Source organism: Protopterus annectens, chromosome 17.part0 (assembly GCF_019279795.1).
Source record: "Protopterus annectens isolate FY-2018-M chromosome 17.part0, PAN1.0, whole genome shotgun sequence".
Taxonomy (NCBI): domain Eukaryota; kingdom Metazoa; phylum Chordata; order Ceratodontiformes; family Protopteridae; genus Protopterus; species Protopterus annectens.
The window spans coordinates 826,436,147-826,508,235 of record NC_056751.1 but is presented as its reverse complement, the minus strand read 5'-3'; positions in this window follow the sequence as shown (position 1 = coordinate 826,508,235).

Below are 72,089 nucleotides of genomic sequence, written 5' to 3'. Positions count from 1 at the left end.
GTCTGTTTCTCCCACAAGTTCAATGGACTTTGTAAACCGTGTATATAGCCCACTATCTTGTGCTGCCAATATTAACCTTTTATCTCTTGGTTTGAATTCACCTCTCCTTAACCATTTCTACGTTTGTTCCTGATCAACATGAGGTTCTTCCAGAAGTTTTCTATACTATATACTTTTTCCACATTTCTTGCCTTCTCATCTGGTCCTTCATCTTATATTCTGTTTTTTGTGGCACATTCAGTTGCCTGATTTTTATCCACTTCTGGTTTCATTTTCATTCCTGCTTGATGCAGATAGGCTTCTGTTAAATTAAGCAGAAGTCATCTTAGATTTATATGTTTCAAAACTTTCAGTACGTTTGGGTCTTGAGGTCAGAAGATGTGTGGAGTCCCACAATTGCAGATTTATACATATAATCAATTTTAAGGAGGCCCATCCCGCCTTCATAATGGGGAATATATAACCTTGGTATGCAGTGATTTTTATAAATCATTTGGTGAGCAAGAAGTATGCTTCTATCTAATCTATCAAACACGTTTTGGGGCCAGTCGGTCACTCCAAAACTGTAAGTTAGGACAGGAAGAGCAAATTGGTTTATAGCTTGAATTTTGTTCCATCAAAGCGAGGCAACAGTGGAAGAAATTACAAAACTACTTCAAAAATAATCATCCGTGATGTCCCTCCTGATCAAGTTGGATCGGGCATTTACTGAAGGTTCTTTTAAGTACCAAAAACGTCAGGGGATCTAAGGCCAATTTTGGACCTGACATCTCTGAACAGGAAGGTGAAGAACTCAAAGTTTAGGATAGTTACGGGTCCAATCCATCCCTACCCTTCCTGAAGACAGGTGACTGGATGTGCTCCATAGACCTTAAGGGTGCATACTATCCTATCAGGATGACAAGATTCTCCAGATGGTATCTTCATTTCAAGCTGGGGGCCAGTCATTATTGGTTCCAGGTCCTGCCGTTTGGTCTCGCCACAGCCCCCAGAGTGTTTACTAAATGTATGGCAGTAGTTGCAGCTCATCTCATGTCTTTCCTTATCTGGACTGGCTCCTAACCGCTTTGACCAAGCATCTACTCATTCAAGCCAGGGACTTTGTTACCATTTGCTCCCATCCTAATCATAACAGTCAACATGCAGAAGTCACAACTGCTGCTGGTTTAACTGATAGATTTTTATCAGGGCATGTTTAGACACAACCAAGACCCTAGCTTTCCTTCCCCACAGACGGTGTTGACCCTCAGGTGCCATGTCTTTCAGATTCTTGCAAGATCCAGTCCTCCAGCAGATTGGCCACAGTTACAGATGTGATTACTGCAGTGGACATTCAGTCCAATGGTATTTACACAGTCACATAGTGAAACATCCCATCAGGCTATCGCCCACATGCAGGGATTTTCTCCTGTGGTGGCTACACTCCTCGGAACTCATCCAAGGCCGTCCCTTTGTTCTCCCTCTGCAAAACATCACACTGACTACAGATGCCTCCCAGACAGAGTGGGGAGCATTTTCTGGGCCTGACAGTTCAAGGCATGGGGAGGCCCCATGAGACCAAATTGCATATCAGTGTCCTGGAGATGAGCGGTTCTTTTAATGTTGCAAGCACTGTACAGCTTTCTACCTCTAGGGACGTTTGCAATCCACATGGACAATATGTCCGTGGTGTGGTACATCAACAAGCAAGGAAGAACCAGATCTTTTCCACTGTGTCGAGAAGCAATGAGTGTGGTAATGGGTGATCTCTACAAACCACTTTCTAACTGCAATGCACACTCCGGGAGAGTCAACATTCTAGCACACAGGCTCAGCAGAATTTTACTGATGCCTCACAAGTGGTCTCTGAATCAGTCAGAGGCAAACATGGTCTTCCTCAAATTGTGTCAGCCTTACTGTGATCTCTTTGCATTCCCCCTCAACAACAAATCCAGCAGGTTCTTTGCCTTTATCCCCCCTCAGGGAAAGTTACCAGGGGATGCTCTAGTCCATGCTTGGCCCTCTGGTCTACTTTATGCATTTCCTCCGTTAACTCTGATCCCCAAATTTCTTCAGAAAGCACATCGGTTGAAGAGCAAAGTGATCCTCATTGCCCCTTTTGGCCTCTCCAAGTCTGGTTCACATTCCTTTGGTCTTACTTGGTTTGCCTTCCTTAGACACTGGAACCTCTGCTAGATCTACTGTCCCATCCATCAGGGCAAACCACCTGGACCTTCAAGATCTAAAACTGACCACATGGTTTCTCCAATTCCAATGATTGCTAGACTTTCCAGGCTTTCATCCCCAGTCCAAAAAATGTGGATTTCTTCTCAAATTGTTGACCACAAGAATCTCTACAACAGCAAATGGAAGTCTGTCTCCATTTGGGCTCAACAGAAGTTTATCGACCCTTTTACAGCTCCTGTTCCAGTAGTATTGGATTTTTTGGCCATTCTTTTCCAAAACAGAGTCAGTTATTCTGTGGTTAAAGTCCAATTGGCAGCTATTTCAGATTTTCACGTTTAAAAAAGTTCTGCCCTTCTAGCATCATCAAGACTATGTAAGGCCTTCCTCAGAGGCACCTTTTTGCTTTGTCCTCCAGTCAAGGACCTTACTCCCCCGACACCTGACATTGACATTACAGGCATTAGTGCTCTACCCTTTTGATCCAGCAGCTAAAGTGGAATTGAAGTTTGTCTTGGAAGACTGGCTATTTAGTAGCCATAATTTCAGCAGAGAGAGTTTTAGAACTGCACGCCCTTTCATCTAAACCTCTTTATTTAATTTTCCACAGAGTACCTCTTCAGGCCAAACCCATCCTTTTTGCTGAAAGTTGCTTCTGAAAACAATATCAGTCTGTCAATTTACCAGTTTTCTTTTCCAAATTTCAGAACAAAGGAGCATACTTATCTGGACAGGACCAAAACCTTCAGGAAATCTGACCAACAGTTGGTGAACATACCGAGGAAACCACTGTTCTTGCAGATAGACTAAGCAGGTCCATTTTGATCCCTCATGAGTGGTCTCAGTGTGGCAGAAAAGATAATTTTGATGGGGTCAGCTATGCTGCAATATTTCTGCTTCTATCAACAAGTGCAGCAGGATCTTCTCCCTGATCCCTCCACAGGGAAGTCACCGAGAAATGCTTTAGTCCATGATTAGCCCTCTGGTCTGCTTTATATTTACCTGTTACCCTTCATTCCCAAATTTCTACAGAAAGCATCCCAGTTGAAGTCATCCTCATTGCTCCCTTTTTGATTCCCCTTCCTCTGGCCTCATCGTCTGGATCCATATCCAGACCTATTTTATCTGACAGGGATGAAACACCCAGATAGTAACAGCCTCCAGTTGACCACATGATTTCTCCAGTGATAGCTAGATAGTCCAGGCTTTTCTCCCCATTTCATGTTATCTTTGCAGAAGCTTTCCACCAGGAAAATTCGCAAAGTAAATGGAAAAGATGTTCAGTCTGGGGCCCTGAAGCCCTTCCCTTCCCCAGTCTTAGCAGTTCTCAACTTTCTGGTCTCAATTTTTAACAACGGGGCAAGCTGTTCTACTGTTAAAGTTAAACTAGCAGCCATTTCAGATTTTCACAAAGAAGAGAATCATTCTTCCTTTGCGTCCTTGAGATTGTGCAAGGGCTTCCTTAAGGGTACCTTTTTACTCAAGCCCTGGTTAAAGATACTACACTCCCTTGGGATATATGACTATTCTCTTACAGGCTCTTACCTAACCTCCCTGTGAACCATTCACCAAGACTGACCTTAATCTCTGTTAGATGAGTATCTGAACTCCAAGCCCTCTCCGCAAGACCTCTATATTTGATCTTCCATAAGGGGGATAGGGTCTCGTTATGCATGAACTCCTTTTTTTTTTTTTAACTAAAGATGGCTTCCAAATCCAACCTAAATCAAGTCATCAATTTGCCTGTTTTTCTGAAATTTTCAAAGAATACATGCTGCATCTTTTAAACGTACATCAGCAGCTTAGATTTTATCTGCTCTGAACCAATTTCTTCAGGAAAACTGACCAGTTGTGTATTCTTCTACAAGACCAAACTGGATAAAGCAGTGTCCAAAATGACCCTGGCTAAATGGTTGACTGAATATCCTTTGTTTATAAAGAGATTTTTTCCTTACCTAAGCTCCTCAAAGCATACTCCACTAGGTCTGTGGCCACTTCATCTTCTTTTTGGTTAAGACTATCCATAGATGTTTTTGCAGCTACCACTTAATCCAATGTTCATACCCTTATTGCTCATTGCAAATTAGAGATGCTTTCCAGAAATAGAGCAGCATTTCGTTCCGTTGTACTCTGCATTATCCTTTCCACTCAAGGTTCATATATCTGAGGACGGTGTCCCATCAGTTGAAGAATGAATGAAAATGACAGCATCAGAAACAAAAGGTGTGTACTCACCATAATTCATCTGTGTTGCCCATTTTCATTCTTCCTCAAATCCCTGCACTCTCCAGCCCCCTTCCTTTTCTTCCTGAGACCCAAGGGTTGTCTATATGGGAAATTACTTGTTCCCAGTTTGGGCTCCAGCCTTTTTGTATGTCTTTATCTTGCCTTTTCATATTTAATACACATACATTTTATATATATATATATATATATATATATATATATATATATGTATATATTTAATTTTATTTATTTATTTATTTATATAATATTACAAGTGTTGGGGTAGCAAACTCAATCTCAGGTATGTCAGGATGGTGGGGCATTGTGGAAAAAGGGAGGAACTCAAGACCTGGAAATGAGTCTAGTGGAAGTGGCAGAGTTGGAGCCGAGGTCTAGTCCGAGACCCATCAGTTGAATGAAAATGGTCAGCACAGATGCACTGTTATAGTGATTACATAACTTTTGTTTTCATGGACCTATAATCAACAGATCTACAACAGGAATTATGAAAATATGTACAAGAGTCATCAAACAAGGTTTTAATTGTATGTTTCTCTCATTTTTGCACATTTTAAAATGGGATAGTTAATTTGGTAGTGCTGATGCCACATTTGACCACAATACAGAAATGCTGTCAGTTCCAAACAAGTGAGTAAAAAGACATTACAAAATTAGTGTCATTATGATTTTTTTTTGTTTAATTGACTTGAGGCTTCATCACCTTTCTGAACTTGAAAGATGCAACCAGCCAGCAGGGAAAAAAATAGATGAGAGCTAAATTAGCCTGTTAGAGTATGTTAAGACAATTAATGCACTGCATATCTCCTTGTAAAGATAAGCTTTGCTGATTAAAAGATGCATTATGGTTACAAATCACCAGTACAAACTTTTAAAAACAACATTTCTACTGCAGTTATGGCAATTGAGTATAACCTGGTATCAGGGGTTGCTCAGTTTTGTATATGGCTCATGTTATCAAGCTGAATATGACAAAAGTTACTGGCCAACTATGGTAGACCTTAGGGCCCTGCTTTGATGCCATTAATTTCTTGAAGTCAAAGTGATTACCACTCATAGCCATCCATCAGCAACAGGAATACACTGTGAGGTTGTTGCATTGTTGAAGGTCATACACACTTATATATTGCACTCTGCTTAATGTTCCAAGAATTTTTTTCTGATGTATGACAAAGCTGACTGAAAGCAGTGATGGGCAGAAGAGAGAGCCAAATGAGTTGCATTCTTGAGAAATCTCTGAATCCTCATTTGGTAAGCTTTTGAAAGACGGTGGTTTAAAACATGGAGATGGAGTCTACTATGCCAATGTGAGCTGCCTGATCAGGGAGATGTGATTTGCCACTTCACTTTTGCAGCCTTTTCAAGGAATTTTAGTCCAGAATTCTGTTGTATACCCTGAGCTGGATATGGAAATAACAGACATATACATTAATAAGTTTGTCTTCTAGGAAGACACTGCTTCATATAGTCACAAATTTGTGATCTGATGTCAGTTTTCATTCTATCCTCAAATGATGGTTCAGATCTGATCTTTGGATTCAACTCGCCCGTTACTAAAGCTCATGGTAACCAGAAAGCTCTCAAGCTACTCCCTTACCCGTAATGCACAACCCTAAGCTAACTCTGATCTCATTTGCTGCTTTTTGCAAAAGACTAGGTTGAACATAACTATTGGGCATTTTCAGATAAGTGATATAATCTTCTAAATGTTAGTATTTTCTAATTTCTTATTCTGTATAGTTCCTATCCCTTACCTTCTCTTGAATTTTTAGTATTTTTCCTTTCTTCTCTACACTTGTTGTAGCTGTTTATTATTGCTGGTAGTTTTTTTTTTCCCTTTCTGCCCTAATTAAAAACAAATGTTAAATTTGTTACTTTATAGTTGTAGTTATGGTGGAAAAAGGTCTCGCTGGATTTAAAAAGTGCATTAAGTGTTTGTGTAAACACAAACTTCCTATGTTGATGGCCCAGACTGTGTGTTTACTGCCTTGGGGACTGTTACATCTGCCATGGTTTCAATCCCAGGGTGCTAATGGAAAGGAAAAATGAACTTATTTTAAAAGGCGTACTGCTTTCAGCATGGCAATATCTGGGGCTTAATCCCCCAAAAGTAAAGAATTCAGGCTTTCATCTCTTAAACCATCCACCCTAGTTTCAGAGATGTCCAGGGAAAAATGTAAGCTGGATCCGACCTCATTCTCAGATCTGAAGAAAAAAATTGATGGACCTGACTACTTCAGATCTGACTGTCTAGAGCCCTTTTTTTCTACCCAGGACAAGGTATTCACCGGCCATTGATCTGGTGCCATTAAGGGTGCCCTCTCCCTTTTTAGAGTATCACTGATCCTGCTCTCCCTCTCTAATGTTGAGACTCTCTTCCAGAAGTTTGACTGAGAAAGATGTGGAGAGAGTGTGAGGAACATCCTCTCAGTACAGAATCAGATGGGTGTCTTATCGATTTCTACCCCTTCTGTTGAGGTGGTCCACTCTTCAAATACACCCCCACTTCAAGTTATTCCTCTGATTAGTCCCTGGGTTCAAGCCTTCCGCCTCTGCCTGACTCAGATCTGAAGATAGCTTTGAGTGCTTTGGTTCTGTTATATCCAGAGGGCTGTTGGAGATTGTTTCCCTGATGGATCTGAGGTGTTGGAGTAGACTCTGAAGTTGTTAGAGCCATCTCTGCACCTCAGTGTGTCTACATTGGATAGCATGGCTCTGGGTTCTACCTCAGGGAGACTGCTTTTGAAGCGAGGGAGGTCAGTGGTCCAAATGCTTGTCTTTTCTGAGATAAGGTCATCTTTCTCCAGAACAGTCTCCCTTTGAGGATGTGAAGAGGGTTTCTGCCCAGGTAGAATGGACGGATCCAACCCCCTCAGTTCAACTCTTCTACCTTGATGTCTCTGTGCTTGGAATTTCCAGAAATGTAACAAGGTACTGCAGGACCTGTGAGCAGTGCCAAAAAGTAGGCAAGGCAGGAGACTAGGTGAGAGCTCCTTTGATGGCTTTGCCTGTGATTGAGGAGCCATTTCAGAGGGTAGCTATGGATATTGTGGGTCCTCTGAGTACCTCAAGTTCCATAGGGAAAAAGTATATCCTAGTGGTAGTGGATTATGCTACACGATGCCCTGAGGCAGTGGTTTTGTCCTCCATTGAGGCAGAGAAGGTGGCAAATGCTTTGTTAGAGATTTTCACCAGAGTAGGTTTCCCAAAAGAAATACTGATGGACAGAGGTGCCAATTTCATGTCAGACCTGCTGGCTTATCTGTGGAAATCATTGGGGTGAAGCACATGAAGACCACCCCCTACCATCCTCAGACTAATAGTCTTGTAGAGAGGTTAAACTCTGCAATCAAGTCCATGCTATGGACATTTGCAGATCAGTTGAAGAGGGAATGGGACAAATATTTGCCCCATTTGTTTGCTTACAGCGAAGTTCCCCAGGAATCCACAAGTTTTTCACCCTTTGAGTTGCTGTTAATTCAAGATGAGTGGGAAGGTGTGTGCAAGTCTCACAAGGAGTCTGTTGTGGCACATGTCCTAAACCTCAGGACAAGGCTCAGGAAACTCATGGGCTTGGCCCAGGAGAACCTGGCAGAAGCCCAACAACAGAAAAAGGTGTGGTATGACAGGAATGCTCGATCTACAGAGTATGCTGTGGGGCAGCAGGTAATGGTTCTCATTCCTGTCAGACACAACAAGCTGCAAGCAGCTTGAGAGGGTCCATACAAGGTGGTAAGAAAGGTAAGTGATGTTAACTACATGGTGGAACTGCTAGGCAGATGGCAGGGGTACAAATTGTACCATGTTAACATGATGAAACCTTACCATGATAGGGAGGCCCTAGTGCTGAGCATATGCAGTGGATTGCAGGTGGAGTCTGATAGAGATCTGGGGACTGATCTCCTCAGTGAGGCTCGGGCTGACACCTCAGTGGAAGGAGTTGCAATGTCCCAGCAGCTATCTCCTACCCAGGTTTGAGAAATCCGAGAAGTGTTGCAGGAATTTGGGGACATGTTCACTGGGAAACCAAGGTGCACCCACCTGGTGCAGCACCAGGTGGATACTGGACCCCAAAGGCCTATTAGGCAGACCCCTTATAGGGTGCCTGAGAGAGTCGGACAGACCCTGAGGGAGGAGGTACAGGAAATGTTGGAACTAGGGGTGATTCAAGAATCCAACAGTCCCTGGGCCTCCCCAGTGGTGCTGGTGCCAAAGAAAGATGGCAGCACCAGGTTCTGTCTGGACTACAGGAAATTAAATAGTCACACCGAGACAGATGCTTACCCCATGCCTAGGACAGATGAGGCCCTAGAGCAGCTGGGTGGGGCTAAGTATCTTACAACCATTGATCTTACCAAGGGTTACTGTCAGGTGCCCTTGACTCCCAGTGCTAGAGAGAAGTCAGCCTTTGTGACTCCTTTTGGCTTGTATGAGTTCACAAAGATGCCCTTTAGGATGAAGAATGCCCCAGCGACTTTCCAGAGGCTGGTAGATAATATCCTAACAGGAGCAGGAGGGTTTGCCCTTGCTTACCTAGATGATATTGCCATCTACAGCTATTCCTGGCCAGAGCACCTTCAGCATGTCAGGGAGGCACTGGGCAGACTACAGAGGGCAAGGTTGACCATTAAGCCAAGCAAATGTCAGGTGGGTATGGCAGAGGTCTCCTACGTAGGACATAGAGTGGGGAGTGGTAAGACAAGGCCAGAACCTGCCAAAGTGGAAGCCATTCAGGCATGGCCTGCACCAGTTACTAAAAAGCAGGTGAGGGCATTTTTAGGGACAGCAGGGTACTATAGAAAGTTTGTCCCCAGTTATAGTACCATAGCTGCTCCCCTCACAGACCTGACAAGGAAGAACAGGCCAGATAAGGTAGTGTGGACCCCAACATGTGAGCAGGTATTACAGAAGCTTAAAGAAGCTTTGGGAGGACCCCATGTGTTAGCCAGTCCAGATTACAGCAACAAATTTGTTGTGCAGGTGGATGCTTCAAACCATGGGTGGGGGCTGTGCTTAGCCAGATTTCTTCAGAGGGGAAGTGGTTTATCTCAGTCGTAGGCTCCAACCCAGGGAGGAATGCTATGCAGCTATAGAGAAGGAATGTCTAGCCATAGTGTGGACACTGCAGAAACTTCAGCCTTATCTGTATGGAAGGAAATTCACTGTTATGACAGATCACAACCACCTAACATGGTTAAACAGAGCCAGCCAGCAAAACGCCAAGTTGCTAAGATGGAGCCTGGGGTTGCAAGCATATATGTCAGTGCAGCACCGCAGTGGGGTTAGCAATGCCAATGCAGATGGGCTCTCAAGACAGGAAATGGGGTGAGGTACACTCAGATATATGTAATCCTCTCAAGCGGCATTTCTCAAGGGTCACTTGAAAAACTAGCTTGAGTTCTCCAGAGGGGGGGGTGAAGACTGGTAGAGAAGGGTGAAGGCTGCCAACCTAGCCAGATATAATTTTGCAGATAATTCTGTTATTTGTAAATATAAATGTAAACTACAGGCTTGTTGTCTTAAATGTAAAGAAATACTGTTACATGTGGAACTGGAAATAAATGTGATAACAGTGCACTCTGCTGACCAAAGTAAAGCATGTGGTGACCCTTTGAAGTAGCAGTGGTGCCAAAATGTCTAGATGAAGAAATTCTTTCTATTGTTTTAACCAAGAGTTAAATTGCTAGATTTAAACATGCAAATGTATTTTTATTGCTCTGTTCTTGACCAGCTGCAAGATAACAAAAGGGAGATGCTAAGAATGTAAATGCAGTTACTGTGTAGCCTGGGAACACCAGGAAAGTGTAGAGAGGAGATGTAATGTTTATCGGAACTGCAATAGCAATTTAAACAGAGAGAATCAGAAGGCATTAAGCATTTTTGTCTGGATGATCCAACTCATAGCACTGCCTCTTGCTCACATGTAAGTTTTCTTAGATTTGTGTTTTCTTTTAGAGATAGTTAGAACTATAAAGTTTAGACTGCTTTTCTGTGATGTCAGAACTGTACTACTGAATTATTTGAAGTATTTCTGTGTGATCTCTGAACTCTTGGCTAGCACTGACTGTGTAGTAGAAAGCATTGTCTTGTGGTTTTAATTATTTATTATTAAATATTTTAAAACCTTTAACTGTGGCTGGTTTGTGTAGAGATAAGTTAAGCTCTAAGAGTACATTGCATGCATATAAGGATCCTGTACCAGGTCATTCTAATAAGCCTGGAGACTGTTTAGTCATACTACCAATTGGATAATAATACTGCACAGTAATAATTGGACACCCTTTAAAGGGCCTTTGGGTAGCTGATAATATTAGCTGGATGGTGGCAAGTGATTACTAGCATGTAGTATGGGTAAAAGGGGCACAGCTGGAGAACCTGTGCCAGCCTTCCCCAGAAGTGTCTGTGTGGTTGTATAAACTCTCATCTCAAAGTGTGTGTATGTCAGCTACTTGGGCAGGGACACAAAGCACTGGTTGGAAAGAGAGGGTGCTGGAGATTTTAGCTTGCCCAGCTAGGCTGAGATCTGGATCCTATAGTTATGCCAGTGGGGAGTCTTATTGGGGACCTGGAGAGCAAGGGAGTGACCAGCCCTGGACTGTGATCTCTGTGCTCTTAAAGGAAATGCACTTTACTGTGTGCATTTGTTATCCTTTCCTCTCATATGGTGTTAGTGGTAAGGATTGAGGCTCCTTGATTGCTGGGCCAGGGCACAGGCATCACAAACCAATCCATTAATTTGCCGGTATTTTTATTAATTTTGCTAACAAAGGCAAGTACCTGTTACATTTATTGGATGTTCATAAACAATTAACATTTTATATACATAGAGCAAAATACATCAGAAAAATACACCAGTTATTTGTTTCCTTTGCAGAATTGAAATTGGGAAAACCAGTTGCCAAAGTAACTTAGCCAGGCTGGCTGACTGCATTTCATTTATTTATAACAAATTGGGTATTGCCTTACCAAAACCAGTACGAGCTTATTCAACTAGATCCATGGTGACTTCTTCAGTTTTCCTTTCCAAAGCATCCATGGATGGCATTTGCACAGCAGCAACATGGGCTACTTCCCATAACTTTGTTACACATTATAAATTGGATCTGTTCTCCAGGGGTAGAGCATCATTTGATTCAACAGTGCTCAGGAATCTCCTTAGAGTCCACCCTGGATTATAGGAAGCTGGGGACTCTGTAAAGGCTAAATAAAAAGATGCAAGTCACATAAATATGTAAAAATAAGGAAGGAATTATAAACTATGATCAGAAAGACCAAAGCTGGTCAATATGTGAAATTGACATAAAAAACCAAGGATAACTGCAAATGGCCTATAGTCATTTTAGGAAGTTGAGAAGCACCTTACAATGTAGGAAGTAATCCAAAATGGCATTCCCACCCTGATCCTAAATACACAGCAACTACATTTGTCTACAAGTATGATTGCTTATTTTACTATATATACATTGAAATTCCACAAATCCGTGAGTTGCACTCTTTAAGATCATCATGGAACATGTCCTGCTTGTAGTGTCTATAAAAACGTCCATGGGACCATTTATCTGGATGCTTAATACCAGATATGCCTTTGCTGGATCTCTCCTGCACTTGAGTTTTGGAAAACTGCTGTAGTGGTGCCCCACACAAAACAGGCCCTACCACAGAGCATGGGAATTACAGGCCCATCAACCTAACTATTGTATCTGAATACTTGAAACTGGTGTCATACAACCAGACCCAATCCAAAATGGTTTTCTTTTTTCCAAACATCTTGATTAAATTTACACACATGACAAAGACAATTTTACATTTATATAAATGAAAAACATACAAAATATCACTTTAGTTGCAAAAGGTTTACATCACAGACACCATTGAAGCAACAGTAGTTGTAAACATTATACATCACTTATAAACCATCCAGTCATTGTCAGTTAAGTATTATATAGCTCATTCAAATTCTGCCACTTAAACCTCATTCCTGCTCTGCATATATTTTTTCCCACAGTTCCTGTTTTTTTCCTATGTAGTTTGCTCCTTCCCTTTCCTAAAGATCCCAATTCCAGTTGTTTTATTTCTGTTACTATATTCACAACTACTAGTAGGGTGCAGACTTTGATTTTCATTTTCTAGTAATTGCTTTTTTGGCAGCCACCATAATTAGACTCAGCAAGGCTTTACTATGTCTAGGCAATTCCGAATCTGTAGCATAACTCAAAAAAATCATCTCCCCAGTCAGTCCAATCTGCTCACCCAGCATCTCTGACAGAGTGGTCTGCAGAGAATCCCAAAAGTCTGCCAGCTCATCACACTTCCATAAAATATGTTCCTAGCTACCTCTTTCTTGCCCGTCGCGCCTCCAACATTTGCTATCCACATGAGGAAAAATTTATTTAGAGTCTACTTGGAGTATAAAAATACCTATGTAAACACTTCCAGGCAAAGATCCTAAATCTTCTACACTTTGTTCCATATTTGGGAGATAAACATATATCCCCCCAGTGTCTCTGTGAATTGCTTATCCAGTCTCTCTTCCCAATCCTTCTAAGCTCCTCTGATTGAGTCTTATAATTATCATGCAATCTTTTATATGCTTTACTAATTATTCCTTTTTTAACAGCAGCTTCTGTTCTAGATTAGGATGGCTCTTTCTGAATACTATTCTTCCTAACCTTTCTGAAGTATCTAAATGTCCTTTGAAGGGTGTATAACTGCAAAAAAGATTTTTCCAAAAATAAAAGTACTTCAGAATGACTATACCAGCATTCTATCCCCATCCCCTCCCTCCAAATCTGTCCCCAAAACATTATACATTCCCCTTTAGCAACAGATTGTTTCATATTCGTGTGTGGTAAAAGTGGTTCAGAAGAGTTACAGTTGGCACTGGATATAAATCTTTTTAGGGAAATTTCTCCCCATCCTCTGAACCAGTATTTCGTCAGGTTTCTCATCACTTACCTTATGAGTAATAGAGACCATGCTCTTTAGTTCAAAGGGGCAAAGACATCTTTTTCATAATTTTTTCTGGTACTAAAAAATAACTTTCTTGGAGATCAGTCTTGAAAGTATCAAAATTGAACATGCTCATACTTCAAACTCTTACCTCATCCTCCTGTCAAGGTAACATTAGACCTAAAGGTTCCTTATATTCCTGTAGCCAGAGGCTTCAAGAAATGTCTTAGATTTTTTTGTATCTGGGTCACATTTTCAGTTCTCTGCATTACCCTTTAAATATCTAATGATCCAAAGGTGTTTACAAAATACCTAGCTCCAGTGACAGCTTGTTGCATATTGTAGAGCATTTGCATATTTCCTTATTTTAGATAGCTTATCTCTGCAGAGTCCCAAATGTCAAAATCCTTAACATGGGCTTCATCTTGCTGATCTGTGATTCTAGATAAAATCCTCAGCTCTGTCACACAGGATTGTTTCTGGGCTGCCTTTTAGACTCACCTTAGCTATGGGCTTTTCTTCCAAAGGAGAAGGTGGACTTGTATCTGGACATTTTCTTGAGATAATCCAATCAGTCTGAGTTCTGCAAGAGAATATATCTGGTTTCTAGGATTCATGGCTTATTTTATTTCTCTCAGCAGCTACACATGAGAGAAATTCAGTGGCATAGTGCCATCCTCCCATTGGCAGCTGGTTGTATCTAACAATTAATTTCACTCCCTTAACACACGCATCAACCCAACATCTTCATCCTGTGGAATTTCACATTCCAGTTTTGGGCTTTGTTAAAAAGGAACTGTACTAGTGGACACTGCTACTGTTCTCTAAATCAGTCCCAAATCAAGATGCTTCAGATTTTACTTGAGGAGGAGTTTCCCTGGGGATAAAGGTGCAAGGCCTGTGGAATGCATCAAAAAGACTTGAGAATATAAATGAGTGATGTTGGCTGTGAGCAATGCCTTACTCTAACCTATGGTCCCTTGGACCTTTTTAGATTGCAGAGAATACCACAGTGCAGTGTTACATAAATGGGCCACCAGGTCATATTTTCTGCACAGGCTGGTAATGATGACTTGTGAGGTAGCTCTATAGCACTGTTTAACCCGTTAAGTGTCTTGCATTCCACTACAGCAAAATATAATAGCAGGCAAGCTGAGAAGTACAGGACTGATTGTTATGAATGGAAGTTGAATGAGGAGGGTTTCCGGTTTCCAAGAGATGATCCAGTTGTAGGGAACACCTCAAATAGTTTGTTTTCTTTTAAAACGGACAGCTGAACAAATACTGCTCCAGGAGGGCTCCTTGCAAACAAGCCTGGAAAACAGATGTACTCTAATTTCCATGACTGAGAATGTTCCTTTATGCATTTCCCCCAGTATCCAGGGTAATTGTGAAGGTTCAGAAAGACAAAAAAAAGTTGTTGTGGTGACTCCCTTTTGACCCAAGCAACATTGGCTCTTTCTTATGGAATTGACCATGGACAATTACAAGGTTCCTCAAAGTCTGGACCTACTTGCACAAGAGACTGAGCTTGATAAACCCAGTCTCAAGCAGCTTCAGCTAACTGCCTGGATGGTTCAGTTTTGCTGCTGTTTAGACACCTTTTTCATAAGGATGTGTGGCAGGTACTAAAGGAGGCAAGAAAACCTGCTACTAGGAAATCTTGGATTGGCAAGTAGAAATATTGTTTAGTCCCATGCCAATAATAAGTGTCCCATTAGGGATTATGTAGCATTGGTGCTTAAAAAGTTTGTGGGTTACTTTCTTGCTTAAATATATTTTGAGGGTTACATACTTCTGACATGTCTTATTCCACTAAGGTATATATTTGTAGCCATTTCAGCATGTCTAGACATGGAACCTCCTTTCTGTTCTGCTTTTGGTAAGTTTTTGAAGGGTTTTTTTTTTTTCATCTTGGGCCTTCTAGAAAACATGTGTCTCCTTTTTGAGAACTTTGCACAGAAAAAGTTAACCATCTCCCTTTGAAAACAGCTCATCAGGCAGGTTTAAGGTACATCGCATGGAAGAAACCGTACTAATTACTCTGACATCTGCAAGAAAAATATCCAAGTTGCAAACCATCGTGGAGGGTGAACACTATCTGGCCTTCCATAGAGATGGGGTCTCATTATGAATAAGTTTATTATTTTGCTCCAAGGTTTTTAGTTTACTTTAAATCATGCCCTCAATCTCCTTGGGTTTTATTCAGATCCAGGCTGAGAATCCTACGTACATTGAATGTGCATAAGCAACTCTGGTAATTTCTTGACAAAACCAAGTCCTTTAGAAAATGTGATCATCTGTTTCTTCTAAGAACAACCCATATCAAAACAGACCATTTTGTGGTGTGTAACCTCTGCTATTGCCTTTTGTTGTACTGACCATGTTAAATATATTCTAGGCAGTATCATGTCACATTATACTACAGCCTTGACATCTATGATGGCATATTGGAAAGGGGTGGACTGGAAGTATTCTGGAGGCAGTAATATGGTCTTTTGAACATTTTTTTTGTATTAAACATTACAGAATGGATAATTTTTCTCAGGACCATTCTCCAGGGGCTCCTTGATACTTGGCCTTCCTCCTCCCAGGTTGGAAAGGCATTGGTACTCAACCCACATAGCCCTAAGGCTACTGCAGCAGTGAGAATGATGAACGTAATATAGTTGTGCTGATGTTTGAATTCCTCACTGCTGCAGTAGCCGCACCTACCTGCCATCTCCCTTTTGTATAAAGTTAGTTAATGGGATGTAAACTATTGTAGTTTAGGGGCTCAGAATGAGTAAGTTCTTTCCCTGTACATTCTAACTGCTGATATTCACTAGTGGGCTGTCCAGTCAGCAGTAAGCGAAAGTGTGGGAGGGAGCTAGAGCTTTGTGATGCTGGTCAGTTGTATCATAGGCATGGTGTAACCTATGTATCCCTAAGGCTTCAGTAGTGGGGAATTTGAGCATGTACTGTTATGGTACGTGCAACTTGCGTAACTTATTTTCCTTTTGTAGAATCAAGGACTATCATATTTTCCAGTAGTTGGATATCTGCCTCGTTCAGGCATCCTCAAAAGCAGAATTAAGAAGGGCTTTGACATTCATCATGGAGTTTCAAAAATGTCCTGACACCTTCCCAGAGGGTAATTTTGGGGGTCACAATAGATACCACCCTACAGAAAGCTTTATTTCTGCTGGGCAAGGTGGAAGCCTACCAGTCCTGCTTCTTCCACTTAGCAGCTTAGACATAAACTATTGTAAGATAATATCTGGGCTTTGAGATGTTGTCACCCATCCTCCTCACATCTTATGCTAGACTCCACATTGAAAGTGGTATCCACAGTCCACATTGGTTCAGTATTCCCCTGTCCTAGAAAAGGTGGCTCCCAATTATGCTGTCGCAGACGTAGGTTGTCAAAAGTGTCTTTGTCGAACTGAAAAGCGCGAAAAGGCAAAATAGCGAAGTGGCTTTTCAGCGAATTCTTTCCCTGGGAAAGAATTTGTTTGGCCGCTTTTGCTACTTTGCCTTTTCGGCACTGTAGTGCGATCTCTGAGTTGATATATTTAAGTAGGGGGGGGTGTAATGTTTTACAGTTTTTTTTTTCTGGAACAGCGATTTTTTTCCAAGGGAAAAAAATCGCTAAGCTTTCGCTTACATGGGGTTGATTATGTGTCGTTCGCTCTTCTGAGCGTACAATATTATAATATAGACCCAAAAAGGTATCTAATTTTCCCCATCATTACCTGGGTGCTGCAGTGGTTGGCCAAGCAGCGCAGTCTCAGGGGTTCCCTTTATTCATGAGTATTCAGCCAGTTACAACTGATTTGGACACAGCATAGAGAGTATTTTCTCAAAATCTGAATGTATAAGGGACATAGGATTCTGCTTATTTGATTTACACAGCTGTTTAATATTCTATCATTGCTATACTTTTCCTTCCCCACCATCTCTTCCACTTCAGTTTGGGCCATTTGGCCGTCTCTCTTCCTATTTTCATATCTCTGTCCCAGTTGTGTTACTATCTTTTCAAACTCTTGGGGAGGTGGGTTGTCTCTGCTTCCATTTTTTTTGTGATTGCCATTTTCCTTGCCTACCATTATCTTTGCTATCAAATACTATCTTCTGACACCTGTTTTTGTCAGGAGCAGACAACCATCTTTAATTGTAGCTCTCCTGTTATTGCTCCCACTAGTTTCCTCATATCCCCTTAAATTCAAATAACAGCAAGTCCCAAAACATACGCAGGACCAAGAACAGCAGTGAAATTCAGTACTGTAAAAACGTGTTATTTGCATCCCAGGAGCGTTTATCCCCTCATGGTTTTTGCTTTTTTTGGTTGTGGTTTATAGCCCCTTAAATTATGTTAATGTTGGAAATTCCCAAATAATGCATCTCCCTGGCAGTTGTGACCTCTTACTGAGCCTTGTAAGTCTACAAACATAGTGGTGACATTGCCAGGCAAAAGTTTCAAATTGTCTTGCTTTTGTCACACATCTTGAAAACCTTGTAACCCACACACATTCTCTAATATTTCTGAAATTATTTTTCTCAACGCCCTCAGTTTCTTTTTACTATTTCCTTGAAATTTCAATTGCTGTAATCCCTTTGAGGGCAGATTTTTACTATTTAAGCCCTCCAATCTCCTTTGATTTATCATTTAAGATTGTATTACCTTTTCCTTTTTTAAATATTCTTACTCTTTCCTATCTTGCTATCAGTTCCTGGCATCTCCCACTCAGTTTCACTAGGCAGGGAAAACCCTTAATTGCAGCTCTTCCCAAGTTTTCATAGATTCCCCTTTGAATACCTGCATCCAGTATTTAGCTGCTCTTCCATTTCCATAGTAATAAGTTTTCTTTGTCATTTCTTTTCACGTATCAGTAGAAATTATTCCTGCCAGTGTGCTACTTCCCCCTCACGGAATCAACTTTTACCCACTCCTCATTTCCTTCGGTACTGGCAACTGGGTCCCCCTATTCTGGTGTTCTAATAAGATTTCCCACAGATCACCCTCTCTCAATTAATTATTACATCACCTCTCAGATCATATTTTTCTAGTCTGCCTTATAGGTTCATAGGTGTTTACTAGCCTAACGACCACAAGGACCTTTTTAAGCCTAGCCATGCATCCCAAGTCTCTGACAAGTTCTGATACCCTTGATAGGTTTAAGCAGGGGCCTGGGAGATGAACCATTTACAGGCTGCCCGTGTTCATTAGTGGCACACACACTAATTCACATATGCTAATTTCAGTAGGTTTGTTATTTGACAGACCTTCAGGTACTCCTTTATTTTTGGTGCTTGTAGTTGTCCTCTTTCATTAGTGTTACTACCTACCATGCCACTCTTGGTTTCCCTCACAGATGTTCCTTAACTGTTACCTTCCTAAGAAATCCTTTAGGCTGTTCTAAAACACCCATCCTGGGAATAAAAAATTGTAATATATGCACCTGAATTATTTGTACCTTCTGATCAATATCCAATGTAATGTATATCCAGTTCTCTATGTTTTGATTTTACTCTGTACCTTCTCATGGGTTATCCGTTTCCTTAACTGTTTTCTTTAACCTAATTCCCAAGTGTCTGATTTCATGTTTCCAGATTTCTGTTGGCTGTGCCCTGCCTATCTTTCTCCTTGGCTTACATTGTTTGCAATAGCCTGTGTCCTCCCTGGATGTCCTGACTAAAATCACTGTTGCATAAATCCTCAGACTATTTGCAAGACAGCAGCCTGAAAACAACTGAGTAGTAGTCAGCTAGGAGGGTCCCTTGGTCTTAGTGTCTTGTCAGACAGGGCAGCTGAGAAAAAGGAAAATAAAAATGTAAGAAAGGTGGAAGAATACTGCAACAGTGACCAGTCAGATATATACTGTTAAGGTAAGTTATTACACAACTGAACTATATCCTGACTAAAATCATTGGTGCAGTATCCCAAACAGTAGGGTGATTCACCAAGCTAAAGTGAACAGAAAGGAGTATGGCAGGTAATGGTGAGAACTGTCCAAGAGTTCTGAAAAGACTGACCTACCAAAGGCAGCCCCGGACCAGGCATCAATTCTGTAGTACTTAGTGAACGCATGCACAGAACACCAGGTAACCACTTCCAGGATTTGTTATGGAATCTGCCCCTTTGTAGAAAGCCCTGTTTTGTTAGAGCAAGTGCTTGGGAGACAGGGTAAGGATTTATCATGTGTGAATAACCAAAGGAAATGGTCTAGGAAATCCAACTTGCAATAGTTTGGATACTGGCTGGCCAAGGTTAGAGTCTGTGAAAATACAAGTAGTTGGTCTGACTTACAAAGATGATAGAATCTTAGTTGTCTGTGCACATCTGGGGAGTGAAGAAGTCTTTCACCCCCTGTCTGATGGATTGGTAAAGAAAGTAGGCAGATTGATGGCCTGATTGAGGGACATCTCACTTACCACTTTTGGCACGAGAGGGGTTGACACTCGAGACACTGTCCTTACCATAAATAAGAAAAGGTGGAACAGCCATGAGTGCCTACAGTTCTGAGACTTTCCTAGCACAAATGACAGCCAGCAACAAAATGGTTTTCCATGTTCAGAATTTAAGTAGAAGCAGTGGCTGGCTCAAACAGAGACAGAGTGAGTTTTTCCAACACAAAGTTGGGATGCCTAGGAGAGCACAGGTTTCCTCCGAGGGTTTAAGTGCAACATCCCTTTTAAAAATTGTTTGACCTCAAATCTGAACACAACAGTTGGATTTTGGGGAAGAGACTGAAATGTGGGCTTTAATAGAAGAAAAAGCCAGACTGTTTTCATGAGCTCACACAAATAGGATAAGACAAGAGGAATAAAAACTTTTGGCTATGTAGGGGTTTCTTGTGGTGGGCCTCCTTGACTCTTGCAGAACCCAGAACATATCCCCAGAAAATGGGATTCTGATCCCTTCCAGACACCAGTCATCCCTGGGCTTAAGTTGAAGGGTGACAGGTTGTGATGAAGCAACAAGCCCTTCTGTTGAGTGATTAGGACCACTTTGTGGGGTAGCTTGTGGTCATTGCCTTAGAAGCCAATGATGCTTTGGCCAAAAGGGAGTCCTCAGTAATTTTTTTTCTTATCTTTAATAGAACTTTTGGTAGCAGAGGAATTGGAGGGAAAGACGCACACTTCCCTGTCCACAGGAAGGATAATGCTTCTGTCCTCCACACCAAAGAGCAAAGAGTCCTGGTCAAAAAGAGAGAACTGTTTGCTGCTGTCCAAAGCAAAGGAGTATCTGTGATGATCCCCACCTGTGGGGTGTCTAGGGAGATCTGCTGAGGGACTCCACCTGAACATTGTCCTGGGAACAGAATGTATACTGCCTGAATGGATATGTCTACCTTATTGGTTAGGTTAAGCAATATGAGCCAACCTGCATAAGTGGTATGCTCTGGTTCTTCCTTGCTTGTTTATATACCATGTGACTGTTGTGTTGCTTATAAAGGCCCTGGATTTCAGAGGTGAACAAAGGCTTTTAGGACCTAAATGAGACCCTCCCCATCTCTTTCATGTTGATATGCTCTTCCTTGAGGTGGGACTGCTAACAACTCTGGACCTTGTGAATTCTTGTCTATCCACCCCCCAAAACCTCATCTGAGGTGTCTGTATACAGCTCAACTTTGGGTCTGTACCTTAAAAGACCATCCTGGATTGAAGTTCACCTGTGTTCACCCTCTGTCATGAAATAAGGCATGAGGAAGATCCATTTCTCCAGGGGTGTGTGTGGTGTTCATACATTTTTCAGGAACCACTAACTCTTCCTCGCATGCAACCTGACTAAAGGACTTGACTGTTGCTGCCATGAATCCTAGTGCTCTGAGAATCTCCCCTGGCTGAACAGGCTTGGTGGGAGGTTAGGGACTGGAAATAAGCTGTGAGGCCCTGTACCTTTCCTGAGGCAAGAAGGCCTGTATGTTTTTTTTCCCTGCAACCCAAGAAAACTAGGTCTGTTTTCAGTTGACTGGAGGGTAGGTGTATCCCAGTTGCAGGAGGTGGTTGGGAGTGGTGATGCTGCAGTAAGACTCAAGGTGAAGAGGCATGGATTAGCAGATCTAAGTAGGGGAATGTCTGTATTCCCAGAGTTTTGCAGAAGGTTATAAGTAGCACCTGGCACTTTGCAACCAGACTGGGGGCTGTAAAAAGCTCAAAAGGCAAGCCAGTAAACTGAAAATGTGATGAGCCAATAATAATCTCAGGAATTTCCTGCAAGAAGGGTGTATGGGAATATGATATGCAGCCTTCTGATTAAAATATACTAAAAAGACCTGTGTACAGATAAAGGGGAGGTGGGTCTGAACAGAGCATTTTGGAAGTAGATATCTTGAGGAAGTTGTTGAGCTGGGAGATATCTTTGGCACTTGAAAGTCCTTGCCACAAAAAAGAAAAAGGTAACTGGCTCTATGGTACCATGGGGATGTAGTTCCCAAAGGATGGGAGGTTGTGGGGTGGAGGTGGGATGCCTTGGAAGGATGGAAGCTCTTTCCAGGACATCTTGTAACCTTTTTTTGATTGAATACCCACTTGTCTGTGATAATCCTTTAATTTGTAATGGAAAGAGTAAGTCTAAAGTGGAAGAGTAGGACTGAGGAGGAGAGGGTTGAGAATATAGAGACCTAAAGGAAAACTCCGCCCTCTCCTACAGTTTAACTCAATCTTTAGGTTTCTTTTCTCTCTGTAGTATGGTTCCAGCATTGTGTAGGTACTAGAAACCTGCTTGTACTTAAAACTTTTATTTCCTTGCATTGGAGTTAAAGGGAAAGCCCACTTACTTTTTTTTTTAACCTCAACTTCTCACATACTTTGCAGAGGAGTTTCTTTCCACCTGCATGACATATCATAGATATAGTTAAATCTGTAGTTTACCTTCTCGGGTACTGCTGTCAATATTAGATGGGCAGTTAATCCTACTAATGTCAGGAACACAGCAGCTGCTCGAGAAGAGGCTGCAATAGTATCATAGCTACATTTTATACTACGCCTAGCCACTTAAGTGGCCTGATTTACCAAGAATGAAATTTGTTTGGCATCTATGCCTGACATGTCAGCCACAACCTTTTTTAAGTTATTCAGAATAGAGATCAGGTGTTTGGTCAACTGAGTCTGATAATTAATACAAGTATAGATCTTTTTTTTTCCCACACCTAGCTATAGCCATAGTGTCCTTGTTTGATGATAGAGCATTAGCATTTGGCAGTAGTTTAGATTGATATGAGGATAAGAAAACAGCCAAAGGGTCAGGTACAGGATTCTTGAAAAGGAACTTAAGATCATCTGGAACCTTGGAGAATCTGGACTTTTGTGAGCTGGAAGCCAGGAGCTATGGACGTGGCTACAAAAGTATACAAAGGCCTCAAGCTCTGGAGGGATGAGAGGGGGCTGGAGTGCCCACCTCCAAAAGGCTGTAGTATCTCTCTTGGACATCAGAAATTTGCTTCGAGACTAACTCAAAATATTTCATCATATTTATAATAGTCTGTCCAAAGAATGCCACTTCCATAGGGGGAATGAGGAGAGAGTGAATTGCCCGAAAGCACCTGGCCAGGAGAGTGAATTTGATAGCAGTAAGTAAAGGAATTTTCATCAGAATCTGAGGCCACAGTAGTCTTCTGTGGATTTGGTGGAGAAGCTGTGAAGGAAGGAAGTTTAAGAGCCATAATGACCTTGAACAGGCCATGAGAAAAGTCTATCCACTCCTCCTTGAAGGGGGAGGAAAGGAAACATGCTTAGTTTCTTATCTCTTTTTCTCTGGGGTAATGTCCGCCTGAATCAAGTGTTGGAGGCTCCAACCCCTGATGTACTTCAGTTTCCCAGGAATTTCTTCCTTGACTAAAATTTATAGGATGCCTTATGGTCTCTCTGAATATAATGATCTGCAGTGCCCACGTCTCAGTTTTTGTCTTCAGACATGTGGTCCTATTGCCATACAGGCCTTCAGCAAGGTCATGATAGGTACTGTCTGAAGTTCTCTGACCTCTACAGGTACATCAGAATCAGACTGGGCTGGCTCAGTGTCATGCCTGGCCTTTTCAGATTTATTTCTTATGTGGGGAGGTACATCAGGCATAGGGGGGGTCTGACATTTTAGACTGGGCCAAGCATTTCAGTCAATGGGTCTCCAAGAACATGTTCAGTGAAAACAAACTGGAACACAATGTTGTGGGTACAAAGGACTGGTAAATGGAACAAGATTTTTAGTGTTCTGCACCTAGGCAGGTATGGAGGTCTTTGTTAGGGTATTTGCATACCACAGTTACTCACCCCTCCTAGCTGACATCTAACAAAATCACAGCAAAACAGTTTAAGAAAGGTTCCCTAATAGGGCACTTACCTGAATCTGAGAAGGATTGCAGTACCATGCACAGATCAGACAGGTGAGACCTGCTTTCAAGCTGGCATTGATAGTCTGAGAATTTACACTAGTCTGTCCACTTATATCCCCCTACAGTTGTGATTTGAGGTCATATCAGACGTTTGCTTCTGGGAAGGTTTAAGCTTTGGCAGGACGTTAATGAGAAAGGTCCATCTGTTTGGAATACTTCAACAGTGATCAATAGGATGTTTACTGTTATGGTAAGATGTCCTGACTGAAATCACTGTTGCAGTATTCCTAATCAATGGGTTATTACTAGTGACATCTGGCTAGGGTACCAAAGCTTTACCTTCTTACAACAGTATGTTTATGGGTGACCTCAGCTCATAAGCATGGGGATATATAGGTGGATATGTGAGCATAATTCCTCAGACTCTCACCAGCAGCCCAAAGCCAGGTTGCATATCTGTTGGATTGTCATTTGGTCATTGGTTTGAGTAAACAGATGTGTCCCAGTGGGAGACCTCTCTTCACCTTTCTAAAGTGTTTTGCTTATCAATTTTAGATGTTGGCTAGGATGAACAAGAGCAGTAGGCAAATCCTGTACAAGGACATACCCAGTGTCTCTTCTGCTTAGGAGCAGAACATGACTTTAAGGCTTATTCCATTTGCCAGCCTTTTGTACCCAAGATGTTGTGATCTCATTTCTTCTTGCTCAACACTTTTCTGGAGATTCAACATCTGAAATATGCATCCCACTCCAAGATGGTAGAGCCCACTTTCTCAGATGTGCTGCTTAAGAAAAAGCTTAAAAGACCTAGGTCAGAGACTTTGTCAACTTTTTCTAATTCTGACATACCTGCTGAGGTTTCAGAACCCACAGTACACCCAATTCCATTACAGACTCCCTCTACTGAGACCCTGCCTGAGGCCAGTATGGCATCAGAGGATCTTATGACTGAAGAATGCTCAGAAAAAGCTGAACCATGTCAAAAGATTGCTGTGGATTCATCCTCCTCTGAAGATAAGGAGGCAGCTGATTCTGATCATTCCCTGGTCTATTCCTCTCGCATTCATTCTCCTGTTAAGATCCTTCTGATGTTGAAGGTTCCCTTTCATCTCACTGCTGTGGAAGAAGCTTCTTTTGGAGAGAAAATGTTAAACATGATGAAGCATTTTGAGGGGCAGTCTAGGCAGATTACAGAGATCCAGAAAATATAGTGCAACCTTTTGGAAATGGGCACCCCAGCTCCTTCCAGAGTTCCTCATGTTCTAGAGGCTTTCTTGGATGCTTCTACCCCTGATTCTCAGATATCTGCCCCCAAAAGGTCAGACAGATTTTATAAAGCCTGCAATAAGTTCTTGTTTAAAAATCCTGTGACAGACTCCTTTGCAGTCGCTCTCTCTCCTGATAACCTCTAAGCTCCTTTCATCATCATCACTTGCCGTTTTGAATTATAGCTTTCTGATTGTGACATATATAGGAGCCTTAACTGTGCAGCTGTAAAATATCCTGACAAATAAGTGTAGCACACCCGCAGGTATAGCTGAAGTAGATATTGGTTCCTTCCTACCTGACTCTGGTGACACCTCTTCTGTAGGCCCAACACCCCAAGGTGGCAAGTGATAACAGATTTTATTCTAGGTGACACTTTAGTTTTAAAGGGCAATAGCACAACAACAAACATTATTTCAGCAGTGCACCAGTTAGTAGTAAGGCAGAGTGAGATATGCATGTAATGAAACCATACATTTACCCCCTTCCCAAGAACTCAACAGAAAAGATCTTGACATTCAAACATGCACACAAAGGCAATATCAATGAGCAAGCTTTTATAATGCAGCCATACAACACACAGAAAAAATGCAATGTCATTGGGGGGGGAGGGTTATAATACAACAGTGCAGATATGAAAAAGATGCAATGTCATTAAGTAGTAAAGATTCTTGAAGGCAGCAATACTAACATGTGAAAAATGCAATGTTACTGAACAATAAAGATTTATAATGCAACAATACAAATATGAGAAAATGCAATGTCATTTAACAATAAAGTGTATGTAAGGCAACAGTACTAACACCCTCTATCCCCTAGATCAATCTAAACAGACCAACTATGAGACACACTATTGCACCCTGTTCACTGGCCAGTGACTACTTACAGTCCTACTGCCAGCATGATGGGGCCCAAGGTTGGAGCTCATATGGATCCCAGCTATTTGTAATCTAGAAAGCGTTTAGGGGGGAATCCACAATCTTATAAAAGTATAAAAAAATGATGGCCAAAAGTCTCTCACTACTCCATTGAGAATATCCCAGTGACCAGGCATCACAGTTCCTCTGACAAGAAAAATGGAAATTCACCCACCAGAACTCTGGTATTCATCTGTGGCATCTCTGCACTAGGCCCAAGAGAACTCCTTTTCTTGCTGAATCATATGCAGGCGTGGAACTACTGGTTTCAGAACTTCTCTCCTGAATCCACAAAATACCATCATCCAGGATTTCAGCAAGAGACAGACACAAACTGCTACTTCACTTCTCTGTCGCAAAACACTAGAAGAAAAAAAATCCAGTCATGCTGCAAGGCTCTTTTCCCTTCAGCTAGTCTTTCAGTCTTCCCTCCTTCAGCTAGTGTTCCAGTCTCCTCTCTTTCACTTTCGAAATTTTTTTTATATTCCTGAAAAGGAGCTCCACCTTGTGGTATAATGGAAAACTGCAGTCTATTACTTCTACAGTGATATACAGTGGGAGCTACACTCTCCCCCCACTTGAAAATCTTGGGTCCCCCCAAGTCAAAGGTAGATTAGGAGCAAAATATTTACAAGCACTAATACACCAACAGCTGAATAATATTTTTGCATACCTCCCACCACGGGCGATCAACATTATGCTTAACTTGGACTGATGTGTCACCAATGGAGCAGGAGGCATAGGGGTCATGGGCGCAGACTCTCCGATGAGCTGTGGTCACAGGTTCCAGTGTACTATGTCCCAAACTGTCATATATGTCTTTGAGGGGGCAGAATCAGTTTCTGCAGTTTTGGTTCGGGAGAGACAACTAAGGAATTTTGCTCGTGAGGTTTATTACTCACAGCACATTCACTGTCCAGTTCTTCAGTAGGCATTCTGTCTACCTCTAAGATCTCCTCTTGTACAACTTCACTTTCTTTTTCCATAATGGTATGACTGTCCTCAGCACTATTTTCTGAAGTTTGCATTGCAGGGCCTCCATCAGTATCAGGTTCTGCAAGAGGTACAGAACACCACTTAGTCTATTGTCAGGTCTGAGCTGTTCATAATGACAAGGAATGAATTCCAGTGCATTTACATTGAGATTACAGCCCATGGGGTCTCAAACATCCTCATAAAAAATGAATAAAAATAAATATAATATATACAAATATATCCTCATAAAAAACACACTGAAACCCCAGTCATCATCACTGTCCTCCTCACTTTCAGCAGGAGAAAGCATGGGCTCTTGAACATTGGAGAGGATATTTCCTCTCCGCCTTAGTCTTCTGGATTGCCTTGAGTTAGGCTTTTGCTGAGCCATTCTGGGTTCCTGATTCATGAGTCTCACTGATTTTGCCAAAGGCATTAAGTTGTTGTGGTGCCAGGTTTTGATAGGTCCTTCTTTCCCCTCAGGGCAAACTTGGTTGACAGAGATATTAGGTAGCTGAGAACAAATTAGGTAATTTTTAGACCCCCAGTGGTCAGCTAGTTTTTGCTTTCCTTGTAGACCCAAATTCCTCAAACGGACTCTGCCCCCGGTTGCAAATCATGCATCTTCACTTTCTTGTCATAGTGAGTCTTGTTTCGCTGATGTCTTTGTCCTGCTGATTTTTCAGCTAGCTCATCAGCCTGTCTGAGGTTCTTCTTGATTCTCTCCACATAGCTGCCATAAGATTGCACTGGTGTATCATCAGCTGTGACTCCAAAGGTGACATCAAAAGGAAGATGAGCTTCTCTTCCAAACATTAGGAAGTAAGGTGAGAACCCTGTAGCATCATTTTTAGTACTGTTGTAAGCATGCACCACTGTGGCTACATGTCTACTCTATTGACTCTTCTTCTCAGCGGATAGTGTCCCCAACATATCTAGTAAAGTTCTGTTGAAACGGTCCAGCTGCTGATCCCCTTGAGGATGATAAGGAGTGGTGCAACTTTTTTGAACTCGCAAAAGAGTGAGTAGTTCATGGACAAGCTTGCTCTCAAAATCACGTCCTTGGTCAGAGTGTATCCTCTTTGGCAGGCTTAGTGTACAAAGAACTTCTCAACTAGTAGTTTTGCCACTGTAATAGCTGATCACGAGCGGGAAATGCTTGAGCATATCAGGTATAGTGGTCTGTTACCACCAGCACATTACTGATCTCGCCTTCATCCGGTTCAGTGCATAAAAAATCTATACAGACTAGTTCCATGGGTCCACTACTTTCTATTTGACCTAATGAGGCAGCTCTGGTCGGCAGAGTCTTTCTCTGAATGCAATGAAGACATGTACGACAATAATCCTCAACATCTTGCTTCATGCATGGTCAGTAGAACCTGTCTAATGGAACAAAGACATGTACGACAATAATCCTCAACATCTTGCTTCATGCATGGCCAGTAGGACCTGTCTCGTACCAGATCCATAGTTCTGTCATAACCAAGATGACCATGTTCATCATGCAATGACTGGAGTACTACTTCTCTATACTTCTGAGGAAGCAACGATTGCCACTTTCCACTGCCAAGTGCACTAGGAGATGATCTATACACTAGTCCATTCTGTATCTGGAGTCTGTTCCATTATTTGGCCAAAAGTCTGGCCAGAGGATGAACGTCTGTGCAAAGCATATCAATTTGTTTCTTCTCTAAAGCAGCTATCACCAGCTGACCCAAGGGGTCTTCTCTTTGCTCTCTCCTAAGGTCACTGTTACTCAAAGCTGGTAGCGATGAAGCTGGTAAAGTGACCAGATTACAATAAGCTTGTGGTATGCTTGCTGCAGACAGACCCAACTTCTGGGCCCAACATTCAGTGTGTTGATAGGTTGCAATCTGACACATAGCTCTCACCCCTGGCACTGGAATTTCCACCCATTCATCATCGGGGTGTAAATCTCCATGAGGTCTTCTGGACAGACCATCAGCATCTCCATTTTCATGTCCTGGGTGATATTTCAAACTGAAATTATAGTTGCATAGAGCTGCCATCCATCTGTGGCCAGTAGCATCTAGCTTTGCAGTGGTCTGGATGTATGTCAGAGGATTGTTGTCAGTCTGTACTTCAAATTCAGCACCATAGAGATAGTCATGCAGCTTGTCCTCTACAGCCCACTTTAAGGCAAGGAATTCCAACTTGTGCACAGGATAGTTTCTTTCTGTGGGGGATAAACTCCGACTGATAAAAGCCATAGGTCTCAGCTTTTTATTATACTTCTGGTAAAGGACTCCCCATAAGCCATCCCTGCTAGCATCCACATGTAAAGAGTATGGCTTTGTTGGGTCAGCATATGCCAGCACAGGGGCATGTGTGAGGCAATACTTAAGCTGTTCAAATGACTCTTTGCACTCAGGAGTCCAGCAACTCTCAATGAGTTCTTTAGAGCCTCTCAGTCCCTTGGGCTTCTTCACAAGGATATCTTCATCTGTTTCATCTGCTTTCTCATCATTTCAGAGCAAATGGTTGAGGGGTCTTGCTATCTTTGAAAATCCTTCCACAAACCTTCTATAATAACTCCAGAACCCCAGGAAAGATCGCCACTGTGTGATAGTTTTCGGTCTGGGCCAAGATGTCACAGCTTCAACTTTGCTGGGATCTGTGGATATCCCATTTGCAGACACTACATGTTCCACATAGGTCACTAAAGGTTGAAAAAACTTGCATTTGTCCAATGACAACTTCATGCCTTCCTTCTCAGTTCTGTCCAATACCTTTATCAGTCTTTCTTCGTGCTTCTGTAGGGTCCTCCCAAAAACAGTATCCAAAAAACAGCTGTGAGGCAGTTAAGCAGTTCTCAGTCACAAAATCAAGTCCAAAAAGGAAAAGAAAACTGGAAACACTCTAAAACAACAAATGTTTAATCCAAGTTCAAGTTCACAAGTAGACACTTTCACCTTCAAGGCTTCTTCAGGCGAAATAAATACTATCAATTAAGCAACATAACTTAAATACATTTTAAAAAATCACATGACTCTAATTACACCTTTTGATGCAACATATTTAAATAAGGCTTTAAAGTAAAACTGTTATTAAGACCAGGTGGTACAAATGCTCACATTCTTAAAATCCATCTTATCTCTTCCTTTTTAGTTAAAAGTTTTATATTCCCACCCTGCAATGGTCTATAAATTACTTTTAAAATCATAAACTTAAAACTATGTTGATCACCTTTCTCTATAATGTGTTTACTAAGAGCATTCGTGACTACTCTATGTCTAATATCACTGAGATGACAGGATATACGCTCTTTAAATTTCCTGTTTGTCATACCCACATAAAAAGCATCACAGATGTCACACTTAGCTAAATATATTAAATTGCTTGTGTTGCATTTCCCATATGCATGCAAAACAAACTCTCTACCTGTCATATGATGTTTAATAGACTTCTCTGTGAACATATGCTTACAGTAAACACAACTCCCACATTTAAATGTACCTTGTTGTTTCACATTTCCTACCTTAAAGAATTCCTTGGGTTGCTCCTTATAACATAACATCTGTTTCAAAGTGTTCTTCCTTTTGTACCCAAAAGCTGGTGGATCCCCACTATTTCCTTTAATGCTGTGATGTCCCTTAAGATTGACCAGTGTTGCCTAATAATATTTTTTACTGCTTCACTGTTCCTGTTATAGGTAAGAATACACCTCATTTTATTTCCTTGCAGTCCTGCTCTAGCTCTGTCCTGACTCACACTACCAAAATAGGGCTGAAGCCCTCTGCTTAGTCTTTGCTGTTGTTTGCTCCTACTCGCAACACGTACTTCAGACTCTGGGTAACCCCTATTTAAAAAGTCAGAGACCACACCTTCCAGTTGTTCGGACATCCTATCATGTACAGTATTTAGTCTAACTACTCGTTGCATCTGATTTTTTTATTATATTTCCAAACATAAAAGGAGGATGCATGCTATTATGATGCAAGTAACTATTACACTTAACCTCCTTTCTGTATAGTTCTGTATATACTATACCCTGCTCATTCTTCACTAATTTCACATCAAGGAACGTAATCTGATCCTTAGATATATCATGTTTGAATCTTAAGAAAGTAGTAGTTCCAGTAACATACAATATAAACTGTTCAAATTCATCTTGATTACCTTCCCACACAGCAAAAAATCGTCAACAAATCTTTTATAAAAATTAATACACTTTTTAAAAGGATTAGTCAAAGACAACACATATCTCTTCTCACATGTACATGACAATATTCGCATAGGTATTCGCAACTGCTATTCCCATTGCTACTCCTCTTTCTTGATAATACAGACAAGTGTCAAAAATAAAAATATTTGATGTTAAAACCATTTTTAATAGGTCACACAATAGTCTGATCTTCTCAGTATCATAATCTGAAAACCTCTCCAAGAATATTTTGACTCATTCAACACCATGTATGTAAGGTATTGACGTAAACAATGAATCAACGTCCATTGTTACCATATGGGAACTAATAGGAAGTTGTCCACTTGACCATTCATACAACTGCTTTAAAAGGGTATTAGTATCTTTTAAAACAGTTTCTCTTCTCTCTAATACAGGTCTTAAATTACTCTCTACAAACTTAGACAGGGGTTCCGTAACCCACCCAAGAGCAGACACAATCGGCCTCATGGGTGGGTTAACCCGATCCTTATGCAGCATAGGTATCCCATAAATGACAGGTATTTTTGGATTTTCTACAAACAAATAGTCAAACGTTTTATCAAGCTTACCACTATCGTGAAAAACATTTAATGCTTCCTTTAATTTGAGACATAAGCAATTACTTTCACTCCTTGTAATAATTCTGTATTCATCTCCTTGTAACATAAGCTTCATTTTTTCCATGCAAAAATCTTTACTCATTACGGCAATGCCTCCCCCTTTATCTGCATTTTTTTATTACAAGGTCTGAATTATTTATCAAAGAGTGAATAGCAGCATCCTCTTCCTTAGTTAAATTGTAAAATGTGGGTACATTATTCTTTATATATAAATGATATATGTCTTGTTCTACCATCTTTTCAAATACTTGCAAGTGAACATTATTAAATGGCACAAAAGTGCTACTTCGTCTTAGACCATTAGCTGTGTAATAACCAGCATCAGCATTAGAAATATCTGGGCGGATGACAAAGACACCATCACAGGGAGGAGGATTGAAATGAGCTATAACAGCATGCATGGATGCTGTACGCATGAACGCCTTGGATCCAGTGGATTTTCCGCTTCTCCTCAATCAACCCCTGCCCATGCCAAATCCAAGAACCAAGATGCAGAGTCTAGCGAGCAGAGTGATGAACGAGGATTCCAGCAGGCGTCCCTTCATGAGGAGCCAACTAACCAAGTAAATATGGTATTTAATTTATCCTCACATGTTCTTACACAAGCATAGCTATCTGTGCTTAACAAAGGATTGCCATTTGTACCATCTGCAGTATCAGACATTTCAGAAACACTGACTGAGCTTAAATACTTTATATGTAATTTATGTCTGAAAACATGATGTTCATTGTGTTTCACTGTTGCAGTCATTACACTTGGGTTATCCTGCTGGCAGGCTACCCGCAGTCGGCCTGAATTCCAAAGTCCTGGTCTGGCGTCGGTTGCTGTCGCCTCTTCCCTGACGTCAGTGCGCCAGGGGTATTTAAGATGCAAATGCTGGTTATTACATAGCTAATGGACTAAGATGAAGTAGCACTTTTGTGCCATTTAATAATGTTTACTTGCAAGTATTTGAAAAGATGGTAGAACAAGACATATAATTTATATATGAAGAATAATGTACCTACATTTTACAATTTAACTAAGGAAGAGAATGCTGCTATTCACTCTTTGATAAATAATTCAGACCTTGTAATAAAAAATGCAGATAAAGGGGGAGGCATTGCCATAATGAGTAAAGATTTTTACATGGAAAAAATGAAGCATGTTAAGTTGTCAATCTCGCCTTCATTCTTGCTGGATGGGTTCGGAGCCGATCCTCGGCTCCGACTCGGCACTTGCTAAGCTCTAGAGCTTATTTTTACCAGCTCGAGGCAACCCTATATCCCATGATGCAAGGCGGAGATTAGCCAGATCTCGTTTGCCGCTTCGCTAACGAGGTGCTTTTTTACCAGCTCCAGGTAAGTGACTTTAACAAACTTCTCTACCCCATTTATAACTTCCTTTTTTCACTAAATCTTTTATTATTTAGTCAGTACCCAGTCACCTTAGCCCTATTCCCGTCAGTGTTCCCTCCTTAGTGAGTTTTCCTATACCCTTGTAGGCCTTTGGCCTTCCCCTCCCTATTTTCCTGTCAGGATTTTTTGTGTGAGTGATTGTGTATCCCTGTGTGTTTCTGTTAAATTAATTTAATTTAATATTGGATTGAGTGTTGTGTGTCGGTGTTTGTTACGTGTGTTTTCATCGACACATTATCATGTCGAAGGACATTAAGGTCTCAGGTTTCAAGAAGTGTGATTCGTGCTGTCAGAAGATGTCTCTGACAGACGGTCACACTTCTTGTATTTATTGCCTGGGACCTTCTCACCTGCAGGACTCTTGTGCTATCTGTCATGCCTTCAGTCCAAGAGTCCTGCAGGAGAGAAAAAATAAGCTCATTTTGAGGGGCTTATTAAAACCGAGAGCTCCCGACTAAGTCGGTGCCGGGAAGCCCTCGAAACCTGTTAAGCCTTCGGCTCAGGCTTGGCCGGCTACAGGTATGTCTCCTGCTGGTTCGAGGTCGGCTCCGGCCGGAGCCGATCCTTCGGCACCAGGATCAGTATCGGTTCCACTCGGCTCCGATACTATTCGATCCTCACATTCAGACTCGGCTCCGGCTGGAGCCGACGTCTCTTCGGCTCCGATGGCTCCATCGATCTCGAAAAAGAGATCTCGATCTCCTTTGATGGAATCTATCCATTCGGCTCCGAGATCACCCTTGCTCTCGGAGCAGAGCCATCGGAGCCGATCTTCTCTATCTTCTCGGTCATCCAGGCTATCGGATCATGACCTCGAGAGAGTGGTGAGTAGACTTTTGAAATCTCAGGCATTGACTCAAATTCTCCATAGCCCATCTCAACAGACGGTAGCTTTGTCACAACCACTAAAAATTCCTCCTTCGACTCTAGAGCTCGGAGCCGGAGCTCCTCGGAACCGTACCGTAGTGACCTCGGAGCCGATACACCCTTCGGCTCCGACGCCTTCGCTCCGATCTCCTCCTTGAGACCTTCATTGAGGGATCCGGCGTCCCTCTCTCGTCGGCTCCGAGGGGGCGAGTGGCATCGGACCCTTGTCCGACCCCGTTCTCCCTCTCGGAGCTTCGGCGCTGATGAGCTCGGCCCCGACATCTGCCTCGGAACCTTCCCTGTCGGTGAGACCCGGGGTTCCTATCTCTTCGGAGCGGGAGCCTTCTGGTCTCTCCGATGGGGGAGCCTTCGAGGTGATGAGGAGTGTACTAGCCCCTGGGCTTAGTCAACGGTCTGTTCCTTCAGCTCCTCCCACTACAGTGCCTGCTGATGTCTCTTCTCACTCTCTCGCCCCAGGACCCAGAGATCCAACGCCTCAGGTTTCCCCATTGGGAATATCTTCCTCTTCCGAGGCTTCTCCTGATCTGTCAGGAGAACCCCTGTAAGAGGACATGTAAGAGGAAACATGTAGACTCCCCTGAGTCTACCACATCAGATACTGACTTGGATGAGTCGGAGGGGTCCCCAAGGTCCTCCTCTGAGGATGTCTCTTTTTCAGACATCCTTGAGATCCTTAAACAGAGGGGGAACTGGCCCTCCCTTAATCCCTCCGAGGACGAGTCAGTATACCTAGAGGCTTGGATCTCGACCTTCCACCTCCTGGGTGTCTCCGCCTTCGACCCTCTCATGGAAGTAGTGGCTCGGAAGGCGTGGATGGCTCGATTCGTGGAACCTTTCCCTAGGAGACCTTCCAAAATAATTACAGCTCCTCAGGATAGGCAGTATTTAACTAAAGGTGTCCCGTTGATGCCATGGTGGTGGCTGCTGCCACCAAGAAGGAACTTGCTGATCCTTCAGTACCTGTTCATCCTCCTAATAAGGATTCTAGGACTATGGATAGGTACGGTAAGCGGATATTTTCCTCAGCGACTTTTGCAATGAGATCGCTGAACTATCTATGCCACTTCACCCGCCCAAAGAGATGTTCTTAAGGAGCTGGGGGAAGTTTTACAGGATCCGTCAGCTGCTGGGGCTCAAGACAAGATTTCCTCACAGCTAGGAATCCTTAATTCTATTGCCAACTCATCCATGCGGCTCATCTCTTATGCAGCCGATGGAGCGAGTAGAGCCGCAGGCACAGGAGTGGCTTTAAGGCCAGTCCTGATGCGGCTTTGTAATTTTGCAGACCCCTTTAAGGCGTCTTTCACAAACTCCCCTTTTGATGGATCGACATTGTTCGGTCCTCAAGTGAAAGACACTTTGACTAGATGCGAGCAGGATGGCAAGACTCTTTCTGCCGTAGGAGTCCGTTTCTCCTCACCTTCTAGACCTTATCCCAAAGGACAGAAGGGAGGAAAGATGTGGTTCCGCAAATCCCAAGGAGTCGCGCCTGACCTTGAAGTCAATTTACCCCAGAGGCAGAGGGGTAATAACAATAGACGCCGCCCTAGAGGCAGAGGGGTCCAGAATCAGGGTAGCAGAGAGCCTCTCTGACAAACCCTTTCAGCATCCCTGAGATGTTGCCCGATTGTCCGCCTCGGAGGCAGTCGGGGAAGATTATCGCTGTACCCAGTAGCCTGGCTTTCCCTTTCTCAAGACAAATGGGTACAGTCAATCATATCCGAGGGTTACAAAATCCCCTTTATTCAAACCCCAACTCAACAAAAGGGAACCCTTCCAGACGCTCCACCGGTCTAAGGGAACTAGCAGTACTAGAAATATCAAAACTGCTAGTAAAAGAGCCATCCAGCCAGTCCCGCAGACCAATTAGGATCCGAATTTACTCAAGGTTCTTTTAGTTCCAAAAAGACAGGGACTGGAGGCCAATATTAGATCTGAGCAGACTCAACAAGTTTGTAAAAAGTCAAAATTCGGATGGTCACGCTACAGTCCATTCTACCCTTTCTGGGCAAGGACAATTGGATGTGCTCCATAGATCTTCAGGATGCGTACTATCACATAAAAATTCACAGGCGCTCCAGAAGATTTCTCCGCTTTCGGCTGGGGACCAGTCACTTCCAATTCAGGGCCCTGCCCTTTGGACTCACTACAGCCCCCAGAGTGTTTACCAAATGCATGGCAGTGGTTACGGCTCATCTGAGACATCAAGGATTCCAGGTGTTTCCATATTTAGACGACTGGCTCCTTACTGCCACCACCAGGCATCACCTCCTCCAAGCAAGAAATCACACCATTCACACTTGCAGAAGGTTAGGAATTTCTATAAACGTTAAAAATCTGTCTTGTCGCCTTGTCAATATATTACCTTTATAGGCGCAAATTTGGACACCGTGCAACTTTCAGCAAGGTTGACAGACCAGAGGATCCTGGATATTCAAAAACACGTCCAAGTGATCCTATTCAGCAAAAAAATTCAGGCCAGGTTTGCTCTAAAAGTGCTGGGTCTTATGGCGGCCGCCATAACGCTTCTTCCTCTAGCACGCTTTTATATGCGACTACTTCAATGGATGTTATTCACCCAATGGTCCTTTCAACAGCTTCCCATGCGTCACCGGATCATGGTAACCCCGATTTGCAAGAAACATCTGACTTGGTGGATATCGTCCTCTCAGATCCATCAAGGCAGGCTGTTTGTCCTCTTCCTCCGGTTGCCACGGTTACATCGGATGCTTCCCTGATCGGGTGGGGGGGGCATTATCAGGGCAGAATGGTCCATGGCACTTGGCAACCTCACGAGTACCACCTGCACATAAATGTCCTGGAGATGAGAGCAGTGCTTTTAACGTTGCAAGCCCTCAACGACTCTCTTCCTCAGGGAACAATTGCAGTTCAAACGGACAATATGTCAGTAGTCTGGTACATAAACAAACAGGGCGGAACCAAATCCTATCCACTATGTCGAGAGGCTCTCAGACTCTGGCAATGGGCGATCTCCTCTCATCGGTTTCTGATAGCAACGCACATCCCCGGGAAATCCAACATCATAGCGGACAGATTGAGCAGAGCTATTCTCATGCCTCACGAGTGGTCTCTCAAACAGACAGTGGCGGAAGAGATTTTTCAGAACTGGGGAATTCCTTGCTGCGACCTTTTTGCTACACCCCAAAACAGCAAATGCCCAGACTTCTTCTCTCTCTTCCCCCTCCCAGGCCATCCCCCCAGAGACGCTCTAACCCAAGATTGGCCCCGGGGACTTCTTTATGCCTTTCCTCCCTTTCCGCTGATACCTCAGCTAATTCAGAAAGCAACTGCCTTGAGAGCCAAATTGATTCTCATTGCCCCTTATTGGCCTCGACAAATATGGTTTCCATTCCTACATCGTTACCTATTGGTACAGCCATGGCATCTGGACCCGGTTCCAGATCTTCTGACCCACCAGTTGGGTCACCTGCACCAATCCATACCCTCTCTCAACCTCACTGCTTGGTTGCTCCACTTCCATCCTTAGCCAGGCTCCCTATGATTTCTAATCCCGTTCGGGATATCATAGTAGCTTCCCTAAAATCTTCCACCAGAAAGATCTACACTAGTAAATGGCGACGTTTCTCTTTCTGGGCAAAAGCTAGGGACATAGATCCCTATACTGCTCCAATTCATTCAATATTGGACTTTCTAGCTGGCATTTTTCATTCAGGGTCTTCTTCTTCTACGGTGAAAGTTCAACTGGCAACCATTTCAAATTTTCACATAGGTTTTTCGGACCACAATATCATGTCACATAAACTCTGCAAAGCATTCCTTAGAGGTATCTTTCTATTGAAACCTCCAATTAGAGACCCCCCACCACAGTGGGACCTAAATTTAGTTTTATCATCTTTGATTCTTCCCCCGTTCGAACCTGCAGCTGCCTGTTCTTTGAAATTACTTTCTTGGAAGACACTGTTTCTAGTTGCCATTACGTCTGCCAGAAGAGTATCTGAGCTTCATGCTCTCTGTGTTCGTCCCCTTATCTGATTTTTCACAAAGATAGGTGTCCTAAGAACTAATCCATCATTCTTACCCAAAGTAGCATCTCAGACTAACCTAAACCAGTCTATTGATCTCCGGTATTTTTCCTAATTACTCTGATAGAGCTGAACAAAGCTACATTATCTCGATGTTCACCGCCAATTGAGATATTATCTGGATAAGACAAAATTTCTAGAAAGTCTGACCAACTTTTTCTGTCCTATGCAGACAACAGGAAAGGCCTTCCAGTTTCTAAAGTTACTTTATCTAGGTGGCTGTCTTCATTGATCACTTACATTTATCAGCTCAGGGCAAAGAATTGGTTTCTATCCCAAAAGCCCATTCTACCAGAGCTCTAGCTACATCTACGGCTTTCCAAGCTAGACTTCCAATAGACACTATTTGTGCAGCAGCCACATGGGCCTCTCCTCATACCTTTGTTTCACATTACAAACTAGATTTGGTCTCCAGGGATAGAGCAAAATTTGGTTCCACCGTTCTCAAGAGTCTGTTCCAATGAGCCACCCAGGATAGAGGTGCTAGGGACGCGGTCCCATCCAGCAAGAATGAAGGTGAGATTGACAACTTAACATTTAGAAGTTATGTACTTACCATAACGTTCCATGTTAGTTGTCTTCTCGCCTTCTTTCTTGCGTCCCACCCTCCTTCCCCCTAGCCTGGTCAGACCGAGAAGATTATTAAACCTCTATTAGAGGTTGTTACCTTCATTATACTTGGCCCCTTGTTTATATGTTAGGTAGACATTTGCTACAGTTATGATGGCATTTAGTTTTATTCCTTCTTTGTTGGAAGAAGGTTCTGCTATTTCTTAGCTACCAAACGAGATCTGAGTAATCTCCGCCTTGCATCATGGGATATAGGGTTGCCTCGAGCTGGTAAAAATAAGCTCTCGAGCTTAGCAAGTGCCGAGTCGGAGCCGAGGATCGGCTCCGAACCCATCCAGCAAGAAAGAAGGCGAGAGAAGACAACTAACATGGAACGTTATGGTAGGTACATAACTTCTAATTATGTTACAAGGAGATGAATACAGAATTATTACAAGGAGTGAAAGTAATTGCTTATGTCTCAAATTAAAAGAAGCATTGAATGTTTTTCATGATAGTGGTAAGCTTGATGATAAAACGTTTGACTATTTGTTTGTAGAAAATGCAAAAATACCTGTCATTTATGGGATACCTAAGCTGCATAAGGATCGGGTTAACCCACCCATGAGGCCGATTGTGTCTGCTCGTGGGTGGGTTACGGAACCCCTGTCTAAGTTTGTAGAGAGTAATTTAAGACCTGTATTAGAGAGAAGAGAAACTATTTTAAAAGACACTAATACCTTTTTAAAGCAGTTGTACGAATGGTCAAGTGGACAACTTCCTATTAGTTCCCGTGTGGTGACAATGGACATTGATTCATTGTTTACATCAATACCTCACATGCACGGTGTTGAATGTGTCAAAATATTCTTGGAGAGGTTTTCAGACTATGATACTGAGAAGATCAGACTATTGTGTGACCTATTAAAAATGGTTTTAACATCAAATATTTTTATAATTAACACTAATCAAGAAAGAGGAGTAGCAATGGGAGCAGCAGTTGCGAATACCTATGCGAATATTGTCATGTACAAGTGGGAAGAGACATATGTGTTGTCTTTGACTAATCCTTTTAAAAAAGTGTATTAATTTTTATAAAAGATTTGTTAATGATCTTTTTGTTGTGTGGGAAGATAATCGAGATGAATTTGAACAGTTTATGTTATATGTTAATGGAACTACTACTTTCTTAAGATTCAAACATGATATATCTAAGGTAAATAGATGTACAATCCCGTAACAGAACTCGTATGTCAAAACAGACTCTTCAGTCCAGTGTAATAATTCCACGATGATGCACAGCAAACATTAAAGCACATAGTTAAATGCGCTTTCATTTCCACAACGGAAACTTCTTCAGAACTAGTACATCATATACCACCTATATATGTTATCCATTTGATTGATTTATCATCCAATTAATCAATCTTGTAATTTTCTTCCCAACCACATTGAAATTTAAAGAAACATGGTATGATTGTTGTTAGCTTAAAAACGTATTATTCATATTGACATTCAGTATGCTAAACTGTACACCTAATACTGTATTTTGTACAAAATCACAAAATAAAAGCTCATAAAATCACCTACCTATCTAATGTCTGGTTTAAACAACCATATATATAAAATCAATGTACATATATAATGCACAATATATAAAATAAATAAATATGCCTGATATATAAAATGTATATAAATATAAATATAATGTAATGTATGTAACTTCATCTTTGGTTAAAATTTACATACATTACATTATATTTATATTTATATACATTTTATATATCAGGCATATTTATTTATTTTATATATTGTATGTTATATATGTACATTGATTTTATATATATGGTTGTTTAAATCAGACATTAGATAGGTAGGTGATTTTATGAGCTTTTATTTTGTGATTTTGTACAAAATACAGTATTAGGTGTACAGTTTAGCATACTGAATGTAAGTCAATATGTGAATAATACGTTTTTTAAGCTAACAACAATCATACCACCATGTTTCTTTAAATTTCAATGTGGTTGGGAAGAAAATTACAAGATTGATTAATTGGATTAGATAAATCAATCAAATGGATAACATATATAGGTGTGGTATATGATGTACTACTTTGTTCTGAAGAAGTTTCCGTTTATTGTGGAAATGAAAGCGCTTAACTTATGTGAACTTTAATTTTTTGCTGTGCATTAAATCATCGTGAATTATTACACTGGACTGAAGAGTCTGTTTTTGGTGACGTATTGTGGGGCAGCCTTCATTGAGTTCTGTTACGGGATTGTACATCTATTTACCAGTTTATCTTCCCGTTTTTCCATCTTGTGTATTACCAGTGATGATATATCTAAGGATCAGACTATGTTCCTTGATGTGCAATTAGTGAAGAATGAGCAGGGTATAGTATATACAGAACTATACAGAAAGGAGGTTAAGTGTAATAGTTACTTACATCATAATAGCATGCATCCTCCTTTTATGTTTGGAAATATAATAAAAAATCAGATACAACGAGTAGTTAGACTAAATATTGTACATGATAGGATTTCCGAACAATTGGAAGTTGTGGTCTCTGACTTTTTAAATAGGGGTTACCCAGAGTCTCAAGTCTGTGTTGCCAGTAGGAGCATACAACAGCAAAGACTAAGCAGAGGGTTTCAGCCCTATTTTGATAGTGTGAGTCAGGACACAGCTAGAGCAGGACCGCAAGGAAATAAAATGAGGTGTATGCTTACCTATAAGAGGAACACTGAAGCAGTAAAAAATATTATTAGGCAACATTGATCAATCTTAAGGGATGTCCCAGCATTAAAGGAAATAGTAGGGGATCCACCAGCTTTTGGGAACAAAAGGAAGAACACTTTGAAACAGATGTTATGTTATAAGGAGCAACCCAAGGAATTCTTTAAGGTAGGAAATGTGAAACAGGGTACATTTAAATGTGGGAATTGTGTTTACTGTAAGCATATGTTCACAGAGAAGTCTATTAAACATCCTATGACAGGTCGAGAGTTTGTTTTAAATGCATATGGGAATTGCAACACAAGCAATTTAATATATTTAGCTGTGTGTGACATCTGTGATGCTTTTTATGTGGGTACGACAAACAGGAAATTTAAAGAGCGTATAGCCTGTCATCTCAGTGATATTACACATACCCCCGGATTTACTAATCTTCCATGTAAGACTAGATTAGTCTTGCACGGAAGCGCCAGTGTAAGAGTATGATGGCAGCACACCATGCATATTTATGAGGGCACGCTGCCTCAACTCTAAAGCTTACACGGATCATGGACGAGTTTAGGGGGCATGTCGGACTGCCGAGCAGTCCAAAAATCCATGCCCCTGTAATGAAGAAATGCCACAACTTCCATTTCCATGAGCAAGTCCGCTTACATGTGTACAATGTAATACTACACTCCCCCATATGTTAAACAACTTACAAAATAAAAAAATAAAAATATTTTTTTTCTTCCGATATAGCTGCCCATAGTTGCGCGGGTTTGCGCATTTGCTTAGCTACAGTTAGCAGCTTAGACACTAGAAGAGGATAATAAGAAAAATATATGCAAATTAAGCAACATAGCGATAGCGTAGTGGTTAGAGCCTTCGCACAAAGAGGAGGCATTCCTGGTTCGAGTCCCACTACTGCACATTCCATTTTCTGTGGGAAATCTGTATACAAAAACATTTCCTGACATTTTTTATGTATAAGTTTTGTAAAAAGCATTGAAATGTTAAATGTAGTAGTGCACGAATTATATATATATGAAGGTGAAATGTTTATGCATTCTGATTCATGAGTACCCTATTTTAAGCAATTTAAAGCACTGCTAAGCACATTTTACCAGTATTGAGCATATTTAAATACAATTGCGCATAGCTGCACACCGCGCTAACCAGCGCAATGTCGGGCAACACTGGGCAAAGTCGAGCAAAGTCAGTTAAACACGTTCACACCTGCTTTACTGTTCCTTAACCAGTCAGGTCTGCCCAGCAGGAAAATAAAAAGTAGTGACAGGGCTCGAACTCAGGATACTGTGCACTATAGTCACAGTACTTAACCACTAAGCCATGACAGCATTTCACAAACATGCACTTTCAACAGACACATATCTATCAACGGAATTTTAAACATTGTCAACATCAGCTAAGCAGGCATGCCCACAGCTGAGCTTTTCCAAAACTGGCCAATCAAAAATAAGTGCAGGAAATGAGGCATATTTAAGTTCCACAGGTGGGAATACTTGCTATAACTGGTTGTAGCTTCCTTCTGCAGTCAGCATGGCTGGTGTTGGTGAAGGTACTTGATTTAGAGCGCAACGCTGGGGCATCCAGGAGTCCAAAATTATGGTTTGGCTACTCATCCACAAACATGAGGAAAGACTCCTGCAAGGCGAGTACCAGGGTACCAAACATAAAACAGAGGCCAGGAACAGTCTTGCCCATGATCTCACCAGTGCCACTGGTGTTCCTCGGAGTGGTGAGCAGGTCAGGCACCATTATTCTGACCTGAAGCTTCGTAGGGGGGATGAACTGGACCGGTGGATCCAGGAATCCCGTATGATGCCCAATGCCCCAGCACTGATGAAGTAGCCATTGTATTAAGTAGTTAAGAATTGCCATGCTTGTCTATACTCTGGATAGGTATGTGTCAATATCACTGTATTTAATTCACAGCTGCAGGTTACTGGGCTGTGAACCTGCAAGCCCATGAAGATAGGCTGCAAAGGCTGCATCATGAGGCAGGTTAGTAATTATTCTGCATGTACTGTTATATAAAATAAATGAGAGAGCCTTCAAAAAGTATTTTACCCCAATAAATAAAGGTGTAATAATCCATTAATAAATGTATGATTCATGGAGTGCGTCTGTGTCATTTTCTTTGATATGTTGTTGTACTGTTGCATTCGGCAAATAGTAGTGTTGTATTAAGCAGTGTCAACCCACACTTGGGTAGGCCCATATAACGTGGATGAAGGGAGTGCCAGTAGCTTGTATGCATATGTACAGCCCTCAACTGTTGGTTCATGGCTAGCATGTACAGGTTAATCTGGCACATGAGTAGCTTGGTATTGTGCTCCCCAGAAATGTCAGTGTGCTGCCAGAAATGTAGGGAGCTGTTAACATATAGCTGATACTTTCACCTGAACATATCTAGATAATTATATGAAAGTAGAGCTGTCAGTGTACCATCTTAGCAGTAGTGTGTGTGAGCAACTCTCAAAATATGTTGCATTAACATCTGCATCTTGGACAGTTTGTATGTAAGATACAGCTCATGTATATAATGATTTAGCAAAATCCAATTTCACAATATAAGGACATTGGGTAGTGTAATAATACATGTGAGGGACATATAACTGCAGTTAATAGGAATGCAGTGAAAACTAGAAGGATATATAAGTTGTCAATTGAGCTTTTTCCACCCTACTGTATGCGCATAAAAAATGCAATTCCACACCTCAATCGGTATGTCTAATCTCAAAACATTTGTTGGGACATATGTCCTATTGGTTTATAAATATTTGCATTTATTTCTATGCATGTGCTCTGTTAAAATACCACAATATTGGTGGCCTGTTGCCATCAATTAAACCTGCATGCTGTTGTAATGTCCACTATTGTTCTATATATGCATGTGTCATGCTTGCTTTTCAACTGTTGAAAATCTGGTGTGTTGGGTTAATGGGAATACTTTTGCATGCTGTTATAACTAATTGGCAATGCTGTTGACTGTTACTAACCCATATCTTTATTAAACTCTCCAAAACATAGTTTGTATGGGAAGGCCAGTCCCAGTGGACCCACCTGTCCCACCTCAGCTGGCCATGGCACCAGCAGATCTGGTGCCCAGCCTGGGATCTCCTCCTCCGTTGGCCCTGTACCACCTTCGGGTGGAAGCACTGCAGGGGATGGGGCTCGGCCCCACCCGTGCAAGCGTGGGCGGAGAGGCACCTGTCACCCTTTGTACAGTCCGGGCTGTGGTACATAGAGAGATTGAATGTTCTGTTGCAGAACCTCTACGCCAGCTTGAGGCCCAAGTGGCACAACTCCCGGGTCAGCCTGCCCCTCCTACACAGCCCCCAGCACAGCCACCTTCTGGGCCGTGAAGGTGCAGTGGTGACTGCCCATGGATGGGGACCGCAGTCCCACTGTTTACATCTGGGGGCTCATGGGCTTGAGATTTCCAAACATCCCTCCCCGTCAAAGGTGTTCATCCACCACATGTGTCATATACCGCCCCTGTATGCGTCTTGTTTGTCTTGTCTGTTTACCTCCCCAACCTACCTCCCCAAATTATACCTACTTCCCCTACCCCACATTCCACTCTCACCTGAAAAAAAAAAGGGCAATCTGCTCCCAAAAAAAAAATACACCCTATACATAGCTGCCCATTTTGCACACATGTCCACTGGACATATGAAATGTTATTTAATTGGCATTACAACATACTTTGTTGTCCTCACCCCTCTCTCAGGGGTTGAAGGGTTCATATCTACCTCCAAATTTATTGCATATGCACAGCTGTTGCTGTTGAAGAAATGGGCAGCTATAGATCTTCCCTGCACCCGTCCTGCACATCCTGAGCTATTTTCCATACTGTCTTTCCCTCTTTGTCACATTTTTCACCACTTTCCTATCTCCCCATTTTTCTTTTCTTTCAACGAAATTAGCGCGGGGGTGAGCATGAGTAAGCACTATTAAGCAGTAGTGAGCGGGTTTGAGCGAGTTTGCGCTTGTTTGCACTTGGCAAAGTAATGCGCAGCATTGCGCAAACCCGCTTACAACTGCTTAAAAGTGCCTTAGTCACTCTGTATGTCAGTGCCCTTGTTCTGCTCAGGAACAAAATAAAACACCTCTGTAAGTCTCGAACCCCGAACAATGACATACTACACAACATGAATTACCACTAAGCCATGGTAGATATACATCAAGTTGGTGCTTAAATAATTATATCATGCATCAGAATGAGCGAATGTAAAGGAAAATTAGGAATACCATACCACACAACTTGTTCTGTGGATGTTGACCAACAGTTGTTGTGGGATTAATTTACATGACTGGGATAAGAGAAGCAGCCATTCTAGCAGGAAATAATGTTACACCATCACCTTACAACCCGACACAGTATCACAGCAGGACAAACACTGGCATATCTGTTTAGGGCAGAGGCCATACCTCTCAACTGTCCCTAATTTTCAGGGACGTCCCTTATTTTGACCCAAATTTTAGCTCTGTCCCTCTGAATCCCTCCTAAAACTATAGAATGTAATGGGATCCTATCTCGCCTACATTCATAACAGATGGGTTCGGAGCCGATCCATCGGCTCCGACTCGGCAACTAATACACTAGCATGAAGTCTCTCATTGGCTGGGCTACTCCCTATCCCAGGATGCACTACACCTGCTTCCCCAGATCTCGTTTGCCGCTTAACAAGCTGGACGTGGTCTCGACTTGGCTGGAGCTAAGTGGTTCTTTTTACCTTATTGGTCTTTGACCTAGGGAATTTTTTGTCTGTATTAACCAAACAGCTGTTTTAACAGCTATTTCTCACTAGTTCTTACTTTGAGTGATTGAGTGTTTCTAGAAAGATTTATTTTATTCAGTCGGGCAAGGCCCGTTTAAGTTAGAGGGCCTTTGCCCTACCTTTGAGTACTATTAGGCTTTAATTAATTCTTGGTTAGTTGTTTTTTCGGGCAAAGCCCGTTTAAATTAGAGGGCTTTGGGCCGTTTAACTTGCTTTTTGATTGTTGTGAGGTAAACTTTCAACAGTACTCGCGCCAGTGTGTCTCGCGCTTGTCAGTTGGCGCTATTTGTGATTGTGCTTTACTTGTAACTTTTCCATTCAGTTTTCTTGTTGTGGCTGTATCATGTCTAAGGAACAAAAGTCAGGTTTCAAAAAATGCACTCAGTGCAATTATAAAATGTCCATTACAGACAGTCATTCTGTCTGTGTTTATTGTTTGGGACCGAAACATCTGCAAGAGACTTGTAGTGTCTGTCATGCGTTCTCCTCTAGAGTTCTTCAAGAACGCAAGAACAAATTAATATTGAAAGGGCTTATCAAACCTTCTTTCGAGGAAGCCTTAGATCCACCTGTTGCTTCCAAAAAGAAGAGATCGTCGGCTCCGACAAGTCCGTCGGAGCCGACTTCGAAAAAGCCAAAATTGACCTCTTCCTCCTCGGCTCCACTGACTTCGGGGCCGAGGGTCGAGGTCTGCCTCGATGCCTCCTGCCTCGGCTCCATTGCCTTCGGAGCCGCAGGTGGGAGTATCGAGAATCACCTCCATCGGTTCCAATGGCTTCGAGCCGGTGGAGGTGTGCAGCTCAGACTCTTCCCCTCGGCTCAAGAAGGCTCCTTCAGCCGATGGTGGTCCATGCTGTGGTGGAGTCGGCGCCGACAGCGTTGGAGCCGTTTCGAGCCGGTCCCCTCTCTCGGAGCCGAGAGGAAAGTCTTCTCGATTGTCTACCTCCTCTAAATCATCGAGACTCTCAGATTCGGACCTGGATAGGGTTATACAGAGGCTATTTCAATCTCCAGTGTTTACTAAATTGGTCTCGGCTCCAGCTCAGTTAGCTTCGGAGCCGATCCCCCCTCCAACACATTTGATTCCTCCTCCAACCTCTTCGGAGCCGTTGGAGCCGGTGGTGGTGGAGCATAGTGGAGCCATACGGTCGGAGCAGAGACCCCTTACAGGCCTCTCGGTGCCGACTGTGCTTCCTACCCTGTCCTCCGGTTCAGGGTTTGGCACTGCGACCTCTTCAGCCGGGCCGAGGGAACACCTTGGGTTTGGGTGCTGTACCTAGTCTTCCTCTCGAGCATCGGCTGCTGGAATTCCTGGTGCCATCGTGGCCTCTAGACCAGTGACCTCCTTGGATTCTGGAGGTCCGCCTTTGAGGCCATGAGGAGCTTAGCCTTGTCTGTGCCGCTCAACAAGATTCTACCTCACCGTCCCTAGATTTGGAGACTGGTGCCTCTGTTGTGTTGCAACTCGCAGCGGGCCCCAGGGCCTGAGGATACCCCATCGGCGGTTCCCTTCTTCGGTGGTCCGTCCAATCTGCTTCGGACGAACCTCCAAGGAAGAAATTGTGTAAGAGGAAGCACGAGACTCCCAAGATGAGTCTGTTACATCGGATACTGACCTCGATGACGCAGAAGGGTCTCCCAAATCATCTTCGGATGATATCTCCTTCTCAGACATCTTGGAGATTCTGAGACAGAGAGGTGACTGGCAAGCCAAAACCCCTTCAGCTGAGGAGTCAGTCTTCCTCAAGGCCTTTGGGGCCCAGCCTTCCGCCTCCTGGGTGTCTCCGCCTTCGATGGACTCCTTGACTTGGTTTTTCAAGGGCGGGAACACCCTGATTCTGTGGAACCGGTGCCTGCGAGGCCCAATAAATTTTTGTCAGCCCCCCCCCAGAAGGAGTTTCTCACAAAGGGTGTGCCTGTAGATGCTTTGGTGGTGGCTTCTGCCACACAGCAGGACGTGGCAGAGGCTTCGACGTCTGTTCATCCTCCTAATAAGGATTCTAGGAGCATGGATAGGTACGGGAAGTGTACCCTGTCTTCAGCGGCCTTTGCCTTACGGTCGCTGAACTATTTATGTCATTTTACGAGGCTCCAAAGGGATCTCCTCAAAGAGCTAAATGACTCCCTTGTTGGGAATCTACCTGAGGCGCTGGTCCCGACTGTTGGCGCTCAGATGACTACCCTCCTTTCTATTGTTAACTCGTCCATGAGGCTCATTTCATATGCGGCAAGGCTAGTAGCTGGAACAGGCGTTGCCCTCAGGAGGCAAGCCTGGTTACGCTTGTGTTCTTCATGAGGCCTTCAAGTCTTCCTTCACGCCCCTTTGATGGGTCATCTTTGTTTGGACCCAAGGTGAAGGACACACTAACTCGTTGTAGCAGGAGGGCAAGACTTTGACTGCCGCTAGCCCGATTTTCTGCTCCTTCTAGGCCTTACCCCAAGGCTCAGAGAGGAGGGAAAATGTGGTTTAGAAAATCTCAGAAGTCTTTCCCTACTCCACCCAGTGATTCCCCTCCAGAGGCAGGGGAATTCTGGAAGACGCCGCCCAGAGGTGGCAGAGGCCCCGTAACTCTGGAGACCGCGATTCCTTTTGTGGTTCTTCATACAACCAGCGCCCTGAGTTGTTGCCCGACTGTGCAACTCCGAGCCAGTCGGGGTCGCTGGCGCACCCACAAGCTTGGGAATCCATAACAAGCGATCAGTGGGTGCTTCAGATTACTGGAGGTTATGTCATCCCCTTCAACAAACCCCCTTTCTTTAAGGGAAATCCCGGACGTACCACCCAGTCAGCGGGATCAGGCAGCATTAGAGGTTTCAAAGCTGCTAGAAAAAAGAGCCATCCAGCCTGTCCCCACCGACCAGATCGGATCAGGAACTTACTCAAAATTATTTTTGGTACCAAAAAAGACAGGGGACTTCAGGCCCATTTTGGACCTCAGTTCATTGAATCGCTTCAAAGAAGTCCAAATTCAATGGTCACTCTTCAATCTATTCTTCCTTTGCTGGAAAAAGATGCATGGATGTGCTCCATAGATCTCCAGGACGCTTACTATCACATTCCCATAGCTCAAGAGTCCAGGAGACACTTACACTTCCTACCGAGTCAGTCATTTCCAATTCCGAGCACTGCCCTTTGGTCTCACCACAGCCCCCAGGGTGTTCACCAAGTGTCTGGCAGTGGTGACTGCTCACCTGAGAAGTCTGGGATTCCAGCTGTTTCCATATCTAGACGACTGGCTCCTTACTGCCACCTCCGAGCATCTACTACTCCAGGCGCTCAGAGCCATGTTCACCTTGGGCGCTTCTAGGGATCACGTTCAATTTGCAAAAATCTGTACTACAGCCATCTCAGCGTATTACTTTCATAGGCGCAGACTTAGACACAAGAAGAATGCGCGCCTTTTTACCGGCAGCAAGAATTCAGGTCCTACAAGATCAAGTCAAATCCTGTCTTCCCCTACTAAGAGCCCCAGCCCATCGGATCCTACAACTCTTGGGCTCGATGCGACCATACTTTTAGTTCCCTTGGCCAGACTTCACATGCGAATTTTACAATGGCTACTGTCGGCTCAATGGTCTTATCAGGAACTTCCCTTGAACCACTTAATCATAATCACGGACAGTTGCCGTCGAGATCTGCATTGGTGGCTTCTCCAATCAAATCTCGACCAGGGACGACCCTTTATACCTCAACGTCCGTTGCCACTGTGACTACGGACGCCTCCCAGGTAGGGTGGGGGTCATTACCTGGACAGGTCGGTCCAAGGCACATGGCAGATCCAGGAAACGATTTGCATATCAATGTCCTGGAGATGAGAGCGGTACTATTGGTACTCCAAGCTCTCCATCACGCTCTCCCACAGGGCCCGATTACTATCCTATCCGACAACATGTCAATGGTGTGGTACATAAACAAGCAAGGTGGAACCAGGTCTTACCCACTATGCAGAGAAGCCATGAGACTTTGGCACTGGCGGTAGCTACCAACCGCTTTCTAATGGCAACGCACATACCGGGAAGTCCAATGTGATTATGGACAGATTAAGCAGGACCATTCTTTTACCACACGAGTGGTCCCTCAACCAGGATATAACTGCGAAAATCTTCGACAGATGGGGTCTTCCTTGCTGCAACCTGTTTGCCAGCCCTCACAATGCGAAATGCAAAGAGTTCTTCACACTGTTCCCCTCCCAGGGACAGATTCCCAGGGACGCTCTGACCCACATTTGGCCCCCCGGTCTTCTTTACTTCCTCCGCTTCTCCTACCGAGGGTAATACAGAAGGCCATTTACCTGGAGAGCGAGATGATTTTGATTGCCCCGCACTGGCCTCGTCAAGTTTGGTTCCCTTTCCTACAGAGGCATGCGATAGAAGGTCCATGGTTTCTGGATCCGGTGCCAGACCTGCTGACTCATCAGTCAGGACAGCTTCACCCGTCTCTCAGGTCTTTGAAGTTGGCAGCATGGTTACTCCACTTCCATCCTTAGTCCGAGATAATGCTCTTTCTCCGGACGTGGTCCACATATTGTCTTCTCATAAACCTTCCACTATTAAACTTTATTCTAGCAAATGGAAAAGGTTTGCCTTCTGGGCTCAGGAACGGGGTATAGATCCTCTCACTGCACCAGTAGCAGAGGTTCTGAATTTTCTGGCCTCCCTTTTTCAGTTGGGCTCTTCAGTTTCTACCATTAAGGTTCAGCTAGCGATCTCTAATTTTCATGCCTCATTTGAACCTTCATTGATGTCTCACAAACTTTGTAAGGCTTTCCTTAAAGGGGCGTGGCTCCTTAGGCCTCCATTATCTCATCCTGTCCCCCCTTGGGACTTGAATATGGTTCTTGCTGCCCTAACTGCCCGTCCTTTCGAACCAGCTGCTACCTGTGATTTAAAATTTCTGTCTTGGAAAACGGCCTTTTTAGTGGCCATAACTTCTGCCAGGCGAGTTTCAGAACTTCAAGCTCTTTGTTCTGATCCTCCCTATTTGATTTTCCACAAGCATAGAGTTTCATTGAAATTAAACCCTTCCTTTATACCAAAGGTGGCCTCCTCTTTCTGTATTCAACAAACTATAGAACTCCCTGTTTTTTTCCCAGAATTCTCTAATAACGCAGAATATACCTTGCATCAATTGGACGTACATAGACAACTGCGTTTTTACTTGAATAGAACCGCTCACACGCGGAAATCAAATCAATTGTTTGTTTCCTTTGCATTGAACAAATTGGGTCAACCAGTAGCAAAAACCTCCATATCTAAATGGATTAAAGATTGTATCATTTTTATTTATTCTCAGGCTAACAAAGAGCTTCCCTTTCCAGTCAAGGCTCATTCTACCAGGGCAATGGCTACTTCCGTAGCTTTTCACTCCAGGCTATCAATAGATGATATTTGTGCTGCGGCAACCTGGTCCTCTCCGCACACTTTCATTTCTCATTACAAATTGGATGTGGTTTCTCGAGGCAGAGCTTCCTTTGGTTCCACAGTTCTCAGGAGTGTTTTCCAATGAGCCACCCGGGATGTAGGTGCTAGGGACGCTGTCCCATCTGTTATGAATGTAGGCGAGATAGGATCCCATTACATCTTTTAGTTATGTACTTACCATAACTTCGGATGTATGGGATCCATCTCGCCTACATTCATAAGTACCCACCCTCCTTCCCCCCTTCCATTCGGATTTAGAGGAGCTGTAGTCCCTTTTTTCTTGGCGTTCTTCTTGAAGAACCTTAGTTGGTTATAGTGACTACTAGTTTTTTCTGTGTTTGCATGGATGTATGAAAGCGAACAAACAAGATCTGGGGAAGCAGGTGTAGTGCATCCTGGGATAGGGAGTAGCCCAGCCAATGAGAGACTTCGTGCTAGTGTATTAGTTGCCGAGTCGGAGCCGATGGATCGGCTCCGAACCCATCTGTTATGAATGTAGGCGAGATGGATCCCATACATCCGAAGTTATGGTAAGTACATAACTAAAAGCTTTGGGCAAAAAGGTGGTGAATTACACTTAATGAATAATGACAATAATTAAGAGTTATACACTTCTTTTACTTCAGAAAAGGTGTATTAATTCATATGCTCTGATTCTCTCAATGTTTCAACTTAATGGCACTATTATTTTAAAGGTGTCCCTGATTGTCCCTGAGTTTTTCTTGACTTTTCCCTGATTCTGGTCAAATATGTACCTGATTGGTTGAGAGGTCTGGCAGAGGCAGAAACACATAGGCATATTAGCCTTTCTGCTGTTACACACTGTGCAAATAGCTTTGGAAGGAGTTTTGGAAACATACCCTTATGTAGGAATAAAAACTGAAATACAAATGGATGTAGCCATGTACTGGTAGCAACCAACTGTAAGAATGCCATTGCTCTATTGCTGAAAAGACCTGTGTGGTGTTCAGACAAAAATAACAGGCTGTTCTCTGGCTATCATGTGGATAGGTCCACAGTTGGGAGTTATGCAGACAAACTACATGCTTTGATAAACTAACATGTACAAAGTAACCCTGTAAGTCCAGCAAGATAAAATCCACACAATACTACTTATGCTCTCTGTACTTCTGCAACCCTACCCAAATGTAGAATATACCTGTGTGTGCAGGGTCTGCCAAGGATGTAGGTAAGCATACTCACTGTACTGAAATGTGTCCAGTTTTTCTGAGCAGCTCGTGCTAATGTCAACACTAAAAAAGCACAAAATGTTTAGAACTGTGTAAATGAATATTCACAGTATAGCAGTTCACAACAATTCTTGTGCCAAAGGAATACATCTCTATAACTAGCTTTGTATGGCAGTTAATTGTAACAGTTGAAAAGAAAGTAAATCTTTCCATGTATCTTGGGGTAGCATTTTGTGGGGTGAGTACATTTCTACACTGACAAGTGGGTACTGGAAGCAGCAACATTAGGTCTGAGTACAAAATGTAAATCTCTGGCTACACCCCTGGCTTCTGATATAAGAACTATACCAACCTTCTGTCTTAAACAGTGATGTCCACACTAAACAAGGATGATCTCCATCTTGGAAAGCTGTAAGGGCCATGCCTACATGAGTCAGCAGTTTATAGTACTGGGTTGCTATGACAGTGATTACTTCAATTACTACACAGCAGGCTGCATGCAATTAGCAAATGGTGGGCACTAATTGGTGCAGAGGCCATCACATGCTCAAGTGCAATTCCTACAAAAGCAGGCTGCAATCTATGCCAACAAACTCAATCACTCTATTGCAGAGACTGACAGAGAGAGAGAGAAAAGGAAAAATAAATATTACCAAATTATACAAAGGAAAGGTATGTGACACATATGTATTTACTGGCATGTAGTAGATGTTATTGAAGAATCGTCTACATAATGTGAAACATTCATATGTGGCAGCAGTACTTCTTTCTGAAACTGTTTATGTTATGGTATTCTGGGTCCTTGCTTTGATCCTAGCAAAAGCTGTGTATTCTGTTGCTAGGCAGAACAAGCGCTTTTGCATACAGTGTGATTAAGTCCCTTGGTTTTAACTAGGGTGTGTCATTGGAGGCTAAAGCACTACATGTATGATTATTGATTGGTACCAATGTTGAATGCAAATCCTGTGTGTACTGTAGTACTAATTGAAGCTCTGGGCCTGTACAGCAAAGTATGGTGTATGCCCACATTGCTTGCATCTACTGTTTTGTGTGGTCCATGTATTCACAGATTACATTTCTCAAGATTAAGGTTGTGTAAGTACTGACACACAGTACTGTATAGTACACACTGAAAGCTTCTCTGGGTTGTCATACCTTTGTGTCCTGTAATTATGTCTGACGTGTGTGGGTATGTCTGTAACATATCCTTTGACATATGTGTGGTACTACATATAACTGTGTATCTAGCAACATTCATAGTGTACTACAGCAGTATGTGACCTATATTCCCAATTGTGCACATATTTTGGCCACGGCTTTAGCATTAACAAGTTGTGTGGTATAATAATACATTTACTGGACCTTACACTGATTGTGATGGGTGACGTATTTCTTTACACATCAGCTTGATGTATATCTGCTGTGGCTAGGTGGTGCATCGTGTTGCATACAGTGTGCCAGGTACTCTTGTATAGTCTTATATAGTGATTTTATTTAGTTGCTGTGCAGACCATGGTTCATTGGATAGAGAGTGAGCAAGGCACTTTCATGCAGTTGTGGGGTGAGCAGTGATAAGTGGCAGTTACAGTGTTTCACTCTTGGTTAGCTTATAGGTTGCTAAACTTCCATAAGCTGTGCTTACCCTTCTGAAAACCCACTTGCAAATGCTGAAATGTGCCTTATTCCATCTGTAGCCCCTGACCTTTGTTTTGGCTAGTAACAAAATAAAAAACATTTACTAGGAAAAAACCCACAACCATTCACATCACAGCATACGTGATTTGCCACTAAGCCATCTCAGATGTACATATCATTTATGTATTCACAAACATAACATCAAGTACAATCATACAACGCTACAGAAAATGTACTCCAACATGTAGATGTATGTGTGTGAGTAATTATTGTAATCCGTGCTCAGGTACAACATATTGTATTATGTATGTAAGTATATATATATATATATATATATATATATATATATATATATTTATATATATATATATATATATATATATATATATCAGTTCAATGATATCTGTACTGTATAATGTTAAATGTGCCATATGACTTGCTCAAACATATTTTTGTATTTATGTCTTCCAGGGATCATGGCCCACCACAGGAACCTAAGCTACATTAGGGCTGAAGATGATATCATCACTAGCATCATGATTCAGCACTACTGTGTACTCTCTTCACAAACCAGCCAGGACCAGCAGGAGCGTACTGCAATGTGGCAAGATCTTGTCCACAGGGTCAATGAGGTAGTCCTACATAACCGCACATATGAGCAGGTACGCCACCACTGCAGTGATTTTCTCCGACATGTCCGTCAGCATGCCGCTGATGTGCATACGGAACAGCTTGCAACAGGGGGTGGTGTTAGCATCCATCCCCCCTCACCAGAGTGGAGGAGCTGCTCATGAGCCTGGTGACACCTGCCCAACAACAACAGCAGCAGACATACACCATGATGGAGCCACCCAGCAAGCACACATGGAGCATGCAGGTAACATGGCATATCTGTAGACTACTGTTATCTGTATTGGTAGATCATGCATATGTGAGATGTGGAGTGTGTCTTTCAAAGATGTGGAGCCTGTTGTTGTGCAATGCTGATCATTTGGAACATAATCTGTAGCCCTGTGAATGTAAACTGTTGTTGTACTGTAAGATTGCAAACACACCGTAGCAATGCCACAGTTGTGGCCACTGACAAATTGTCTCATCTCTATGTAGGTACCTCTGGGGTGATGTCAAGGCAGTGGACAGATGCTGGCGAGTGTGTTCTATGTTTATTATTGGAAATAAAAAGTGCATGTCATAGTTAAAGTGTAGGCCATGTACACATGTAACACACCTACCCATAATGCATGCTGTGCATGTTTGGTGAAAAAGCACGCACATCTCACTAATGTGATTAGCAGCCTCAAACACATGCAATACCCAGACCATCTCAAACAAATGTGGCTAGACTGTAGTGACCATTGGATAGGCACAGTTGATACTCAACATCCACATAACATACACATCTATGTCATACACATAGCATTTTAACGTGCTACACATAAAGGATTCCCAAACCCTCTGTAAAGACATACTCCATTATCCAAAGTGTCATCCACACATTACACAGAATATACCTGAGGGGAAGGGGCCTATCCTGGGGCATTTAAACACTCTGCAACATACTACACATTCATGTCAGGGAATGCTCCTTATTGACCTCCTTACAAACTCACGTAACAACTAGTTGTGAAATGGTGAATTTAGCTAAGGTAGTACAGTTCTGGCACAGCATGATTTGTGCTGGTTTGTGAAACATTTGTAGCCTTGAGTGACCACCTGATGCTTCATGATGATGGCCTATGGTATTATACCCCATCCAGTTATTGTAACCACAGTACTACACATAGCTGTCATTGCTACACACCATAATGATGCGTGTGTGCACACATATGCACCTCTAAACAGTATGCATACCAATCACCATTTGCACAACTGACACATATATGTCTTGTGATGCTATTGAGTGGCTAGGTCATATGACACATATTGGGTATGTGTAGTGTTTAAATATGTAGTTGTGTTTTAGCATGCCATGTTATGGATGAGACTGGCATGTCCACAATATGATCTGCACTCACCATAAGTACTGTACATTGGGTATGTGGCTGAATGGTATTATATCAATTATCCATGCACCACTGATGATGTTGTGTGAATACTCATCATGCATGTGCTAAAAACGTGTCCACAATTAACACGTGTCCACAATTATTTGCTAAAGACACAGAGGCTGTAATCAGCATTGGATACCTCTCTGACAAACAGATACACATCCAGCAATGGTATGTACACCTGTGCGTTATGGTGCACAGTACATCACAGGGTTATGAATACCTGCACAGCAATGTTGTGTCCATGTATGCATTGTGTTCCAGGGGGAGGGCCATCACCTAATAACAAAACACATGCATCAAAGCCATGTGTACTGTTAGTAAAAAGGATTGACTACACTTGCACTGCATGCTGTTGAGCAACACATGTCCTGCATGCTTTTAGGTGTGATATGACTGTTTTGCTTGTGATACTGTACTCCACCTTCACCTGCTATTGTGTATGTTCTGTGATTGCTGGTGTTGTGTGTGTCTGCTTTCGGGAGGAGTGTAGTTTTGTGTGTGCGCATGTCTGCCTGTGGTCTGAAGTCATGTTCAGGTCTTAAAAGTATGTTTCCTGTTTTCCTCTCACAGGTGGCAAGGTGGGGCTGGTTCAGTACAGCAGGGAACCTGATGTCACTGACACAGACAGTGATCATGAGGATAGGTGTGTTGAGGCACAGGCAGGTTTGTCAGGGTCTGTTGCTGGGCCACCGATTGACAGTACACAAGTCTCCACCCCATCCATGCGCACAGTCATACTGCCTGTACATCCATCATCACCATTGCCCTTAGCTGAGGGGCAGTGTACGGTTGGCACTGGCCAGGACAGTGTGGTATCTATGGCACATGTATCAGGACACAGCAGCCATAGCCAGATGTCTGGAACGATACCACATAGGCAGATGCTCAGGGATTCTCATCAGAGCACTGCTGGTCATCATGCCCCTGGCAGACATGCCACACCTCTTTCTACCACATGCATGTTCCAGGCTGTCATGGAGGCACAGACACGAATGGAGCGGCACACCAGACAGGGGCTAAGGGCACAGAGGGCTCATTACACCTCTGTAAATGACAGTATCTGTGACCTAGCAGGTGCCATACGTAACTAAACTGAGGTCATTGATAGATGTTGGGGTGAGACAGTGGATGTCCTCCACAATGTCTTTTTTAGGCAAGGCTCAAAAGTCAAACCCACCTCCATAAACAGCACAAATAAAATAATGAGGGTTATGCTACTCAACACCAGGAGTTTAAATCTCAAAATGCATGTGCTCGAAGCACTCCTCAGTATGGAGAACATCGACATCTGTGCAGTAACTGAAACCTGGTTCAAGGCAACACAGAGCCCCCCAGCACTACCGGGCTACAACTCATACCACACATTTCGGCCACAGAACATGGACCGAAACACAAAAGGAGGGGATGTATCCATATTCATCAAAGATACCTACACCTCCAGGTTAGTGGCGCAGCATGATACCTCCGAGATCATCCATGTGCAACTAACATCAGGCAAACCTGCAATGCAAATTGTGACCTGCTACAGATCACCTTCCATGACCCAGGACCACCACTCCGCCTTTCTGGAGACACTGGAAAACATGAAGGTCCTACCGAACACCCTGATATTGGGTGATTTCAATTAACCTACCATTAAGTGGGAAAACTACTCAAGTACAAACTCCCAGGTCCAGCGCTTCTTGGAATTTATCAACTCAAATGCCCTGGATCAGCAGGTAAACTCCCCTACCAGAGGTGAAAACATATTGGACCTGGTCATCACCAACATGGACAACAGGTGTTCCACACCGGAGGTCAACCCGTCACTGGTTAGATCAGACCATAAACTAATCACTCTGGATGGCCACACCACACCACCACCTCCAACCAAGGAAACCACAGTGAAAAACTTTTCTATAGCAAACCTCATCTTACTTAAGACAGAGGTGGTAAGTTTCACAGCCCCCAAGCTAAAGGATAACAGTGTCCAAGATGCAGGAGCTTTACAAATGCACTCTATGCGCACCTACAAGGATGCATGGATCGTGCCATCCCTAGCAAAACCAAGACTCACTCCCCTAAGAGAAGGAAACCAGTCTGGTGGACCCCTGCCATAAACAGGCTATACAGTAGAAGGAGGAAACTAGTACAGAAAAAAAGCAAATCCCAAGAAGGAAAGACATCCCTGATCAGTATCAGTAAGAAACTAAGTTCCTTCATAAAATCCTCCAAGGCTAACTTCGAAAGAAAAATAGCCAACGATTCGAAAGATAACCACAAAGCCTTCTTTAGCTATGTCAAGAATCTAAGTGGCAACTCACAGATATACTCTGAGCTAGTGCAAAATAGCACAAAATATACTGAACCCACTGATTATTGCCAGCATCCTGGCAGATAGATTCAGTGCAAACTTCACCCCCCTCTCACCCCCAAAAGGGCTCACAACAATACCAGAAAAGTGTAGTGTCCCGGAAATCAGAGACACACAGGTGAAAACAGCCCTTTCAAAAGCCAAAAGCACAGTGTCAATGGGGCCAGATGGTGTCTCAGGCTGCGTCTTGCACGAACTACAGAACAAACTAACCCCCCACCTAAACACACTGTTCAACCTCAGCCTCTCCACAGGCTATGTGCCCATAGAATGGTGCACAGCAACGGTTATTCCGCTTCACAAAGGAGGGGCCCCAACTGACCATGGTAACTATCTTCCCATAAGCCTGACTAGCCTGGTCTGCAAGGCTATGGAGCACATCATCATGGAACTCATTAACAAAGACATTGGGAACCTCCAAAATCTTGACCCGACCTAGTTCGGCTTTAAGGGCAGATCATGCATACTAAACCTGGTTGACTTCTTTGAGGCAGTCACCAAGGCCACAGATGAGGGGAAGGTAGTTCAGACAACCTACCTTGACCTCGCCAAGGCTTTTGACACCATTCCCCACTCGGGAATTATAGAAAAACTCACCAGCCTGAACATAAACCCCTAGGTCATGAGATGGGTTGCCAACTGGCTTACAGACAACCCACACGGTAAGAATAGCAGGCTCTAGGTCTGACTCTAAACCAGTCACAAGTGGTATCCCACAAGGCTCGGTCCTGGGACCCCTACTGTTCAGCATATACTTCTCAGAAGTACAGGCAAACAAAGGAGGACTATGACTAACCAAGTTCGATGATGACTGCAAACTGGGAGCCATAATTGACTCACTGGCTGACATGGACATTTTCCAAAAGGGCCTTACTGAGATGGACACCTGGTGTCAAAGTCATGGTCTCAAGCTAAATGGCAAAAAATGCATAGTCATCCCATTTGGGAAAAACAAAACACCCATGAATTACCACATAGGTGGCAGCCCCCTTAATACAGAAGAGGTAATAAGAGATCTGGGGACCCAGGTAGATAGTAATCTCTCCTTTGACAATCATATTGCCAAAGTAGTTAGGAAATCCTTCTATGTAGCCCATCTAATTACTAAAGGGTTCGCATCTAGAAATAAAGAGGTTGTAGTGCCCCTCTACTCTTCACTCATCAGACCCATCATAGAGTACAATGCCCCATTTGGAATGTACCTCACAAGAAACTTCCAACAGCTGGAAAGACAAAAGTACCTCACCAAGAGGATTACTGGCCTCAAACATATGTCCTTTGCAGCCCGACTGGAAAAACTCAAGCTGTACTCAGTCGCATATCGCTTGCTCAGAGGGGATCTCTGCCTGACTTACAAAGCCATGTCCAACTCAGAATTGATGGACATGCTCCACCCAAAGAAATCCAAGTCACTGCGAGCCATGCGCTCTAGTGAGCTAAACCTCGCCACAACAATAAATAGAACATGCTGGAGGGATAGATTCCTGTCACAGAGACTCCCCATGCTTTGGTACAAAATTCCTAACTACATTAGGCAGAGCCCCTCACTAACACTCTTCAAGAGAAACCTTGACGAGTGGATGGGTAACAGAAAATACACCCCTGGGATCACTTCATTGGCTCTTCTTGACAGAGGTTCAGTTAATTAATCAGTGGGGCGGCAAAAGCTGACACACTATGGCTACGCTTATAAATGCCCTTGGGCAGATAGCCTAGTACCTACCTATGAACATATGTAATCTATGAACATATCCATGTGTCAGGACATTGCGGAACGGTTGAGATGTTGACGTGGACGTATGCCAGCAACATCACCAGCTGGAGGTCGCCGTGGATGTCCAGCAAGTCACAGCCGCTCCAGTAGTGCCAGTACCAGCCCCAACAATGTTGGGGGGGCTGTCCATAGACCGTCCTAACAGACCAGGTGCATGTGGCTCTGGCCATTCCCAGCAGGGACCTGGATCCAGTTGACATTTGATAGTACCCAATCTGGATTAGTACCTGATACTGTCTGTAGCACCCCTGCCAGGCACAGGTTCCGTATCCGTGGCCAGAGACAGTGATCTGTAAAGCCTGCCAGGTACAGTCTGTAGCTGTCTCACAAATCCCCGTATATGGCACCCACATGGTGGAACTGTGTGCATGCAGACACACACACACATAAACTAGAAACCTAGGGCAAACACATACCCACACACATGACATCAACATTGGCCCATAACAGGACTCATGGCCCTCACACACACGCATGTCGATTGTATGGCTCAGTGTAGGCCTCTGGCAAACCAACAACACACCCTGTGCATATGATGAAACCTGTGCCACCTCCTGTCATCTGTAACATTGATGCAGGAACAGGCTAACATGGTGCTGATGCACAGGGTGACTTTAATAAAGTATAGCAATGGTTGGATGTGTAGCATGTTGTCAGCAGTAAAGTGTAATGATATCCTTGAGGGTGTAGCTGAGCAGGCATGATGCATTAAATCTGTAATTAGCAATGTTGTATTGTTTTCACCAGTGTTTATTCCAATTGTGTTTTGCTTGCCCATGTGCCACTTGGCTGATGTGTGTATTTGTGTCAGCATGCGTTATACAGTGGACAGTAAGTGTGGGGTGTGTGCAACACAGGTTTGCAGGTGTCCATTTGTGAACATAGAGGTGCACTGTCTGCATGTACATGCATATTGGACACATGGGCAGGGTAACATGCTCTGTATTGGCCAGTGTTAACACTCCATAGTTTCTATCGGTGGCCAGTATGCATTGTACTACACACATTTTGGAACTTGAGTACACGTGTGTGTATGACACGGGTTGACACTGTGCTGTGGGTGATGCTGTTGTTGCTATCTGTCATTGGTTTGCATTACTAAGGTTAACACTGTCCCAGCTACATAATCCTTTAGTAATGCACACTGTTCACCTACAGGGTTGCATGGACAGTGCTATCACAAACACAAGAAATACTCACTTATACAGTAAAAGTACATTAGTCTCATGGACCCCTGTCATAAACTAAATATATAATAGAAGGTGTGAAGTTGTACCAAAAAAGAGTTACATACCAAGAAGGGATAACCTCTTTGGTCAGTATCATTGGGAAAATACAAGCCCTCATTAATCATACAAGGCAAGCTTCAAAATACAAATTGGCAAGGATTCCAAAGACAACACTAAAGCTTTCTTTAGTGTTTATAATCTAGAGAGGAAATCTCAGATCGGGTCAGAGTTAATGTAAATGGTCACAAAGTACACTTATCTGAATGACATTACCAATATCTTGTCAGACAGTTTGAATGCGGATTTCACCACCCTGTCGTTACACAAGGGCCACATTTCCAGACCTGAAGAATGCAAAACCTGATGATTCACAGACACTCTAGTTAAAACATCTCTTTACCAAAGTCCAAGCCACAGTGGCAATGGTACTGGACAGTGTCCCTGGCTGTGTCATCACAAGCTGACATATGAAGTCACCACTCACCTAAACACTCTGTTCAGATGCAGCCGGTTACATACTTGTGGAATGACGCATGGTAATGGTGTTCACAGTCCACAAGGGTTGAGTTACAACTTCTTCTTCTCCTTTCAGATGCTCCCATTAGGGGTCGCCACAGTAGATCATCTGTTTCCATTTCTTCCTGCCCTCTGCATCTTGCGCTGTCACACCATCCACCTGCATGACCTCTCTCACCACATCCATAAACCTCATCTTAGGCATTCCTCTTTTCCTGTTAACTGGCGGCTTCATCCTTGGCATCTATTTCACAATATACTCTGCATCCCTCCTCAGCACATGTACAAACCAGTGTAATCCTGCCTATTTGGCTTGGTCTACTAACCTTCAAACCTGGGCTGACCCCCTAATATACTTATTCCTAATCCTGTCCACCCTCGTCAAACCCAGTGCAAATGTTGACATAAATTGATTAAGGGTAGAGCTACAACAGATCCTGGAAACTTTCACCCTATAAGCCAGACAAATGTTATCTGGAAGGCTATGGAGCACATCATTATGGAACTCATTAACAGAGACATTATGAACCTGCAAAAACTGCACCATACCCACTTAGGTTCTCTAAAGGCCAGATCATGGCTCCCACACCTAGTAGACTTCAAGCCAGTTAACAAGGCTATAGGTGAGGGAGCGATGATGAACGCTGTAAAACAAACTGCTTAATACCTCCAGCCTTGGAATAACACTGTCTGTATTTGTGTGAACACTGACAAATGTTTATTGAGTCACAAAGTTTAGCGCTTTCACTCACAAAAAAATGTTCTGAAGAAGCTCACTTTTTTGTGAGTGAAAGCGCTAAACTTTGTGACTCAATAAATGTTTGTCAGTGTTCACACGACTACGGACAGTGTTATTCCGAGGTTGGAGGTATTAAGCAGTTTGTTTTGCATGGGAATAGCGATTTACTTTTTGGCATTCATCATCGCTACCATTTTTTTATTTATAGGTGAGGGAGGGGAGGTCCACACAGCCAAGCTATAGCTCACCAGGAATTCATACCCATCCCACATTCTGGTATTATGCATAACCTCAACAGACTGACCATAAACGATTGTTAGATGATGGATTGACAACTGACGCACAGATGTAGGACACACAGTAACATATGCAGCCTCCATGTACAATTCTATGCTAGTAACAAGTGGTATTCACCTGCACTCAGTCCTGGGACTACTCCTGTTTGGCATATAGCTTTCTTAGGTACAAGCAAACACAGTAGGGATATGTCTGCCCATGTTTGATGAAAATGCATACTGTGGGCTATACTTTATTCTCCAGATGACACACACATCCTCCAAAAGGGTATCATAGAGACAGATATCTGGTGTCAAAATCATGCTGTAAAGCTATAAGCCAAAGAAAGCATAGTTATCCACTTTTAGAAAACCAAGTATTCCCAGAGTACCACATAGGTAGTAGCCCCCAAAATGTGGAACAGGTACTAATGTATACATAGAGCCATGTGTTTAGTCATCTCTCCTTTGATAATCACATTACCAAAGGGTTTTGGAAATCCCTCTGTGGAGCACATAAGCAATAAAGGGTTTGCATGCAGATTCACAGAGGTTGTTGCACATCTATAATGATTAGTCATCTTTTCCAGACTCCAACAGAAACCATGATGAGTGGATGTGAAACAGAAGACGTAGCCCATGGATCACTGCAGTGGCTAAGCTTGTCACAAGCATACAGAAGTGACCTAAGGTCTGGAAAGCGCCAGCACACTCTTGCAAAGCTAACAGATGCTTTCATGGAGAAAGCAGAGTACCCACCTATGAAAAAATTGAAGTCACATGTATGTATATGGCTTTGCCCCACAGCTACCTTACATGTGTTATGCACAGACAGTTGTCATTGTGATATGTCATACACTAGAAAAATCAAAACCCACTCCACATTGACCAACGGTGTCACACACTCTCACACACCTGGAACACACACACATACACAGTTAGCAAGTTCAGGATTCAAACTCCTGCCTAACTACATTATGATACTACAGCAGTACTTATTCACATGTTGCGCTATACACATTACTGGGATTTCACCTTCCCACAGGTATATTTGTAGGATGGTGACATCATCAGACTTGACAAAGATGAGTATATCACTTTTAAGGGGTGTGAGTAGTCTCCAAAAAGGTTGCTCTCTCCCCAGGGAGAGACAGACACACACACACACACAAAGTGCAGGATTCAAACCCTTACCTAACTACATTATGATACTACAGCAGTACGCATTTACACAACGTGTTATACACATTACTGGAATTTCACCTTCCCACAGGTATCTTTGTAGGATGGTGACATCATCAGACTTGACAAAGATGAGTATATCACTTTTAAGGGGTGTGAGTAGTCTCCAAAAAGGTTGCTCCCTCCCCAGGGAGAGACAGACAGACACACACACACACACACACACACACACACACACACACACACACACACACACACACACACACACACACACACAGTTGGCAAGTGCAGGATTCAAAACCCTACCTAACTACATTATGATACTACAGCAGTACATATTTACACAATGCACTATACACATTACTGGGATTTCACCTTCCCACAGGTATATTTGTAGGATGGTGACATCATCAGACTTGACAAGGATGAGTATATCACTTTTAAGGGGTGTGAGTAGTCTCCAAAAAGGTTGCTCTCTCTCCAGGGAGAGACAGACACACACACACACACACACACACACACACAGCAAGTGCAGGATTCAAACCCCTACCTAACTATATTATGATGCTACAGCAGTATGCATTTACATGACGCACTGTACACATTACTGGGATTTCACCTTCCCACAGGTATCTTTGTAGGATGGTGACATCATCAGACATGACAAAGATGAGTATATCACTTTTAAGGGGTGTGAGTAGTCTCCAAAAAGGTTGCTCCCTCCCCAGGGATAGACAGACAGACAGACAGACACACACACACACAGTTGGTAAGTGCAGGATTCAAACCCCTACCTAACTACATTATGATACTACAGCAGTATGCATTTACACAACACGCTATACACATTACTGGGATTTCACCTTCCCACAGGTATATTTGTAGGATGGTGACATCATCAGACTTGACAAAGATGAGTATATCACTTTTAAGGGGTGAGAGTAGCCTCCAAAAAGGTTGCTCTCTCCCCAGGGAGAGACAGACACACACATACACAGTTGGCAAGTGCGGGGTTCTTAATCCAAACTAAGTACTTTTTTCACTTCAGCAAGCAATATGGAGTTACAGGATGCAATACAGACATTACTCGCTGACAGTTTGCCCAAAGGGGTTTTTCACATTTGCTAACCTCAGCAGGCTTATCATACTAGGTGTATGGTGAGTGTATTGTATGCATAGGCCATAACCATATCATATATGGGTTGATGCACCACATGCTGGCACACACAGGGTCAAACTGGTGGCTAAGCTCTGTCAACCCAATACTGGACAATACAATCAAGAGGAGTAGGGTCATACAAGCACAACACCAACAGTCTTACATAGACCTACAATATAAGCACCAGCAAAACACACACGTAAATACGCATTACCATACCCGGAGAATACAAATATTAATCTGAAAAAGAGAATTGTCCTCCTAAGCAGACAAGCAAGCAACATGCACCTCCAAGCACACGCCAGAAAATACATAATACACCAAAGCAGTGTGCCTCACAACAGGCCCTAAGGCAAAACAACATACACAACACACTAGTAATAGGTGACTCCATAGTCAGGCACACAGATGATCCACTCACTAGGCTGGACAAGGGGAAGGTTACTGTCAGTTGTCTGTCAGGTGCTATGATCTGCCACATAACACAAGCACTTACATCACTCCAGAACAGGTACATATATGACGCGGTCTTTGTACATGTCAGTGTGAATGATCTGAGACATACCTCCCAGGACAACATAACAAGAGATATATATAGTAGCTCTATGATCATGTAGCCCAGCCTGGTATGACCCTGACCTTGAGTAGCATCTTACCTTCACCTACATGATACTGCAATATAACAGAAAGATGATAAACTTCAACAATTGGCTGAGCTTCTGGTGTCATTCAAAGGGGATCCAGTCTCTGTCTGCCTGTGATGACATGATAGACAAGCCTCGTTGCTTCGCTAGAGATGGTTTGCACTTGTCACCCCTATGCTTCTGAATACTGGCCAAGGCTCTTACTGTCCCCATATTACCTTTTTTAGGCAAGGCTCAAAGGTTCATAGGTAGGTACTAGGCTATCGGTCCTGGGGCCTATACAAGCCCAGCCAAAAATGTACCCTGGCTTTTGCCACCCAAGAAAATTATTTTCCTGTGCCACTGTCGAGCAGAGCCACAGAAGTGATCCCCAGGGTGAATTTCCTATTTCCCATCCAATCATCAAGATTTTTCTTGAAGAGTGCTAATGAGGACCTTTGTTTGATATAGATAGGTAGTTTATTCCAGAGTATGGGAAGTCTCTGAGACAGGAATCTATCCCTCCGGCATGTTCTGTTTATTGTAGTGACAAGGTTTAGGTCCCTAGAGCATGTAGCTCGGAGGGATTGGGATTTTTTTAAGTGGAGCATGTCCAACAGCTCTGGGTTTGACATAGCCTTGTATGTTAGGCAGAGATTACCTCTGAGTAGGCAATATGCGACAGAGTAAAGCTGGATTTTTTTGAGACGGTCTGTGTAGGGCATCTGTTTGAGGCCGGTAATCCTCTTTGTGAGGTATTTCTGTGGCCTTTCCAGTTGTTGTAGATGTCTTGTGAGGTACATACCAAAAGGGGCATTATACTCTATAATGGGTCTAATGAGTTATGAGTAGAGGGGAACAATTACCTCTTTTTTTCTGGATGAGAAACCTTTTGTGATGAGGTGTGCCATGTAGAAGGATTTCTTGACTACTGAGGTGATGTGATTATCAAAGGTGAGACTACTGTCCACCTGTGTCCCAAGGTCTATTATCACACTTTCGGTGTTAAGTATACTACCGCCTATGTTGTAGTTCATGGGTACAGAGTTTTTACCAAAGAGGATGACAATGCACTTTTTGGCATTGAGCTTGAGGCCATGGCTTTGATACCAGGCATCTGTCTCAGTGAGGCCCTTTTGTATGATGTCCACATCGTTAGGAGATTTGATTATGGCTCCTAGTTTGCAGTCATCTGCGAACTTCATTAGCCAAAGACCTTCTGAGTTAGCCTGTACTTCAGAGAAGTATATACCAAACAGGAGAGGACCCAGGACTGAACGCTGTGGTACTCCACTTGTCACTGGTCTGAAGTCAGATTTGGAGTCTGCTACTTTCACAGTGTGGGTTCTGTCAGTGAGCCAGTTGGCAACCCATCTTGTGACATAGGGATTTATACCTAGTTTAGTGAGTTTATTATTCCAGTGTGGGGGATGGTGTTGAAAGCCTTGGCAAGATCTAGATAGACTGTGTGAACCACCTTACCCTTGTCTACAGCTTTGGTGACTGCTTCAAAGAAGTCTATCAGGTTTAGGAGACATGATCTGCCTTTTACAAACCCGAACTGGGTGGGGTCCAGAGTTTGGAGATTACCAATGTCTTTGTTTATAAGTTCCATGATGATACGTTCCATGGCTTTGCAGATAAGGCTCATCAGACTAATGGGGCGGTAGTTCCCGGGGTCCGTGGTGGCTCCCCCCTTGTGGAGTGGGATAACTGTCACTGCGCGCCATTCAGCAGGCACAAAGCCTGAGGTGAGGCTATGATTGAACATGGTACTTAGGTGGGGTGCAAGTTCGTTCTGTAGTTCGTGTAGAATGCAGCCTGGGATGTTGTCTGGTCCCATGGATGCTGTGTTCTTGCCTTTTTAGAGTGTGGTTTTTACCTGTGCAGCCGTGATTACAGGAACTTTGCATTCTTCCAGTATAGAGATGGGCTCTTTAATGGGTGAGAGGGGGTTAAAGTTAGCACTGAACCTATCTGCCAGGATGTTGGCAATATCAGTTGGTTCTGTATATTTAGTGCCATTGTGCTGTAACTCAGAGCAGATCTGAGTGTTGCCACTGAGATTCTTGACATAGCTATAGAATGCTTTGTGGTTGTCTTTAGAATAAGTGGCGATTTTGTTTTCATAACTAGCTTTGGAGGATTTTATCAGGGATCACAGCTTCTTACTGAGGCTGACCAGGGAGCTCCTCCACTCATGGGATTTTACTCTCTTTTGCAACAGTTTCTTCCTTCTGTTGTACAGTTTGTTTATGGCAGGGGACCACCAGATTGGCTTCCTTTTTTTGGAGGATAGCGTCTTGGTTCTGTTTGGGATAGCACGATCCATGCACTCATGTAAGTGCTTATAAAGTGCAATTGTGTAGGATTCAGTAGTCGTAACTGTGTTGTCCATCTGCATGGGTGTAATGAAGTTCACCACTTCTGTCTTAAGAAGCATGAAGTTGGCTTTGGAGAAATGTTTTACCATGGTTTCCTTAATGGGGGTGGGGGAAGAATGTGGATATCTAGGGTAATTAGCTTATGGTCAGATCGGACCAATGAGGTGTTGACTTCAGGTGTGGAACACCGGTCACTCAGGACAAACCAAACCCCGTAACCAACACAAATAACCACAAAGTGAGCTAAATGCTACTCATTGCCAGAAGTCTCAGCCTCCAAATGCACACACTCAAGGCACTTTTCAGTATGGAGAATACTGATATCTGTGCAGCAACAGAAACCTAGTTCAAGGCTCCAGAGAGCACACCAGCACTACCAGGATACTACTCATTCCAAACCTTCCAGCATCAGAACCTGGATCATAGCACATAGGGTGGGGATGTATCCATATTCATCAAGGATACCTACACCTCTCTCTACAGGATATGTACCCATAGAATGTTGCACAATGTTCTTCCCACTCCACAGGGGTGAGGCCACAACAGAGCCTTGGCATTCTCACTCTATGAGCCTGCTGAGTCTGATCTACAAGGCAGTGAATGGAACTCAACAATAAAAACATTGGGAACCTTCACACAGTTGAGCACACCCAGTTTGGCTTTGTCAAAGGCAGATCATGCCTCCTGAACTGGGTGGAGACAGTTACCCAGGCTACAGATGATTCAAAGGAGATCCACACAGCCTACCTATACCTTGCTATGGCCTTTGACACCATTCCCCAGTCAGGTATCATAGATGAACTCACCAACCTGGGCATAAATCCATACATCACAAGATGGATTGCAAATTGGCTCACAGACAGATCCCACAAATTAAGAGTTGCTGGATACATGTCAGACTCTAAACTGGTAACAACTGGTGTCCCCCAGGGTTCAGTCCTGGGGCCCCTCCTGTTTGGTATATACTTCTCAGAAGTACATGCCAACACAGGAGGGTTGTGGTTGCCTAAGTTTGCTAGGAACTGTAAGGTGTTTGCCATAATAGATTCCCTGGATGACACAAATATTCTCCAGAAGGGACTCTATGAGACAGATGTGTGGTGTCAGAATCATAGCCTCAAGCTCAATGTGAAAGAATGCATAGTAATCGCCTTTGGGGAAAACAAAGCACCCACAAACTACCACATACCCCCTAAAAACTGATGAGGTAATAAGGGATCTGGGGACACAAGTAGATAGTCATCTTTCCTTTGACAACCATGTTGCCAAAGTGGTTAGGAAATCCTATGTGGCCCACCTAATCAACAAAGGGTTTGCATCAAGATCAAAAGTAGTAGTGGTGGCCCTCTACTCTTAAGTCATCAGACCCATCATTGAGTACAATGCACCATTTTGGATGTACTCGACTAGGCATATCCAGCAGCTGGAGAGACCACAGAGGTACCTCTCCAAGAGGATTACTGGCCTCAAACAGTTGTGTTATGCAACACAACTGGAAAAACTAAATCTGTTCTCTATTGCATACCGCCTACTAAGAGGCAAACTCTGCCTAACATACAGAGCCATGTCCAACACATAAATGTTGAACATGCTCCAGCTAAGAAAAACAAAACTGAGTCGAACTACACACTCCAGGGATATGAACCTCATCACAACAATGAATACAACATGATGGTGGGATAGAGTACTATCCCAGAGACTTGCCTTACTGTGGAACAGAGTCCCAATGTACATCAGACAGAGCCCCTCGCTGACACACTTCAATAGGAACCTTGATGAGTGGATGGGAAACAGACAATTCACACCAGGGATCACATCAGCAGCCCCACTAGAAAGGGGCTTAGGGTACTAACTATTAGAACTAGGGCTTAGGAGACTAACCGATGGGGTGGTGAAAGCTGCACAACTTGCCTAGGCTAATATATGCCTTCGTGAAGATAGTCTGCTACATACCTATGAACCTATGTGGCAGATTCATGTCTACAGATAGTAGATGTGTACTTCATTGTACAGTCATGTTGTACAGCAAGCACATGCACCACATACACTTTAATGCCTACAGATACTGGTGGCTATTATGTACAGTGGGTGAGATGTGCACCTCATGTATTTTGTGCCACTGGGATGTGTGCTGGGTGGGGCAGTCCTGGATGGCTCCCTGTCATGGTCACCCTCTTACACACATCTCTGCCCATCCATCTTTGGATTATTATACTGTGTTCCCCCTACATATATAGGTACATAGGTAGGTAATAGGCTATCTGCCTGAAGGCATATATTAGTATGGCCAGAGTGTGCAGCTATCACCACACCTGGGATTAGTTCCCTATGCCTCTGTGTAGTAGAGCTGATGAAGTGATCCATGGTGTGACAGTTCAGTTTCACATACACTCATCAAGGCTCCTCTGGAAGAGTGTCAGTGAGGGACTCAGCTTAATGTAGGTTGGGAGCCTGTTCCAAAGCAAGGGAAGTCTGTGAGTTAGTAATGTATCCCTCCAACATGTTCTGTTTATTGTTGTGATGATTATATCCCTAGAGCATGTGGCACAGTGAGCTTGGGTTTACTTCAGATAGAGCATGTACATCAGTTCTGCATTGGACATGGACCTGTCTGTTGGGCAGAGATTGCCTGAGTAGACGGTATGCAACAGAGTACAGATTAAGTTACTTCAGTCTTGTTACACGGGGCAACTGTTTGAGGCCAGTAATCCTCTTGTTGAGGTACTTCAGTGGTCTTTCCAGCTGCTGAAGGTGCCTAGTCAGATTCATCACAAGTGTGTCATGGTACTCTCTGATGGGTGTGATGACTGATGAGTAGAGGGAACCTCCTTTGACCTACATGCAAAGACTTTGGCAATTTGTGGGAACACATAGCATGATTTTCTAACCACTTTGTGAATGTGTTTCTGAAAGTAGAGATGACTATCCACATGTGTCCATAGATCCCTTATTATTACCTCCATATTTAGGGTGTTGGTACCTATGTGGTATTTGTATGACTGTAGCTCGAGGCCATAATTTTGACACCACATCTGTCTGACTGAGACCCTTTTTAAGGATGTCTCTGTTGTCCCAAACATCGATTATGACAACCTTTTTGCAGTCATCCACAAACTTTGCTAACCATAGCCCTCATGTGTTTGACTGTACTTCTGAAAAGTATACACCAGACAGGAGGGGTCCCAGGACTGAGCCATGGGGACAGCAGTTTTTACCAGCTTACAGTCCAACAGGGAGACCACAATTCTTACCTTGTGGGATCTATCTGTGCTCCAGTTGGCAATCCATCAGATGACATACGAGTTTATGCACAGGTTGTTGATTTTGTGGATACGACGTGTGTGGGATACTGGAAAAGGGCTTTTCAAGGTCTATGCAGGCCGTGTGGAGCTCATTTCATTGATGTATGTCCTGGGTAACTGCCTTGAAAACTGTCTAGCAGGTTTAGGGACCATGATCTGCCCCTTACCAAACCAAAATGGGTAGGGTTG